The sequence below is a fragment of the Mustelus asterias genome, unplaced genomic scaffold (assembly GCF_964213995.1).
Source record: "Mustelus asterias unplaced genomic scaffold, sMusAst1.hap1.1 HAP1_SCAFFOLD_2131, whole genome shotgun sequence".
In the NCBI taxonomy this organism is placed as follows: Eukaryota; Metazoa; Chordata; class Chondrichthyes; order Carcharhiniformes; family Triakidae; genus Mustelus; species Mustelus asterias.
Window position 1 is genome coordinate 1 of NW_027592076.1, and position 64,009 is coordinate 64,009.

General features: G+C 48.0%; 2 protein-coding genes across 3 annotated transcripts; one reads left to right on the forward strand and one right to left on the reverse strand.

Moving 5' to 3' along the window:
* Positions 1 to 10,106: 10,106 nt before the first annotated feature.
* s100b (S100 calcium binding protein, beta (neural)) lies at positions 10,107 to 34,343 on the forward strand. Of its 2 annotated transcripts, none has more exons than XM_078207201.1 (4): positions 10,107 to 10,423; positions 18,438 to 18,594; positions 25,244 to 25,412; positions 34,003 to 34,343. In XM_078207201.1, the coding sequence occupies exons 2-3, from the start codon at positions 18,457 to 18,459 to the stop codon at positions 25,388 to 25,390; spliced, it is 285 nt and encodes a 94-aa protein (XP_078063327.1). In that variant the 5' UTR covers positions 10,107 to 10,423; positions 18,438 to 18,456; the 3' UTR covers positions 25,391 to 25,412; positions 34,003 to 34,343. The 2 variants fall into 2 exon arrangements, with proteins under 2 accessions (XP_078063327.1, XP_078063329.1); XM_078207203.1 differs by having other exon boundaries at positions 10,354 to 10,423; positions 25,244 to 25,397; positions 34,003 to 34,320.
* Positions 34,344 to 50,971: 16,628 nt separating this feature from the next.
* Positions 50,972 to 52,048, reverse strand: LOC144489317 (uncharacterized). The gene has a single exon (XM_078207200.1). The coding sequence runs from the start codon at positions 52,046 to 52,048 to the stop codon at positions 50,972 to 50,974; it is 1,077 nt and encodes a 358-aa protein (XP_078063326.1).
* Between the last annotated feature and the right edge of the window lie 11,961 nt (positions 52,049 to 64,009).

The following is a 64,009-nucleotide window of genomic DNA, read 5'->3' on the forward strand; positions in this document are numbered from 1 at the left end:
AACGCGTATGGGAGCGCTGCAAAGAGGATTCCAGGCACGGATCTATTTGACGCCCAGATTCGGCACTTAGATTCAAAATGGTAAAATCAGGCCCTTCGTGTCCAAAGTCATGCAGGTTATGTGGATTAGCGGGGTAAATACTTTGGGTAATGGGGATAGGTTCTGGGTAAGATGCTGTGTCAGTGCAGCCTCGATGGGCCGAATGGCCACTTTTGCACTGTAGGGATTCTATGATATCAACTAAACAGTTGCAGTGTTAGAGGGAGTCCAGGAACAGAGAGATCTGAGGGTATATGTTAAGGTTATTGGGGGTAGACAGAATGTTGAGTTGAGGTTATAATCAGATCAGCCATGGTCATATTAAACGATAGAGCAGATTAGAGGGGCTGAATGGCCTACTCCTGCTCCTATTTTGGATGTTCATATGTTCTGGCACCTTGAGAATCTCTTTAAGTTCAAATCGTTGCCAAAATCTGGGGAACAGAGGCGAATTGAAATATTATAATTAGGCTTAAAGAGCAGGTTGAACTGGAAGGTGTCACATGTTTACCAATTGAAACGCTTGATTCTTCCTCATTCATTTTGACATGTGTTCAGATTACTCACAGAACATGGATGCAAGGAAGTTATGTTAAGCCTTAATAAAAGAAAGTTTAAGTTTAACTATTAGTCACAAGTAGGCTTACATTAACACTGCAATGAAGTTACTGCAAAAATCCCCTAGTCGCCACACTCCGGCGCCTGTTCGGGTACACAGAGGGAGAATTTAGCACGGCCAATGCACCTAACCAGCAAGTCTTTGGACTGTGGGAGGAAACCAGAACACCCAGAGGAAACCCACGCAGACACGGGGAGAACGTGCAGACTCTGCACAGACAGTGACCCAAGCCAGGAATCAACCTGGGTCCCTGGCGCTGTGAGACAGCAGTGCTAACCACTGTGCTACCGTGCCACCCAAGTATCACATCTGTATGCTCACTACTGCCATACACAGGTAACACCAGTTAGGTCTGTGCTGTAGTCCCATGGGAAAGGATGCCAAGGTTTGGAGATAGTGCAGAATCCCGACAGTGCAGAAAGAGGCCATTCAGCCCATCGAGTCTGCACTGACTCTCTGAAAGAGCATCCCATCCAGGGCACCCCCTCCACATTATCCACTAACCTCCGAGTATTTACCATGGCTAATCCACCTAACTGACACTAGAATGGCCGCAGGGATGGGGTACTCCAGTCACCATGAAAACCTGGGATGTCCTCCTCAGAGCCCAGTGGGTTGAGGGGAAATTTAACAGTAGATTTCAAACCTATGAGGGTTATTGTAAAATAGACGGAGAAATTCTTTATGGTCAGGAACCGGGGCACAGACTTAAAATAATTAAACCAGGGGGCAGGTGAGAATTGTTTTCTTACGCAGCGAGTTGTTGTGATCTGGAAGGCGCTGCCTGAAAGGGCGGTGGAAGCAGATTCAATCGGAACTTCCCAAAAAGGAATTGGGAAAATCCTTACAGAGGGAAAACTTACAGGGCTATGGGGAATGAACGGGGTGGTGGGGGGAAGGGGGGGGGGGGGGGGCGGGTGCGGTGGGATTAATGGGATAGCTCTTTCAAAGGGTCAGTACAGAGATGATGGGCTGAATGTCCTCCTTCTGTGTTGGATGATTGTCGCCCTGTTTGCGTTCTGGGCGAGATTCCATCTCGGTGCCGTCGATTTGTTAGCTCGCTTCCGGGAATGAAACACTCAATAATTTATTGTCATTAGCCGCAGCGACTGGAGCTTCTCAAACAAGATCAATCGATTTTTGTTCAGTAAGGGATACGGAATTGAGGTCAAAGTACTGAGTGGAACAGGTCCAAAACGCTAAAGGGCCTCCTCCTATCGCTAATGTTCCTCTGTTAACATTCTTTACACAATTTCAGAATGTTTCCATTGAGTTATTGTTGATTCATTAACACACACTGGGAGTCTAGGGCCTGTGGGTGATGCATTGTTAATGGAGACGCCATTAGAGTGGTATTAGAAATCCACAGGGGAAGTTTAACCAGATTCTTTGTTCATTTTTTTTATCTCGAGTTCTCTCATGTTGGAAACTTTAGCTCAGTCTGGAAATGTAGCCACTGCATTGACAAATCATTATGTTTCATAGAGTCATAGAGGTTTACAGCATGGAAACAGGCCCTTCGGCCCAACAAGTCCGAATTGCCCGCATTTGGCCCATATCCCTCTATACCCATCGTACCCATGTAACTATCTAAATGCTTTTTAAAAGATAAAATTGTACCCGCCTCTACTACTACCTCTGGCAGCTCGTTCCAGACACTCACCACCCTCTGTGTGAAAAAATCGCCCCTCTGGACACTTTTGTATCTCTCCCCTTAAACCTATGCCCTCTAGTTTTAGACTCCCCTACCTTTGGGAAAAGATATTGACTATCTAGCTGACCTGTGCCCCTCATTATTTTATAGATCTCTATAAGATCACCCCTCAGCCTTCTGCGCTCCAGGGAGAAAAGTCCCATCTATCCAGCCTGTCCTCATAACTCAAACCATCAAGTCCCGGCAGCATCCTAGTAAATCTTTTCTGCACTCTTTCTAGTTTAATAATATCCTTTCTATAATAGGGTGACCAGAACTGTACACAGTATTCCAAGTGTGGCCTTACCAACATCTTGTACAACTTCAACAAGACATTCCAACTCCTGTATTCAATGTTCTGACCAATGAAACCAAGCATGCCGAATGCCTTCTTCACCACTCTGTCCACCTGTGACTCCGCTTTCAAGGAGCTATGAACATGTACCCCTAGATCTCTTTGTTCTGTAACTCTGCCCAACACCCTACCATTAACTGAGTAAGTCCTGCCCTGGTTCAATCTACCAAAATGCATCACCTCACATTTGTCTAAATTAAACTCCATCTGCCATTCGTCAGCCCACTGGCAGGAAGCTCTCACTAGATATCCATATAAGATGGCCACTGATGCCCATCTGCATGTGTGCACTGTCCCAAGCATGCACAGGAAACCAATGACATCAGTCCCCCGTGCCCAGCCTCCAGCAAGCTGTTTTGTCCAGTCAGTTTTGGTGGCTGTGCATTGGCCAAATCAGAGCTGCAGGAGTGGCACTGAATGGATCAGAGGTGTTGGTTGCAGCTTGATGCCTCCTGAATAAGGACAATGTTGTTACCAATCTGAATCCCAGAGGCGAGAGTCGCCAGTGGATGCCTGGGACAATAGACCACTGTGTCCTTTGGAGGACTCCTCCAGCACTGGGGAACTGGGAGGTGGAGGTTGTCGGGCGCTGTGTGAGATTTTTACTGGTTTGGGGATAGAACATAGAATCATAGGATCCCTACATTACAGAAGAAGGCTATTCAGCCCATCGAATCTGTACCGGCCACAATCCCACCCTATCCCTGTAACCCCACACTTTTACCCTAGCTAGTCCCCTGACACTAGGGTCAATTTAGCATGGCCAATCCAGCTAATCCGCACGTCTTTGGAATGTGGGAGGAAACTGGGGCACCCGGAGGAAACCCACGCCGACACGGGGAGAATGTGCAAACTCCACACAGGCAGTGACCCAAGGCAGGAATTGAACCCGGGTCCCTGGCGCTGTGAGGCAGCAGTGCTAACCACTGTGCCACCATGCCATCCCACTGTGCCACTGTCCCACCATGCCACCGAAGGGTGTTTTATTTGCTGTTTTCTTACAGCAAATATATTTTGAAATCATGGAGAAACATTGTTACTGATTCCTGATCTCTGCTTCCGACCATAAGCTGCTCCACCCTCTGAGAGCCGACTAGTGTCTGATTTAACCTGAGAATCACCGCCCCTCAGGCGAGGGTGAGAAGGCGGGGGCTTTGTGGATAACCTCAGCCGGGCGTATGGGAATCGAACCCGTGCTGTTGCCATTGGTTTACAGTGTCTCCTACTCATTCCCGTCTAATGTCAGATGCCAGTTGTGATTGTTAAGGTGGCACTTTCTCCTGCGGTGTACCAGTGTGAGTAATCTATTGCCAGACATGTTGCTACATTGCTGCTGTTCCTCTCCCTGTCTCTGTTTACTGATGGACAGGGTGACAAGAGCTGTGTTATTAAAGCATTCTGTGACATTCATACCCTGGCTTGTCTGACTGCAGTGAAGAAATCTGGGTGGCACACTCAGCGCAGACAGAATGAATAAAAGTCTGAAAATAAAAGATTGCGTTATTGAGAAAAGCGGCCGCATGGACAATATAAACATTGAGAGTGCTGATAGTGAGGAAGCAGGAAGGAACGATCAGGCGGGTCTATTGTAATCAAAAGGCATCTGCATGGTGCGGCCTTGAATGCTTCTAGTTCTTTCCATCCCTCATTAGTCATTGAGCCGTCTACAGAGGGGCAGGCTGCCATCTGAGAGACTTGGCAGGACTAGCGACTGGCAAGACAAGTCCTTCCATCGTAAATCTGACACCCTTTGGAGCCCGTGCCTTCGATTAGTATTGTCTCGACAGACAGGAGACACTGTTACTGCCCAAATCCTAATCTGTCAAAGTAACGGCTACACAGACACTCGCTCCGTAGCCTTCTATGCTGTGGCGTTACAAGTGTCCGTCTAAATGCTTCTTAAATGTTGTGAAGGTTCCCACCTCTACCACCCTTTCAGGCAGCGAGTTCCAGATTCCCACCACCAAGGCTTTACCTCAAATTCTCTCTAAATCTCTGCCCCCTGGTTATTGACCCCTCCACAAAAGGGAAATTTTCCTTCCTAACTTGACAATCTATATCCCTCATAATTTTCTACACCTCAATCAGGTCCCCCCTCAGCCTTCTCTGCTCCAAGGAAAACAACCCCAGCTTATCCAACCTCTCTTCACAGCTGAAGGCTCCGTCCCAGGCAGCACCTTGGAGAATCCCCTCTGCACCCTCTCCAATGCAATCAAATTCTTCCTTTAGTGTGGGGGCCAGAACTGCACACAGTGCTCCAGCTGCGGCCAAACTAGCATTTATACAGCTCTGTCGTAACCTCCCTGCTCTTATATTCAATGTAAGAGGTCTCACAACACCAGGTTAAAGTCCAACAGGTTTATTTGGTGGCACGAGCCATCAGCTTTCGGAGCACTGCTGAAGGAAAGCTGGTGGCTTGTGCTGCCAAATAAACTTGTTAGACTTTAACCTGGTGTTGTGAGACTTCTTACTGTGTTTACCCCAGTCCAACGCCAGCATCTCCACATCATGGCTTATATTCAATGCCAGAGACTTGGCTCATATTTATCTTTTGGTGACCATCACAAACCAGATTGTAATGGTCATTATCACAGTGCCTGTTGTGGGATCTTGCTGTGTGCAAAATGGCTGCTTTAGTGATCTTCATTCCAGCAGTGACTAGACTTCAAAACTATTGTTTTGGGAGGTTGCAAAAGGTGCTATATAAATGCAAGTTTTTCTTTCTTCATTTCTACTTTTGGGAAACATAAAGAGATCCAATATCTTCCGAAGGTTAATCCTCATTGGCTGGAACCTCTCAGTATTCCATCCCTTCAGAAGGCAAGATGTCAGGAGGTGAACGAGAGATCCGGGGGAATTTTCCTGTCCCGCCGGCCACAGGAATCGCAGTGGGCGGGACACGGACCATGTAGAGGTCCATTGACCTGGGGCTGAATTTTCTGGTTTTGGGGCGATGGCAGCTGGAAAATCCCGCCCCCTGAGTGAGGAAAACCACAAATGCTGTTTTGATTCAGACTCATTCCCAACCTCTTGTGTTATCTTCTCAGGAAAGACACAGGACGGTATTTTTCCAGCCCCATCAGATCGTCCAGTCCCGCTGAAATTCCACAGAATTTTGGCCAGGCTGCCAAATATCCACGGTGGATCCACTACGGCCAGACTGGAAAATCCCAGCCACAATTACTACAAATCTCAAATGAACCATGACCCCATTCTCTGTGGAATAGCATGGTGTCCATTTATAAAAGTATATTACACCGGAAACCACAGTCCCAGATGACCATAGGCTGCTGTCCCCTTTGAGGGGGAGAGCTGACTGGTGGTGATTTAACCCGAGGGTCACCACGCCTCAGGTGAGGGGCAAGGTTAAGAAGGCAGGGCCTTCATTAATAACCTCAGCCAGTACGGGAATTGAACCCACGTAGATCGTCACTATGCATGATGAACCAGCCATCCAGCAAACTTCGCTAACTGATTCCCCAAGCCCATGGCACTCTCCTGTCTATTCTTAAAGGCAACACTTGCCTGGATGGGTGCAGCTCCAACAACACTCAAGAAGCTCGACACCATCCAGGACAAAGCAGCCCCGCTTGATTGGCACCCCATCCACAAACGTTCACTCTCTCCACCACCGACGGACAGTGTGTACCATCTATAAGGTAATAGAATCATACAGCGCAGAAGAGGCCCTTCAGCCCATCAAATCTGCACTGACTCATTAGAAACACCTGACCTCCCACCTGATCCCACTTGCCAGCACTTGGCCCATAGCCCTGAATGTTCTGATGTGCCAAGCGCTCATCCAGATACTTTTTAAAGGATGTGAGGCATCCCGCCTCCACCACCCTCCCAGGCAGTGCATTCCAGACCCTCACCACCCTCTGGGTAAAAATAATTTTTCCTCACATCCTCCTAAATCTCCTGCCCCTCACCTTGTCCCCTTGTGACTGACTCTTCAACTTAGGGGAACAGCTGCTGCTTATCCATTCTGTCCATGCCCCTCATAATCTTGAACACCTCAATCAGGTCACCCCTCAGTCTTCTCTGCTCCAGAGAAAACTACCAAAGCCTATCCAACCTCTATAACTTAAATGTTCCATTCCAGGCGCATGCAATGCAGATACTCACCAATGTTCCTTAGGGAAATTTCACAGTAACTTCATTGCAGTGTTAATGTAAGTCTTACTTGTGACTAATAGATAAATAAACTTTAGGCAGCAACTTCCAAACCCATGACCAATTCTATATAGAAGGACAAGAGCAACAGACACATGGGAACACCATCACTTGGAAGGTTCCCCTCCGAGTCACTCACCATCCTGACTTGGAAATATATCGGCCATTCCTTCACTGTCACTGGGTCAAAATCCAGGAACTCCCTCCCTAACAGCACTGTGGGTGTGCCTACACCACAGGGACTGCAGCGGGTTCTAGAAGGCAGCTCACCACCACCATCAAGGGGCAATTAGGGATGGACAATAAGTGCTAGCCTAGCCAGCAAACCCCACATCCCATTCAAAAATATCACAATCAGACTTGTGTGTGAGGTTGCAGCCTTTAAAAACACAGAGGGAGCGGCCAGTTAGATTATCTCCTTATCAACGTGTCTGTGGGATAAGCACTGTGAAGATAAAAAGGGAGAATCTCTGCAGGGATTCCCAGAGACCCTGGAAGATAAAGTTACATTACAAGGAGAGATTACACAAACTAGGATTGTTTCCCTGGAATTTAGGAAGTTCAAGGGCAATTTGATCTAAGTATGTGGGACATTAAGGGAGTCATGATGTGGAGATGCCGGCGTTGGACTGGGGTAAACACAGTAAGAAGTTTAACAACACCAGGTTAAAGTCCAACACAAGCTTTCAGAGCCTTAAGCTCCTTCTTCAGGTGAGTGGGAATTCTGTTCACAAACAGGGCATATAAAGACACAAACTCAATTTACATGAATAATGGTTGGAATGCGAATACTTACAGCTAATCAAGTCTTTAAGATACAAACAATGTGAGTGGAGAGAGCATTAAGACAGGTTAAAGAAATGTGTATTGTCTCCAGACATTAAGGGAGAGGAGATCAGGTAGACAGAGAGGAAGTTTCTGCTCTTTGGGCAGTCTAGATCCAACAACATAACCTAAAAATGAGAGCCAGAGCTTTCAGGGGTAAAATTCGGAAACATTTCTTCACATAAAGGGTGGGAGAAGTTTGGAAATCTCTTCCCCAAATGGATATAGAGGCTGGATCAATTACTGATTTTAAATCTGAGACAGTTGGAAAAAGTGTGAAAGGATTTGGGATAAAGGATCAACACAAAATACTGCGGAATCTTTTAATTTGATTTGATTTAATTTGATTTATTGTTGTCACATGTATTAACATACAGTGAAAAGTATTGTTTCTTGCGCGCTATACAGAGAGCATACTGATCATAGAGAAGGAAAGGGGAGAGTGCAGAATGTTGTGTTCCAGTCATAGCTAGGGTGTGGAGAAAGATCAACTTAATGCAAGGTAAGTCCATTCAAAAGTCTGACAGCAGCAGGGAAGAAGCTGTCCTTGAGTCGGTTGGTACGTGACCTCGGACTTTTGTATCTTTCTCCCAACGGAAGAAGGTGGAAGAGAGAATGTCCAGAGTTCGTGGGGTCCTTGATTATTCTGGCTGCTTTGCCGAGTGGGAAGTGTAGACAGAGTCAATGAATGGGAGGCTGGTTTGCGTGATGGACTGGGCTACATTCACGACCTTTTGTAGTTTCTCGCGGTCTTGGGCAGAGCAGGAGCCATACCAAGCTGTGATAGAACCAGAAAGAATGCTTTCTATGGTGCATCTGTAAAAGTTGGTGAGAGTCATAGCTGACATGCCAAATTTCCTTAGTTTTCTGAGAAAGTAGAGGCGTTGATGGGCTTTCTTAACCAGTGTCGACATGGGGTGACCAGGACAGGCTGTTGGTGATCTGGACACCTAAAAACTTGAAGCTCTCGGCCCTTTCTCCTTCATTCCCATTGGTGTAGACAGGGGCATGTTCTCCTTTACGCTTCCTGAAGTCGATGACAATCTCCTTCGTTTTGTTGACATTGAGGGAGAGATTATTGTCATCGCACCAGTTCACCAGATTCTCTGTCTCTGAATCTGAAACAAAAACAGAAAATGCTGGAAATCTAACCTCATAGTGTAAATATTTTCTGACTCTCTTTTCTCTCAGCTCTGACCGCGGATCACCCAGACTCGAAATGTTGGCTCTATTCTCTCTCTCCACAGATGCTGTCAGACCGTTGAAATTTTACAACATTTTTCTGTTTTTGTATGGGGAAAAGGTTATGGACTTCATACACAGAGCGGCATGGTCTCACAGCACGGTGGCACAGTGGTTAGCACTGCTGCCTCACAGCGCCAGGGACCCGGGTTCGATTACTCGGCTTGGGTCACAGTCTGTGTGGAGTCTGTAGTTCTCCCCGTGTCTGTGTGGGTTTCCTCCGGGTGCTCCGGTTTCCCCCCACAGTCCAAATATGTGTAGATTAGGTGGATTGGCCATGCTAAATTGCCCCTTGGTGTCCAAAGATGTGTTGGTGAGGCGAGACTACTGGGGTAATTATGTGGGCTTACGGGGATGGGGCTTAAGTAAGACTCTCTGTTGGAGAGTTGGCCCAATGGGCCGAATGGCCTCCTTCTGCACTGTAGGGATTCTCTAAACTGGCTCGAGGGACTGAATGACTTCCTTCTGTTCCTATATTCCTGTGTTTCTAAAGGGCACAAACTTCAACTTGCATGTCCAAAACCTTATTGAGGGCACTACCCCAGCCAATCTGTCACCTCACTTCCCTCATCATCCTGAGTGCCTCCAATGGGGCGACGAAGAAAATCCAGCCACAGTTTCTCAAAACCTCTCCTCGTAACTAAAGATGTCCGTCCTCTTAAGGAATCCCCTCTGCATCCCCTCTTTAGCCCTGACCCCTTTCTAAGGAGTGGGGAACCCAAAACTGGACGCAATATTCTAAGGGGCGATGTGCGGTGTTAGTGAACCAATTATTTGAGTCGGTTTAGCCTCATCGGTTCCCTTATTTGAATTAACTTTGTCAGGAGGGGAAGGGGGATATGTAAGAGTTTGGCAGGTTTCAGACTGAGGTCACCATTCTGCTCCGGTTTCCTCCCACACTCCAAAGATGTGCGGGTTAGGTTGATTGGCCATGCTAAATTGCTCCTTAGTGTCAGGGGGATTAACGGAGGGATTATGGGGATAGGGCCTGGGTGGGATTGTTGTTGGTGCAGGCTTGATGGGCCGAATAGCCTCCTTCTGCATTGTAAGGATTCTATGATTCTATGAGTCATTAGGAGAGCCACAGCAGGACAGATCTTAACAAATGATGGATAATAGTATCAATCCCAGATATAAAACAGAGACTGTTGTGTTCCATTCATCCGGGACAATCCAGATCATCAGAAGTGTTCAGGGACACCCTGCGCCACGCTACTCGAGTCCCAACAAGACACTGGGTCCTTTAAAAAATAGTTGCTGCATCATTTAAGCTTCATTAAGTTGCAACTGATGTAGCTGGTCTGAGGGATGTGTGGAATCTCAGCCACCGGATTGGTGGAATCTATCCGCACTGGGACTGCAGTAATTTCAATAACAGCTTCGAACTCACCACTCAGAGCGGATAAAAACATCAGTGCCTGACTGCAAAACTTCCAGAAGCTCCGCACTGAAACTTCGCTGGAATCACACCAAGGTAAGGAGAATTAAACTGTTCTGCGTGGAGTAAAAGTGCGATGCATTGATCTGCTCTCTGCCGGTTTAAGACAATCATACTTAATGTCTTTAAAATAAGTACTGATGGAAAAATCTTCTTTTGGGACAATAAATATCCTATTACGCAGGAATTGGAATCAAGCCACTCCCAAGTTTCCCCTGGATTGAATTCAATAGCTTTTCAGATTGAGCTGAGAAAAATCAAGCTCGCTGCCGGAATGGGTGAAGGATTCAGGTCCTTTCGAAGGGGACTTGGATCAATATTTGAAAGGGACGAATTTGCAGGTCTCCAGGGAATGGGACTCAATGCTGCTGCTCTTTTTGCTCCGGTTTCTGTCCATGTTCTGGTGAGAGTTATGACGAGGGGTGTGGCAGCACTCTGATAGTGTGTTGGTAACTTTCTCACTGGGAACGTTTGAAAGTTACTGTTCCTACTTACTGGACAAAACGATAAATTAGAAAGCTGAAAATGCTGAAGATCTAAATTAACAATAAAGAGAAAGGCTGGGACTGCAAGGTAGATCATTCTGGAAGACAGGGATAGTTTAATCATCAAATCCATTTACCTCCTTGTCTAAGGGTTTTTAAAATTCTTACTGAAAGTGTATTTCGCTGCCTCGTGCTTTGGGGACTTAGTCCACACTTGTTGCAAAGTTTACATTTAATTCAGTGTGAGAATGAGCAGAGGATTTGATTTGATTTATTATTGTCACATGTATTTGTATACAGTGAAAAGTATTGTTTCTTGCACGCTATACAGACAAAGCATACCGTTCATAGAGAAGGAAAGGAGAGAGTGCAGAATGTAATGTTACAGTCATAGCTAGTGTGTAGAGAAAGATCAACTTAATGCGAGGTAGGTCCATTCAAAAGTCTGACAGCAGCAGGGAAGAAGCTGTTCTTGAGTCGGTTGGTACGTGACCTCAGACTTTTGTATCTTTTTCCCAAAGGAAGAAGGTGGAAGAGAGAATGTCCGGGGTGCGTGGGGTCCTTAATTATGCTGCTGCTTTGCCGAGGCAGCGAGAAGTGTAGACAGAGTCAATGGATAGACGTTGTTAAAAGAGATGAAATAGAGGAGCATAGAATGAGAGTAAAGGTGGAATCGGGGGTATGCTGGGCACAGCTGCAAGTAGTCACCACGCTCCGGTGCCATCTTGGAGGAGAGGTTGATGGAGAACCCAATCCTTCTCCAATTGCTTCACTGTGATGGTGTGTGGGGTAAAAGCACCAAGCACTAACTCTACCCACTCTTGCAATCCGGAAGGCACTGGAAGCAGATCCAATCATAACTTTGAAAAGGGAAATGGAAATATAGTTGAAAAGGGAAGAAAATAAGGTCTAGGGGCAATGGGGAAAGAGTGAAGGAGTGGAAGTAATTGGATAACGATTAAAGGGTCAGCTGATGGACACAATGACCCAATGTTTTTTTGTGATTTTGTTTGAGTGTAATGTACAAATAGCAACATTACAAAAATGTGTTGAGATACTGAATGGTAATCATAGAATCCCTACAGTGCAGAAGGAGGCCATTCAGCCCATCGAGCCTGCACTCACAACAATCCCACTCAGACCCAACCCCATAACCCCAAGCATTTACTCTAGCTGGCTCCCCTGACACTAAGGGTCAATTTAGCATGGCCAATCCAACTAACCCGCACATCTTTGGAGTGTGGGAGGAAACTGGAGTACCCGGACGAAACCCGTGCAGACACGGGGAGAATGTGCAGACTGAGCCCAGACAGTGGCCCAATCTGGGAATCGAACCCGGGTCCCTGGCGCTGTGAGGCAGCAGTGCTAACCACTGTGCCACCTTGCTGTAAATGTGGAGGATATAACATTTCATTCGATTCATTTCTGCTGAACTTCCATGAACAATGAAGTGATTGTAACTGAATTTGAGATAAGCATTGTATTTATTGCTGCCGGCTGGGCTTCCTGCGTGTGAATGGCCACCCACAGACTTCAATTCACAGGCACAATGTACCCTTCCTTCCCAGACACAGAGTTGTGGGTAACGTATAGTTCAGGGGCACTTTCCCCTCAATAAAGTTACTACTCCCCAGGGTGTAGTTTGTTAATGTTTGCACGTGTGCCAGCCTCTCAAACACCCAATGCACCCCCTCTCCACCCCCACCACACGCCGCCCACCCCCACACACGCCCCCCCACCTCCCCCCGCCACTTTGCTCCATACCACCTTTCGGCCCAGTACTACATCAGTGTGAGTGAAAACACCCAACATTACTGCAGGTGCTGCTTCTTCCAATCAGCATAAAAACTACTATCCGTATGAGAGACTTCATCTCGGCTGAACCTCCTGTCCCATTGAGGCAGGGTTACGCTGTTGGATGTTGATCTGATAATGCATTAACTAAGGCCCCATCTGCCCTTTCGGCTGATATAAAGGAAGTCACGGCACTATTTCATAGAAAAGCAGAAGATTTGGAAGGCGACGGCCTAGTGGTATTATCGCTAGACTATTAATCCAGAAACTCAGCTAATGTTCTGTGGACCCGGATTCGAATCCTGCCATGGTAGACGGTGGAATTTGAATTCAATAAAAAATATCTGGAATTAAGAATCTACTGATAACCATGAAGCCATTGCCGATTGTAGGAAAAACCCATCTGGGTTCACTAATGTCCCTTTAGGGAAGGAAATCTGCTGTCCTTACCCGGTCTGGCCTACATGTGACTCCAGAGCCACAGCAATGTGGTTGACTCTCAACTGCCCATGGGCAACAAGGGATCTTGCTGTGTGTAAATTGGCTGCCTTGGCAAACTTCCTACCTTACAACAATGCCATCACTTCAAAAGAGTCTTCATTTACTGTACTTGGAGACTTCCTGAGGCTATAAAACATGCTCGGGAACCGCGAGTCTCCCTTTCTGTGAAAGCGAGGGATGTTATGACCTGCTCTGATTTATTCCCCCCTCCCCCCCATTATATCGGCAAATCAGTCACTGAACCAGACTGCCAGACTGTGGTCCTTTAGAAAAGTTTCATGAACATTCCCGGACAAAGGAGCACAGAGATTTCTAGACTTGCTCTTAATTCAGCGAAGTGTCAGCGTTTTATATCCATCCAGCTGCCAACATCTGGAGGCAGCCATTTTGCTGCCAATCTCTCACCAGTGAATTAGTTGCCACAGTTGCGGGGGACAGGGGAACGGAAGGGGGACGGGGGGGGGGGGGGGGGGGGGGGGGGGGAACGGGGGGATGGAGGGAGACAGGGGGGGGGGTGTGGGGCGGTTTCTGGGTGATATCTGTGAAGTGACTGGTTTGGGTTTCCACACTGCCTTTAAGCTTTGACTTAAAAATGAATAAACTTGCTTCAATTCTCTTCTCATTTGATGTTGATTTGCGATGAACACTAAAGCAAGAGCAAACATAACAGCAACAGCAACAGAACAATGCTCACTGTCAAAACTATTAGCTCACTCTATCAAACATTCCCTGCTACCTAAATTAGACAATCAAGCAATCCCTGGTGTCACAACCATGGTAACGGTGAAAGAACCAACCTTTCCTGCTGGGAACCATTTTGACTACATTGTGCCCCAAAGGTTAGTCCACATTTAAATTCCTACTTTTCAGGGCGATGGAACATTTAGAATCCCTACAGTGCAGAAGGAGGCCATTCGGTCCATCGAGTCGGCACCGACCACAATCCCACCCATGTATTTACCTTGCCGGGAATTGAACCCGGGTCCCTGGTGCTGTGAAGCAGCGGTGCTAATCACTGTGCCACCGTTAGGTTTTGTATTTACTCCTGAGACCTATTATTGTCTACACTGTCAACCTTCCTCAAGATAATAATGGAAATGGAATCCCAGTGAACCCATCCAGAAAAAGGTTCGTCTCACGTCATTGTTGTATTCAGTTGTTTAATTTTAAATGTTTTTTTGTCACTAATACTTACGGTTATTCTACACGTTGACCTCTCTTTGTGTGAAGAAAAATTTCCTGCTAACTTTTTTTTCCTCATAAAACAATTTCAGGTCAGCCTTGTGACTGGCCATTGCGCTGATTCTATTCCATGAATGTCTCCCTTGTGTCTCGATGAACAGAAACTGGGAGACAGGATTGAAGTGTGGTCCGGCTAGCTCTGAGTAGCTTCACTCCACATTCGTTCACAGGGTGTGGCCGTCGCTAGTTAGACCAGTATTCGTTGCCCATCCCTAATTGCCCCTTGAGAAGGTGCTGGGTGAGCTGCCGCCTTGAACCCACTGCAGTCCTTGTGAGGGAGGGAGTTCCAATTTTTGATCCAGTGACAATGAAGTAATGGCTGATATATTTCCAAGTCAGGATGGTGAGTGGCTTGGAGAGGAACCTCCAGATGGTGGTGTTCCCAGGCATCTGCTGCCCTTGTCCTTCTTGGCAGAAGTGGTTGTTGGAAGGTGGTGTCTAAGAAATCCTGCGGTGCATCTTGTAGTTGGTACACACAGCTGCCGCTGTGCATTGGTGGTGGAGGGAGCGAATGTTTAAGGTGGTGAATGGGGTGCCATTAAAGCGGGGCTACTTTGTCCTGGATGGTGTTGAGCTTCTTGTGTGTTGTTGGAACTGCACCCATCCAGACAAGTGGGGAGTATTCCATCACACTCCTCACTTGTGCCTTGTAGATGGACCAGCTTTGGGGAGTCAGGAAGTGAGTTATTCACCGCAGGATTCCTAACCTCTGACCTATGGTTAGCACTGCTGCTTTGGAGCACCAGGGACCCGAGTTCAATTCCCGGCTCGGGTTATTGTCTGTGCAGAGTCTGCACGTTCTCCCCGTGTCTGCGTGGGTTTCCTCCGGGTGCTCCAGTTTTCTCCCACAGTCTGAAAGACGTGCTGGTTAGGTGTATTGGCCATGCTCCATTCTCTCTCAGTGTACCCGAACAGGCGCCGGAGTGTGGCGACTAGGGGATTTTCACTGTAACTTCATTGCGGTGTTAATGTAAATCTACTTGTGGCTGATAAATAAAACTAAAACTTTAGCTGTTTGATCGCAGATTCCTCTAACTTGTATTCTCTTGTTGACCTTGTGCTTACCCTATGAAATACAGGGTGACCTCCTGAGATTATTATCTCTTTACTAAAAGTCTGATGAGGTTTTAACTGGGGAAATGTTGTGGAAATAGTCTGCATACGCAGTGCTACAGACAGACAGAATCTCACTGCATTCAGCCCTTTGTTGCTGAGTGCACTCATTCGATCATTATCATGAGCACCAGGTCTCCAGTGTATCTGCCAGGTGATTTATCTTTATTCTCCCATTCTTTCTGACATGGGGAGGAAAATGGCTCAAATCTACCCGTAGCGGCATACCACAGCAGATATAGTGGGTAAAATATCAACAGCAGCAAGAATTGTTCATGCACTCGCTAGGCAGCACTCCCTGCCTCGCCACCCCTCCCCCTCCACAGCTCTCCCCTTCCTGCCACCCTCGCCCCCTTCTCTACCCCCACCCCAACACAAAGGAAGGGAATAGAATGACAGGGGATACAAGTGAATCCAGGAAAACAGAGCGGGGTGGGAGAATAGAGGAATCTGGAGCAACAGATTATGCTGCATGAGAAGAGGATGCTCAATGGCTGACAAGTGAGTCTGATTGGTCGAGGTTTTGTCATGGAGATTGCACCAGGGAACAGTTAACTGCCAAGCATCTGTTTACATTCGAACCAGACGGTGCGACTCTAATCGTCCAAGGCCGTGGGGAATGAAACAAGGAATGGCTGTTCCCAAAGTGTTTGCTTAGTTAGAAAAAGCGCAATTATTGAACATGCTCCTTCTGTCTGTACGGGACAGGCCATGTGTGCGAATGCATGTAGCTTGCAGCACGCGTGTGTGAGCTGAAAGCCTGACTGATAATCTTATATTGGGTTTCAGTGTTATTCTTAGCACAATCAGGATTGTTTAGCAAGTGCTGCCCCATTGCAGATGGGACACAGTGCACGGGATTTTACAGCCGCGCTCGGGCGAGACCGGAAATTCCCACCCGAGGTCAATGGAGATTTCCATTGTTGGATCCTTGCCCACGTTGATTCCGTGGTGGGCGTGGTGGTAGAGTTCTGGCCTGTGTTTTAAGTTGTGCAAGTGCTGGCTGGTTGGTTGCTGTCTGTACTTTGCCTGTAGCAAAGGGACACACTGTTTGAGATGATCCGCCTGTACTGGAGTGTCTGTATCAATGTCTGTGCTCAAATCCCAGAGCAAGGTTTGAACTCACAACCTTCAGACCCAGAGGTGAGAAGTCTACCGAATGAACTACAGCTGACCAGGTCACCTCTGTTAACCTGATTGAGGGAACATTGAGTCAGGCCACCATGAAAATTCCTTTCCTTCATTGAATAATCCAAAGATGTGTGTGTTAGGTTGATTGGCCGTGCTAAATTTCCCCTTAGTGTCAGGGGGATTAGCAGGGTAAATATGTGGGGTTACGGGACTGGGACCTGGGTGGGATTGTGGTCGGTGCAAACTCGATGGGCCGAATGGTCTCCTTCTCCACTGTAGGGATTCTATGGTTCTGTGCACACTGGGATCACTTGAGAAGGAAGCTGGGGTCCCGGTTTAACATCTCATTCCAAAGACACCATTCCTGACAGTTCAGCACTCCCTCAGTATCATGCTGGGGTTTTGGCCTTATAGACTTTCATTTCAATCCTAAGCCAATGGGTAAGGTATGAAATGAGACATTATGGACGGGATTTTCCAGCCACACTCACCCCAAGACTGGAAAATCCCACCCGAGGTCAACGGACCTTTGCATGGTCCTGTGGCAGGCAGGACAGTAAAATTCAACACTAATACTTTTCTTGATAATAGATTTATTCAGAGTGTAGCTTTATAAATGTTTGCTTACTACCCAGTGTCCCAGCGGTCTCTCCTTATAAATGCTACAGAGACAGGAAGGGGTGTAGGGGACTGGAGGAGGTTATAGAGATAGGGAGGGGGTGTCGGGGCTGGAGGAGGTTACAGAGATAGAGAGGGGTGTAGGGACTGGAGGAGGTTACAGAGATAGGGAGGGGATGTAGGGAGCTGTATGAAGTTACAGAGATAGGGATGGGGTGTGGGGACTGAAGGAGGTTACAAAAATAGGGAGGGGTGTAGGTGCTGGAGGAGGTTACAGAGATTACTGAGGGTTGTAGGGGCTGTATGAGGTTACAGAGATAGGGTGATGGTGTAGAGGGCTGGGGGAGGTTACAGAGATAGGGAGGGTGTAGGGGCTGGAGGAGGTTACAGAGATAGGGAGGGGATGTAGGGGCTGTATGAGGTTACAGAGATAGGGAACGGTGTAGGGGCTGGAGGTTACAGAGATAGGGTGATGGTGTAGAGGGCTGGAGGAGGTTACAGAGATAGGGAGGGGGTGTAGAGGGCTGGAGGAGGTTACAGGGAGAGGGAGTGTTGTAGGGACTGGAGGAGGTTACAAAGATAGGGAGGGGATGTATGAGGTTACAGAGATAGGGTGATGGTGTAGAAATCATTGAAACCCTGCAGTGCAGAAAGAGGCCATTCGGCCCATTGAGTCTGCACCGACCACAATTCCACCCAGGCCCTATCCCCATATCCCTACATATTTTACCCACTAATCCCTCTAACCTACCCATCTCAGGACACTAAGGGCAATTTTTTAGCATGGCCAATCAACCTAACCCGCACATCTTTGGACTGTGGGAGGAAACCGGAGCACCCGGAGGAAACCCACGCAGACACGAGGAGAATGTGCAAACTCCACACAGACAGTGACCCAAGCCGGGAATCGAACCCAGGTCCCTGGAGCGGTGAAGCAGCAGTGCTAACCACTGTGCTACCGTGCTGCCCCGTGTAGAGGGCTGGAGGAGGTTACAGGGAGAGGGTGATGGTGTAGAGGGCTGGAGGAGGTTACAGAGACAGGGTGATGGTGTAGAGGGCTGGAGGAGGTTACAGAGATAGGGAGGGAGTGAGGTCTTGGAGGGATTTGAAAACAGGGCTGTGAGTTAGAAATGGAATTTCACGCTTTCCTCTCTTTTCACCCTCAGGCAGGGTTTTCCCGACAGAATGTCTGACCTGGAGAATGCGATGGTGACAATTATTGAAACCTTTCACAAGTACAGCGGGCGAGAGGGAGACAAGCTGAAGTTAAAGAAGGCGGAACTGAAGGAACTCATCAATAATGAGCTGTCCAACTTCATTGGTGTGAGTACAGCCGCGTTCGTTAATCAGCACAAAGGGAATTGGGTTCCACTGGCTGTGTTTCTGATCTGGATACCGGGGTCAGGGCACAGGTTGTGAAGAATTCTCACAACTAACAGTCTTCATGTGGAGACATTGTGAGCTATGTTGCTCATCCTGCTACACCATCCCCACACACACACACGCACTCACACACACTCACGCACGCACGCACGCACGCACGCACGCACACACACTCACGCACGCACACACACACACACACACTCACGCACGCACGCACGCACGCACGCACGCACACACACTCACGCACGCACACACACACACACACACGCACTCACACACACTCACGCACGCACGCACGCACGCACGCACACACACTCACGCACGCACACACACACACACACACACACACACACACACACACACACACACACACACACACACACACACACAGCAATGCGCTGATTTGGTGTTTAGGTCAACCAGGTGCCATGAAATGCATTGAAAAGTTTAAAATTTATTTATTAGTCACAAGTAGGCTTACTGCAATGAAGTTACTACGAAAATGCCCTAGTCGCCACACTCCGGTCCCTGTTCGGGTACACTGAGGGAGAATTTAATACGGCCAATGCACCGAACCAGCACGTCTTTCGGACTGTGAGAGGAAACTGGAGCATAGAATTATAGAATCATAGAATCCCTACATTGCAGAAGGAGGCCATTCGGCCCATTGAGTCTGTACCGACTGCAATCCCACTCAGGCCCTATTCCCATAACCCCCGATATTTACCCTGCTAATCCTCCTGACACTAGGGTCAATTTTAGCATGGCCAATCAACCTAACCCGCACATCTTTGGCGTGTGGGAGGAAACCGGAGCACCCAGAGGAAACCCACACAGGCACGGGGAGAATGTGCAGACTCCACACAGACAGTGACCCGTGCCGGGAATCGAACCCAGGTCCCTGGCGCTGTGAGACAGCAGTGCTAACCACTGTGCCACCATGCTGCCCATTGAATGAGGAGCTTCTTCGTTATTGGCTGCTGTCCACAGCCTTGTGGTTCCCAGACCCAAGAGAGGCACAGTTGCAATGCTGTTGTGAAGTGACACCCAAGAAGGTTACAGGAGCGGCCCAGGGAATATCTTTCCCTCTGATATAGTTTCTCTCTCTTCCCTCCTGTGTGGGAATGCCTGATCTGCGTTCCTCGCTTTTCGAGAAGCAACAGAGAACAAAATGTGTTCATTCACTTGTAGAAAATGGGCAAGATCATCATTTATTACCTGTCCCTAATTGCACTTGAGAATCTGGTGGTGAGCCGCTTTCTGGAATAAAACTGAGTATCTCGCCAGGCCATTTCCGAGGGCAGTTGAGAGTCAACCACACATTGCTGTGGCTCTGGAGTCACGTGTAGGCCAGACCAGGTATGGACAGCAGATTTCCTTCCCTAAAGGGCGTTAGTGAACCAGATGGGGTTTTTGCATGGTCGCCATTTCTTTTTAATCCCAGATTTAATCAATTAAATCCTAGTTGTTAGGGCTGTACAGTGGCACGGTGGTTAGCGCTGCTGCCTCACAGCGCCAAGGACCTGTTTTCAATTCCCAGCTTGGGTCACTGTCTGTGTGGAGTCTGCACGTTCTCCCCGTGTCTGCGTGGGTTTCCTCCGGGTGCTCCATACAGTCCTCCTGCAGTCCAAAGATGTGCAGGTTAGGTGGATTGGCCAGGTTAAATTGCCACTTAGTGTCAGGGGACTAGCTGGGGTAAACACATAGGATTATGGGCATAGGGCCTGGGTGAGTTGTTGTTGGTGTAGGCACAATGGGCCGAATGGCCTCCTCTGCACTGTAGGGAATCTAAGTCTCCCGCGTCACATCACAGATGTCAGTTCCTGCCTTAGAAATATATCAACCATTCCTTCACTGTCACTGGTTCAAAATCCTTGAACTCCATCCCTAACAGCATCGTTGGTGTACCTACACCATAGAGACCACAGTGATTCAAGAGGCAGCTCACCACCACCTTCTCAAGGGGCAATGAGGGATAGACAATCAGTGCTGGCCTAGCCAGCGACACCCACGTCCCACAAATAAATGAAAACAAAGACACCAGCCTGGCTGGAATGGACTCTGTCTGCAGCCTCAGTGGCGGTCGGCTGAATCAGCACAGGCTGGGATCCTTCCGTATCTTTATAATCTTAGCGACCCATTAATGAAATCCAGAGGGCCATTAGCACAACAGGGGATTTCTGTAAATCCGTTTATAAATAGGTAAGCAACAACAACTTATATTTGTTTCGCAACTTTAACACGATAAAGAGTCCCAAGGTGCTTCACAGCAGAACCATCGGCGTCTGGCACAGAGACACGTGAGGGAATATTAATTCAGGTGATCAAAAGCTTGGTCAAAGAGTATGGTTTTAAGGAGTGTCAAAGGAAGAACGGGAGGTAGAGAGGGGTAAGGATGAAATACCAGAGGTGCAGTCACCAATGGTGGTCCTATCCCCGTAACCCCAAGTATTTACCCTGCTAGCCCCCCCGACACTCAGGGGCAACTTAGCGTGGCCAATCCACCTAATCCGCACATCTCTGTAGGAGGAAACCGGAGCTTCCGGAAGAAACCCACGCAGACACTGGGAGAATGTGCAGACTGCACACAGACAGTGGCCGAGGCCGGAATCGAATCCGGGTCCCTGGTACTGTGAGGCAGCAGTGCTAACCACGGTGCCACCGTGCCGCATGCCTTCGCATAATTATCCCTCAGTTCACAAGATGGCCGAATAATCACGTCACTGAACCATGACTGTAGTGGGGGCGTTCTCTGTTGGTGCCCTGATTCTCTTCAAAACTTAAGAAAACTTAGAAATGAATTCACAAAGACAAGAAATCTCAGTTCAAGACGTAACTAAAAATGTATTTAAACATAAGAGACACACAAGACAAACAAAACATTAACCTTGGGAGGCCTTTGGATGGTCAATTAGCTCTGAGTTAGTGCTAAAGACCCCTCCGAAGATCTGAGGCACTGAGCCAAAGTCCAAAACACTTATACCGTCCTGATGTCTAAGGTATTCCTCCTAATGAGCTCAGACTTCATTTCATTTCATGTTAGCATGTCAGTCCAAAACATGACGGATACATCAGCCAATTGCGATGCACTACTTGACTTAATGATCTTTCATTTGCTAACCCAGAATCCGGATATCCACCCCCTGGCATGGTCTACTTCCTCGTTGCTATGTCTCTCTAAGGCTATCACCTGAATACCTTTTGTTAGAATGTAACCAGTGACAACTTTGTATTGGATATAATGTGACCAATGGAAACAAGACGTAAGGGTCAGCTGACCCAGTAAACCATGGAACCAATTACAGAGTGATGTAATAATCAGCTGACCAGCTGATTCACTATAAAAAGGAATTATGTAGAATTGCGGGGAGCTTGGAGTGGCCCAAGGCGAGGCCCCAAGTTTGGAGTAATGATGTTTCTTTATTAAACCCTGTCTTTGATTTATAAGTTGGAGTAAGTTTTGTTGTATTTTCGTTAGCTGCATTTTGAAGAGTTTCTTCTGAAGAAACACCTTTCTGCCGAATAAATGACTTTCTCTAATGAACTTTTGAACTTTTATAGACTGCAGTGTTTGTGTCTATTCACTGTGGTGAATATTTCATAGTTTAAGCTGAATTCATATTAATATACTATTATCATTCAATATGAATATAGATTCTTAACATCAAAATCATCTTTCATTCCTTTTAATAGGGTTTAGCATTCACATATGAGGAAATTGTTAACATTATCTTGTTAGGTGTAAGTCATTTTAACTCTTTCTTTCCCAACTGTTATTAAACCTAGGAATCTAGAACAATGCAGCACAGGAACAGGCCCTTCAGCCCTCCAAGCCCGTGCCGCTCTCTGGTCTAAACTAGACCATTCTTTTGTATCCCTCCATTCCCACTCCGTTCATATGGCTGTCTAGATAAGTCTTAAACGTTCCCAGTGTGTCCGCCTCCACCACCTTGCCTGGCAGCGCATTCCAGGCCCCCACCACCCTCTGTGTAAAATATGTCCTTCTGATATCTGTGTTAAACCTCCCCCCCTTCACCTTGAACCTATGACCCCTCGTGAACGTCACCACCGACCTCGGGAAAAGCTTCCCACCGTTCACCCTATCTATGCCTTTCATAATTTTATACACCTCTATTAAGTCTCCCCTCATCCTCCGTCTTTCCAGGGAGAACAACCCCAGTTTACCCAATCTCTCCTCATAACTAAGCCCCTCCATACCAGGCAACATCCTGGTAAACCTCCTCTGCACTCTCTCTAAAGCCTCCACGTCCTTCTGGTAGTGTGGCGACCAGAACTGGACGCAGTATTCCAAATGCGGCTGAACCAACATTCTATACATCTGCAACATCAGACCCCAACTTTTATACTCTATGCCCCGTCCTATAAAGGCAAGCATGCCATATGCCTTCTTCACCACCTTCTCCACCCGTGACATCACCTTCAAGGATCTGTGGACTTGCACACCCAGGTCCCTCTGCATATCTACACCCTTTATGGTTCTGCCATTTATCGTACAACTCCTCCCTACATTATTTCTACCAAAATGCATCACTTCGCATTTATCAGGATTGAACTCCATCTGCCATTTCTTTGCCCAAATTTCCAGCCTATCTATATCCTTCTGTAGCCTCTGACAATGCTCTGTAACCAATGCTTACACTGAATTGTACTGTACAAAATATCTTGATGTTCTTTCTCGTTGTCCATGGAAGTTTTTTTCGATCCGGACAACTCTCTGGGTAGGAGCTCCTAGCCCTTCCTGTTGAAGATAATCACCCCCACAACCGCAGTGGGACAGGACAGCAAATGAGCCACACAAAATGTCATAGACCTCGGCGGGACTGGAAGATCTCACCGACTCATCGTGAGCCACCTCCGCTGCTGGGAATCCCGCCACCGGGGTGGGGCTGGAAGTATCTTCAGATAGAGTGAGCCAGACAGGCGAAGCCATCACTTTCAAACAGTGACTGGGGCCAAGCAGTTTGGAGTAAATATCTATTCAGGAAGTTGCCAGTTACATATATTCAAACCAAATCCACAGGATGTTTGTATTCAAAATGTTGAGTTTACTTTGAGGATGTAACCAGTAGAGTTGACCAGCGAGAACCAGTGGATGAGGTTTATTTAGAGTTTCAGAAGACTTTCAACAAGATCTCATGGGACAGATTATTACATAAAGTTAAAGCTTATGGGATTGCAGGTAATGCCTTGAGATGGACAGAAAGCTGGTTAGCAGATAGGAAGCAAAGAGTTGGCATAAATGAGTCTTTTTATGATTGGCAGTCAGTGACTAGTGGGGTTCCGCAGGGATCTGTGCCAGGACCCCAACTGTTCACATTATATGTTAATTATTTGGAAGAGGGAACTGAATGTATTATCTCCAAATTTGTAGATGATACAAAGTTGGGTGGGAGGGTGAGCTGTGAGGAGGATGCAGAGATGCTTCAGTGTGATTTGGACAGGCTGAGTGTGTGGGCATCTGCATGGCGGATGCAGTATAATGTGGATAAATGTGAGGTTATCCACTTTGGTAGCAATAATAGGAAGACAGATTGTTACTTGAATGGATGTAAAATTGTGGAAGATGGATACTCAGCAAGACCTTGGTGTCCTCATGCATCAGTTGCTGAAAGTAAGCACGCAGGTACAGCAGGCAGTAAAGAAGGCAAATGGTATGTTGGCCTTCATAGCGAGAGGATTTGAGTATAGGGATAGGGATGTTTTGCTGCAGTGCTATAGGGTGTTGGTGAGGCCACACCTGGAGTATTGTGTGCAGTTTTGGTGTCCTTATCTGAGGAAGGATGTCCTTGCTATAGAGGGAGGGCAGCGAAGGTTTACCAGGCTGATTCCTGGGATGGCAGGTCTGTCATACGAGGAGAGACTAAGTCGGTTAGGATTATATTCACTGGAGTTTGGAAGAGTGAGAGGGGATCTCATAGAAACTTATAAAATTCTAGCAGGGTTAGACAGGGTAGATTCAGAAAGAATGTTCCCGATGGTGGGGGAGTCCAGAACTAGGGGTTATAGTTTGAGGATAAGGGGTAAACCTTTTAGAACTGAGGTGAGGAGAAATGTCTTCACCCAGAGTGTGGGGAATGTGTGGAATTCACTCCCACAGAAAGTAGTGAGGCCAAAATGTGTGATTGCAAGAAGAAATTAGATATAGCTCTTGGGGTGTAAAAGGATCAAGGGATATAGGAACGGAAGGGCGGGATCAGGATATTGAATTTGACTCGAAGGGCCGAATGGCCTACTCCTGCTTCTAGTTTCGATGTTTCTAATTTTCGATCAGGTAACTAACTCACGCAAAATGACAAACATTGAAACATTTAAAGTAAAGGAATATATTTTGTGTGAATTTTGTTACAAACTTCGTGAAAAGAATTGGAGAAGAAAATGTCATGTCGGAGTGAAATCTGTATCAGCTGTTCAAGGACAGTGATTACATATTGAGCTGTTTGACTTTAGGATGTAGTTTTTATAAAGAAAGAGGTTATTGAAGGTAAACGTATGCAGAATGATCGGTGTTCGACACGTGTGCCTTGCATTTTGAACTTTGTCCTTTCTTTTTTTTAAAAACAACCTTTAGGACATCAAGGACCAAGAGACGCTCGATAAGTTAATGGAAAGCCTGGATACTGACGGCGACGCAGAGTGCGATTTCCAGGAGTTTGTTGCCTTCATTGCCATGGCAACTGCGGCCTGTCATGAATTCTTTGTCCAGGAAGATGAATAAGAGGATGGTATAGCAGCGCAACGTAAGCCTTTGCACCTTCTAGCTGTTCCACTGTTAGTGGTTGTGAGAAGCCAGTCTGAATGCTGATTCATCTATAGAGTTACAATTAAGAATCATTAATGGGTGTTGTCCACCGAAAATAACAAGCCCCAGCCTCAGGAAAACTCAGGTTTGCTTTCATAGAATATGGAATCCTACAGTTCAGTAGGAGGCCATGCGGCCCATCGAACCTGCACCGATCACAATCCCATCCAAACCCTATCCCCATAACCCCATGCATTTACCCCAACTAGTCCCCCTGACACTAAGGGGCATTTAGCATGGCCAATCCACCTAACCTGCACATCTTTGGACTGTGGGAGGAAACGGGAGCACCCGGAGAAAACCCACGCAGACACAGGGAGAACGTGCAAACTCCGCACAGACAGTGACCCAAGCCGGGACTCGAACCCGGGTCCCTGGCGCTGTGAGGCAGCAGTGCCAACCACTGTGTCACCGTGCCCCCGGGAATGGAACCCGGGTCCCTGGCGCTGTGAGGCAGCAGTGCTAACCCACTGTGCCACCGTGCCCCCGGGAATGGAACCCGGGTCCCTGGCGCTGTGAGGCAGCAGTGCTAACCACTGTGCCACCGTGCTGCCCATTCAGCACATGGTGAAAAGCGATACATTTATTAAGGGAGACACTGCTGGAGTTAGAGATGGTTTTTGAAGATGGATTTAAGGATCGCAGCTAGGGTAACACTCAGGCCTCTGTCTGTCACTCCCAACACATGCTGCGTGTGACATGCGAATATCAGATACAGGAGTAGGAGTAGACCACACTGCCCAAACTCAATACGGCTGATCCTGGGTTACAACCCCACTTTCCCACCCACACCATATCTCTTAATTCCCAGAAATCTGTCACTCCCAGCTTTAAATATATTCAGCCACGGAGATCCCACAGCCCTCTGGGGTGGAGAATTCCAAAGGTTCACTACCCTCTGAGTGAAGAGATTTCTCCTCTTTTCCATTCTAAATGATCGGCCCCAAATCCGAGACTGTGGGTGGAATTGTCCTGTCTCACCCGCCACGGGAATGGTAGCGGGCAGGGGCGGACCACACAAACGTTGATTCAATTTATTATTGTCACATGTATAAACATACAGTGAACAGTATTGTTTCTTGCACGCTATACAGACAAAACATACCATTCATAGAGAAAGAAAGGAGAGAGTGCAGAATGTAGTGTTACAGTCATAGCTCGGGTGTAGAGAAAGATCAACTTAATGCAAGGTCGGTCCATTCAAAAGTCTGACAGCAGCAGGGAGGAAGCTGTTCTTGAGTCGGTTGGTATGTGACCTCAGACTTCTGTATCTTTTTCCGATGGAAGAAGGTGGAGGAGAGAATGTCCGGGGTGCGTGGGGTCCTTGATTATGCTGGCTGCTTTTCCGAGGCAGCGGGAAGTGTAGACAGAGTCAATGGATGGGAGGCTGGTTTGCGTGATGGACTGGGCTACATTCACGACCGTTTGTAGTTCCTTGCGGTTTTGACCTCATTGACCTGTCCATTGACTTCAGGCGGGAATATCCACCTTGGGGCGAGCGCATCCGGAAAGTCCCGCCCACTGTGTTCAAGATTCCCCCGGCCACTGGAAGCAATCTCTCAGTGTCTACCCTGTCAAACCCCTTCAGAATTGTGTAAGTTTCAATGGGATCGCCTGTCAAACTTCTCAACTCCAAGAGAATAGAAACCCAGTTTCCTCAGCCTCTTATCATAGGACAAACCCCCTCATCCCAGGGACCAATCCAGTGAAGCTTCGCTGTACCGCCTCCACCAAAACTGCACACAGTATTCCAAATGTGGTCTCACCCAAACCCTGTACAATTCCAGCAAAACCTCCTTATTCCCCAATTCCCTTTGCAATAAAGGCCAACAGGCCATTTACTTTCCTAATTGCTTGGCTGAACACGTTCGCTAACTTTCTGTGTTGCTTGTATGAGTGCACCCAAGTCCCTCTGAACATTAACATTTAGAAGTTTCAAGCCTTTTAAAAACTATTATTCTGCTTTTCTATTATGGCCAAAGTTGATAACCTCACATTTTCCCGTACTGTGCTCCATCTGCCATCTGTTGTCCACTCACTTAACCTGTATAATCTCTTTACTGCCTCTCTGTGCCCATCCAGCAGTTTGGATGCATTACTATTGGTCGCTTGGAGCTGAGGCCCCTGCACTGACCTCAGCAGCACTCCACTGGCCACAGCCTAGCAACTCGAAAGTGCCCCATTTAACCCCACTCGCTACCTCCAGGAATTCACAGGAGTGGCATAGAGGAAACTCCATTCTGCATCTAACCCTTGCTGGAAATGAGGTTAGAATCATAGAATCATGGAATCGACGGCATGGAGATAGGCCCTTCAACCCAAACTGGTCCATACCGACCAAAAAACCCATCTAAGCTAACCCCATTTGCCTGCATTTGGCTCATATCCCCCTAAACCTTTCCTATCCATGTGTCTGTCTAAATGCCTTTTAAATGTTGTCAATGTCCCCGCCTCAACCACTTCCTCCGGCAGCTCATTCCACACACGTACCATCCTCTGTGTAAAAAAGTTGCTCCTCAGGTTCCCATTAATTCTTTCCCTCTTAACTTAAACCTACGCCCCCTAGTTCTTGATTCCCCAACCCTGGGAAAAAGACTGAGTGCATTCACCCTATCCATGCCTCTCATGATCTTATACACCTCTATAAGACCACCCCTCAGTTTTCTACGCTCCAAAGAAAAAGGTCCTAGTATGTCCAATCTCCCCCTATAACTCAGTCCCTTGAGTCCTGGCAACATCCTTGTAAATCTCTTCTGCACTCTCTCCAGTTTAATAACATCTTTCCTATAGCAAGGCGACCAAAACTGAACACAATACTCCAGGTGCGGCCTCACCAACATCCTGTACAACTGCAACATAACTCCCCAACTTCGCCTCTGCTGGACGCTTGCCTTTGCTCAAACACGGAGGGTGTCTTGCCGAGGTCCACTTTCTAGAAGCACTGACTGCTGAATGCAAATCTTCCCCGCAACAGCCAATCAACATTACTGCTCTGCTGCTCGTGAGCATAGAGAGTTTTATTTTGTACCCAACAGTGTGCCAGATGTGTGATATGATTTGATTTATTATTGTCACATGTATTGGGATACAGTGAAAAGTATTGTTTCTTGCGCACTATATAGACAAAGCATACCGTTCATAGAGAAGGAAAGGAGAGAGTGCAGAATGTAGTGTTACAGTCATAGTTAGGGTGTAGAGAAAGATCAACTTAATGCAAGGTAGGTCTATTCAAAAGTCTGACAGCAGCAGGGAAGAAGCTGTTCTTGAGTCGGTTGGTATGTGACCTCAGACTTTTGTATCTTTTTCCTGATGGAAGAAGGTGGAAGAGAGAATGTCCGGGGTTCTTGGGGTCCTTGATTACGCTGGTTGCTTTGCCGAGGCAGCGGGAAGTGTAGACAGAGTCAATGGATGGGAGGCTGGTTTGCGTGATGGATTGGGCTACATTCACAACGCTTTGTAGTTCCTTGCAGTCTTGGGCAGAGCAGGAGCCATACCAAGCTGTGATACAACCAGAAAGAATGCTTTCTATGGTGCATCTGTAAAATTTGGTGAGAGTCGTAGCTGACATGCCAAATTTCCTGAGTCTCCTGAGAAAGTAGATCACGACATTGGGTCCGGAAAGCTGTAACGTGATGAATGCTCTGACTGTAAACTCTGCCTTCAGTCCATTGCCAATTACCTGATTTCATTTCCTCTTTTCATCCATTTTTATTACTTCATTGTCTTGTTTTTATTTTTCCACTTCTGAAATCTCGCTTTCCATTTTACCTTCCAAATTTCTACCACCCCCCACCTCGCCTCCTCCCACCCACCACATCCACCCCCTTGCCAACTGCCTCATTCCTCAGGTTGTCCTCTGACAATCTCTATCTTTGTGCTGCCATTCACACATTCTGATCACTTAATGGATGCTTTTCGCACCTTTCTCAGCCTTTATCATCACCATTTATGTTCCCTTTGTCCCCCATCCCATCCTCATAAGAACATAAGAACTAGGAGCAGGAGTAGGCCATCTGGCCCCTCGAGTCTGCTCCGCCATTCAATAAGATCATGGCTGATCTTTTTGTGGACTCAGCTCCACTTACCCGCCCGCTCACCATAACCCTTAATTCCTTTACTGTTCAAAAATGTATCTATCCTTGCCTTAAAAACATTCGATGAGGTAGCCTCAACTGCTTCACTGGGCAGGGAATTCCACAGATTCACAACCCTTTGTGTGAAGAAGTTCCTCCTCAACTCAGTCCTAAATCTGCTTCCCCTTATTTTGAGGCTATGCCCCCTAGTTCTAGTTTCACCTGCCAGTGGAAACAACTCCCCTGCTTCTATCTTATCTATTCCCTTCATAATCTTATATGTTTCTATAAAATCTCCCCTCATTCTTCTGAATTCCCATGAGTATAGCCCCAGTCTACTCAGTCTCTCCTCATAAGCCAACCCTCTCAACTCCGGAATCAACCTAGTGAATCTCCTCTGCACCCCCTCCAGTGCCAGTATATCCTTTCTCAAGTAAGGAGACCAAAACTGTACACAGTATTCCAGGTGTGGCCTCATCAGCACCTTATACAGCTGCAACATAATCTTGCTGGTTTTAAACTCTTTCCCTCTAGCAATGAAGGACAAAATTCCATTTGCCTTCTTAATTACCTGCTGCACCTGCAAACCAACTCCTTGAGATTCCTGCACAAGGACACCCAGGTCCCTCTGCAGCATGCTACAATTTTTTACCATTTAAATAATAGTCCATTTTGATGTTATTCCTAACAAAATGGATGACCTCACATTTACCAACATTGTACTCCATCTGCCAGACCCTCACCCACTCACTTAGACTATCTATATCCCTTTACAGACTTTTAGCGTCCTCTGCACACTTTGCTCTTCCACCCATCTTAGTGTCATCTGCAAATTTTGACACACTACACTTGGTCCCCAACTCCAAATCATCTATGTAAATCGCAAACAATTGTGGCCCCAACACTGATCCCTGAGGCACACCACTAGTCACTGATCACCAACCAGAAAAACACCCATTTACCCCCACTCTTTGCTTTCTGTTAGTTAACCAATCCTCTATCCATGCTAATACATTACCTGTAACACCGTGCACCTTTATCTTATGTAGCAGTCTTTGGTGCGGCACCTTGTTAAATGCCTTCTGGAAATTCAGATGCACCACATCCACAGGTCCCCCATTGTCCACTGTGCATGTAATGTTCTCAAAGAATTCCACCAAATTAGTCAAACATGACCTGCCCTTCATGAACCCATGCTGCGTCTTACCAATGGGATAGTATAAATCATAGTATAAATCTTGTCCAATTTTCTTTCTCTGACGAAGGGTCATCCAGATTCAAAATGTTGGCTGTATTCTCTCTCCACGGGGATAAGGCAGTGATGTGTGGGACTGGGTGGAATGCTCTTTCAGAGCCAGTGCAGACTTGATGGGCTGAATGGCCTCCTTCTGCATTGTAAAAATTCTGTGATTCTTTGAGAAGGTGGTGATGAGCTGTATTCTTGAACCGCTGAAGTTCATGTGGTGCAAGTACACCCACAGTACTGTTAGGGAGGGAGTTCCAGGATTTGGACCCAGCAACAGTGGCAGTGTATTTCCTCGTCAGGATGGGTGAGTGGCTTGGAGGGGAACTTCCAGGTGCTGGTGTTCCCACAAATCCACTGCCCTGTCCTTCTAGGTGGAAGTGGTCGTGGGTTTGGAAGGTGCTGTCGAAGGAACTTTGGTGAGTTCCTGCAGTGATCTTGTAGATGGTACACATGGCTGCCAATGTTTGTTAGTGGTGGAGGGAGTGAATGTTTGTGGAAGGGGTAGTAATCAAGCGAGGCTGCTTTGTCCTGGATGGTGTCGCGCTTCTCAAGTGTTGTTGGAGCTGCACCCATCCAGGCAAGTGGGGAGTATTCCATCACACTCCTGACTTGTGCCTTGTAGATGGTGGACAGGCTTTGGGGAGTCAGAGATGAGTTGTTTGCTGCAGGATTCCTAGCCTCTGACCTGCTCTTGTAGACGTAGTATAAATCTGACGAAGGAGCATTGCTCCGAAAGCTTATGGTATTTGCTACCAAATAAACCTGTTGGACTTTAACCTGGTGTTGTGAGACTTCTTACTGTGCTTACCCCAGTCCAACGCCGGCATCTCCACATCATGCTCTTGTAGCGACAGTATTTGTTTGGCTGGGTCCAGTTGAGTTTCTGGTCAATGGTAACTCCAAGGACATTGATAGTGGGGGATTCAGTGATGATTGAATGGGCAACGGTTAGATCCTTTCTTGTTGAAGATGGTCATTGCCAGGCACTTGTGCGGCACAAGCGTCACTTGCCACTTGTCAGTCCAAGCCTAACTGAAGAGACTGCTTTAAGACACATTGATCTGTAAGCGACGCGCCCCCAACAAAATCAATCAGGTGCCAGAAGGCAGGAAAGTTCATTAACACAAGCAGGGGGTATAGCCATGCCATGTCCTTCTCTGCACTGTGTCACTTAGCCCTGCACACAATTTATTCAAGAGCTGGGTGTGCCAGACAGCCGGCAGAGGAAGTGAGCTCGTCCAGCGTGCAATCTGCAGCAATTAAACTCAATTAGCTGTCGATTTGTTGGATCAAATTCTTCAGTCCAAAATCATCAGAGCATTTACAGGCAACACAAACTCCCTTCTGAACTGTACACATCCATCAGGTCATCCCCACTGTCAAAGAGTTCAGACTCGATGTGTGCTCATGCTGAGAACACTATTCTCCAGCCCGTCTAGATAGTTCCACTGACTTTGGTTTTGCTGCGGCGTTCTTGCAGTGCGCTCTTAAAACCCATCTACTATCCTTAATGGGCAGGAACCAGAGCTGAACAGTAATGGCAAATAAAATATTTTACTGATAGTGGGTAAAAGGAAAATAATTTACAATTTGTTGATTATTGTCACAATCGAATTGAACCCGGGTGCCTGGCACTGTGAGGCAGCAGTGCTAACCACTGTATCTTCTGTTCCTTCACTATCATAAATAAACGACCCCTTATTTTTAAACAGTGACCCCTAGTTCTAGATTCTCCCACAAAGGGAAACACCCTCTCCATATCCATCCTGTCAATACCCCTCAGGATCTCATATGTTCCAATCAAGAACTCTGAATAGCAGGCAAGTTGGTTTATAGATGAGGATTATGCATTGATTGACTGATTATTTCAATGCATTGGAATAGTTTCTAATACATATTTAATTAGAGTTAGATCTTTGTGACTGGGTAATTTCCATTCTTTTGTAATTATTGTTATTTTAACAAATGAACAATGTACCCAAATCTCATCTCGATATGGATAATAATGAGGTGAATTGTGGAGTGAATTGATCTGGCTTCATGGGAAGGAGGAGACGGGGGGTGGGGGGGGGGGGGGGGGGAGAGACAAGCCTTGTTTTTGAAAGGTTAAACTAAATCGATACTGTTAGTCCCAGCGGTTTATCGAGTGGGACTGGGTAAAGTGACAAACCACAAGACCGGAGTGTTAAATGAACAAGAATCTTGCAAGACTCCTCCTAACAGGACAATGACTGTGTGAAATGAAATCAATTAGCACTGAATCCTTTCAAACTTTGCATAACAGGATTGTTAAAGCTGCAACAAGAGTTAAAAGGATAGAGGTGGTGGAATATAATGGCTGAACACCTGAGGTTACGTAAATGTCACGCTAAGGTCACAGGTCAAAGGTATATCATGTATGATGGACATTCGGAGACAGGTTTCACCCTGAGGGTAAGGCTGAGGGATCTTTCACAGAATATAGAAACCGAGGAGGATGGTTTGCCTCAGCTGTTTGCCTCGGTTGATGGCACCCTTACCTCTGGCTGGGGGTTTAAACCTCCTGGGGTGGCAGGGTGGCACAGTGATTAGCACTGCTGCCTCACAATGCTAGGGACCCAGGTTCGATTCCAGCCTTGGGTCACTGTCTGTGTGGAGTTTGCACGTTCTCCCCGTGTCTGCGTGGATTTCCTCCGGGTGCTCCGGTTTCCTCCCACAGTCCAAAGATGTGCGGGTTAGGTGGATTGGCCATGCTAAATTGCCCCTTAGTGTCCAAAGATGTGCGGGTTAGGTGGATTGGCCATGCTAAATTGCCCCTTAGTGTCCAAAGATGTGCAGGTTAGGTGGATTGGCCATGCTAAATTGCCCCTTAGTGTCCAAAGATGTGCAGGTTAGGTGGATTGGCCATGCTAAATTGCCCCTTAGTGTCCAAAGATGTGCAGGTTAGGTGGATTGGCCATGCTAAATTGCCCCTTAGTGTCCAAAGATGTGCAGGTTAGGTGGATTGGCCATGCTAAATTGCCCCTGAGATTCCTGCTATCGTTGAATGAAGATTGGGGGCCTTGGGCCTTCTGAAGCTTTGGTAGTTGTGTCCGTGTATCAGGAAAACTCCCTCGTTCCAATCAAAATTCAGCAAAATTCTTCTCTTCCCGGAAACCATTCTTTAAAAAGAACAGTCCCTGAGGAGTTCTTGTTGTGTTTGAATTTATTCACCTGCTGTTCCTTCACAGGACACTGGGAAACGCAAACCCCAAGGCAGAGAACTGTCTGCACTGCAGAAGTGATGGGCAGTTCCAGGCAAGCACGTCGCTAGCAAACTAACCCTGGCCTCGGTGTAGATGTGAGGAAGCCCTTTATCCAGCTTCACGTGTGGCTTTCAGCTGCAGATACTGACGGACAACACTAACTCTGAAAGTAATGTCTCTCAACCCATGCTGATGGAGAACGCATAATGCCTAGAGCTGTTTAATCAAATAAAGGATTAACAAAAATTAGCCGAGGCTGGATCAGTAAATGGTTAAAGGTGTCTGTAATGGATCCATAAATAAAAGCAGTCACTTTGGACATTTGCAGCTCTCTTGTCTGGTTATTTGGATTCCAGCTCTCTCTCAAGACGCTGCCTCCAGCTGGGTTTGGGTCCTCTGAGCAGTGTTCTTGTGTGAGCTCCAGTGCTGGGTGTCAGATACACAGCTAGCCCTCAGCACCCAGTCTGATATTGTTCATCCACAGATACACACTCACACACTCACACTGACACACACTGACACACACACTCTCACACTCACCTAATCACACTGACACACACGCACACACTCACTGACACACTCACATTCACACACACACACACACACGCACTGAGAAACACACACTCACACATACTCACACACACAGTCACACACACACACACTCACACTGACAAATACACTCACACACACGCTGACAAACACATACACACACTGACAAAACACACACGCACACACGCTGACAAACACATACACACACTGACAAAACACACACACGCTGACAAACACACACACACACACACACGCACTGAGAAACACACACTCACACATACTCACACACACAGTCACACACACACACACTCACACTGACAAATACACTCACACACACGCTGACAAACACATACACACACTGACAAAACACACACGCACACACGCTGACAAATACATACACACACTGACAAAACACACACACGCTGACAAACACACACACACACACACACGCTGACAAACACACACACACCGACATACACTCACATACACACAGACGCATACACTCACACTGACACTCACACACACACATACACACTCACACTCTGACACACACTCACACTCACACTCTGACACATACACTCACACTGATACTCACACACACTCACTTACGCACACACACTGGCACACACAGACACACAAGCTCAAACACTCATGCTGACACACACTTACACACTGACATATATACACACACTGACACACACACCAACACAGATACTCTTACATATACTCTCACTCACTCACAAGCTCACACACACACTCATGCACATGCTAACACTCTCTCTCACACACACACACTCTCACACACACACTCTCTCACACACTTTCACACACACACATGCACTCAGTCTCACTCACACACACAAACACACACAAACACTCACACACAAACACTCACACACAAACATTCACACATACACACACACACACATTCAAACTCACACACACAATCTCACACGCACGCATGCACACACACACACGCACACACTCTCGCGCACACACACACATACACAAACACACATATACTCTCTCATACACACACACAGCCACACTCACACACACACACACACACTCGCTCACTCACGGACACACACACACTCACAGACACGCTCACACACGCCCACACTCACACTGACACATGCACACACACACACTCACTCACGATCACACACTCACGTATACACTGACACTCACTCACACACACACACCCACCCACACTGACAAACACACACTCACACACATACTGACACACACACACACATATACTCACACTGACACACACGCACTGATTCACACTCACAATGACACTCACACACACACACTCACACACACTGACCTGCGCACACTCACACACTGACAAATACACACTCCCACTGATATACACACTCACACAAACACAGATACTCTTACAGAAACTCACACATACACGCACACTCAAACACACACACTCACATACGCACACTCACAACACTGGCACACACACATGCATGCAAACTCACTCACACTCACACACACACACAAAGAGTCACACACAATCACACATACGCCACACTCTCTCACACGCTCACTCTCGCGTACACACACACACTCACACACACACTCAGACACACACTCACTCTCACACACACATACACACTCTCACACACACACACTCTCACACACGCAAAACACACACACACTCAGACAGACACACACTCACAGACACACAAACACACACACACTCAGACACACACTCACTCTCACACGCACACTCTCACACACACAAAACACACACACACTCAGACAGACACACTCACAGACACACAAACACACACAAACACACACACTCACATACACTCACACACACTCACAGACACACACTCACACACATTCAGTTACTCACACTCACATACACTGTCACACACATACACTCACGCTCACACATGCACTCACACACACGCTCACGCGCACACACACTCTCACAACACTCAGACACTCTCACACACAAACTCACATACACTCTCACACACACTTGCACTCTCTCACACACATACACATACGTACTCTCACTCACCCACTCACGGACACACACACACTCACATATACACTCGCACACTCTCTCACACACAGTCACACACAAACACACATACACACACACTCACACATTGACACTCACACACACACATTGACACTCACACACACACACACTCACTCTCGCACACACATGCTCACACACTAACGCATACACACATACACGCACACTCTCATACACAAGCACTCACACACACACTCACACTCATGCTAACACACACACACTCTCACTGACAAATACACAAACACAGATCCTCTTACATAAACTCTCAGACACACACACGCTCACATACACACACACACACTCTCACCCACATGCTCACACACAAACCCACACACATACAAATGCACACACACATGCACACATACATGGACACACACAGACACACTCTCTCGCACACTGACAAGTATACACACACTCACACACATGGACTGACACACCCACCCACACTGACAAATGCACACACTGACACACACACACACACAAACACAGATACTCTTATACAAACTCTCATACACACTCACACACACTCAGTCTCACACACACACAAACATTCACACATACGCGCTCACACACATTCAAACTCAACACACACTCACACACACACAGTCACACTCTCTCACACACACTCACACACAAACACTCACACACACACACACAAGAACTCAGACATACACACACACATCTCTCTCACATACACACACAAACCCACACACACACTCAGACAGACACACACTCACATACTCACACACACATTCACTCACTCTCAGACACACACACTCACATACACTGTCACACACATATACTCATGCGCACACACGCACTCACACACACTGTCGCACATGCGCACACACACTCTCACGCACACACACACACACATACACACTCGCACACACACACTCGCACACACACTCACGCACACACACACGCACACACTCACGCACACACACACGCACACACTCACGCACACACACACGCACACACTCACGCACACACACACACACACTCACGCACACACACACGCACACACTCACGCACACACTCACACTCTCACATACACACTCTCTCACACACACACAAACAAACCCACACACACACACTCAGACACACACACGTACTCTCTTGCACACATACACTCAACACGCACACACACAAGCACTCACACACACATATACACTCACAAACACAAACATTCAGACACACACACACTCTCTCTCACACACACACAAACCCACACACACACTCAGACAGACACACACTCAGACACACACACTCACATACATTGTCACACACATGCACCCACTCACACACACACGCTCGCACACACACGCTCACACACACACAAGCTCAAACACACACGCTCACATATACTCAGACCCACATGCACATGCATGGAAACACACTCACACTCTCTCTCTCTCACACACACAAACAAACCCACACACATGCTCACACACACACTCACACATACTCACTCACACTCACTCACACTCACTCACAAACACTCACACTCACTCACAAACACTCACAAACACTCACACTCTCACACACACACTCTCACACACACACACACACAACACTCACATTCACACACGCTCACACTCACACACACACACACACACTCACACACACACACACTCGCACACACACTCACACACACACTCACACACACACACACTCACACACACACACACACTCTCACACACACACACACAACACTCACATTCACACACGCTCACACTCACACACACACTCACACACACACTCACACACACACACTCGCACACACACTCACACACACACTCACACACACACACTCACACACACACGCACACTCACACACTCACATGCACTCACACACACTCACACACACTCACTCACACACACGCACTCTCACACACTCACATTCACACACACACACTCATATACTCACATTCACACTCACACGCACACACTCACACGCACTCTCAAACACACACACTCACAAACACTCACAAACACACACACACACACACTCACGTACACACTCACACACGCACAGTCACACACACACGTACTCACTCACACACACTCACACACTCACTCACACACACACACATTCACGCACTCACACACACTCACACACTCACATTCACACACACTCACTCACACGCACTCACACACACCCTCACTCACACATACTCACACACACTCACACACACACTCACACACACCCTCACTCATACACACTCACACACACACTCGCGTACACACACTCACACACACACACACACTCACGTACACACTCACACACACACAGTCACACACACACGTACTCACTCACACACACTCACACACACTCACACACTCACACACACACTCACTCACACACTCACATTCAAACACACTCACTCACACACACCCTCACTCACACACACATACTCACACACACTCACACTCACACACACACCCTCCCTCACACACACATACTCACACACACACACACTCACACACACACCCTCACTCACACACACACATACTCACACTCACTCACACGCACTCACACACACCCTCACTCACACACACACACTCACACACTCACATTCACTCTCACACACACTCTCACACGCACTTTCACACGCACACTCTCACACGCACACTCTCACACGCGCACACTCACACGCGCACACTCACACACGCACACATTCACACACGCACACTCGCGGACTCACACACACACACTCACATGCACACACTCACACACACACACACACATTCACACTCAGACACACACTCACATGCACACACTCACACACACTCACAAACACTCACACACACACACATTCACACACACACAAATTCACACACACTCACACTCATACTCACACACACACTCTCACACACACACACTTACTCACTCACATTCACACACACTCACACGTACACACTCACACACACACGTACACACTCACACACACACGTACGCACTCACACACATACACAACACACTCATGTACACACACACATTCACACACACACTCACACACACTCACATACACACACACACACTTTCACACGCACACACACTCACATGCACACACTCACACACACTCACACACATTCACACACACACACACACACACACTCACACACACACAAATTCACACACACTCACACTCATACTCACACACACACACTCTCTCTCACACACAAACACTTACTCACTCACATTCACACACACACTCACACACACCCACACACACACACACACACACACACACATGTACACTCACACACACACACAATACACTCATGTACACAAACACATTCACACACACACTCACATACACACACACACTTTCACACACACACACACACTCATATACACACACACACATTCACACACACTCACAGTCATACTCACACTCACACACACTCACATACACACACACATACACTCACACTCACACACACACATTCACACTCATACTCACACACTCACACACACACACATACTCACACACACTCATACTCACACACACACTCTCTCACACACACACACACACATTCACACTCACACACTCACACACACACTCACATTCACACACACACTCACTCACACACACACACACACACACTCATGTACACACACACACATGTACACTCACACACACACACAACACACTCATGTACACACACACATTCACACACGCACTCACTCGCTCACACACACACACGCACACAGACTCTCACACGAGTTTGGATGATCCTTTGAATCATTGGCTCGATTCTCTCCTCACGGATGTTGTCAGACCTGCTGAGATTTTCCAGCGTTTTCTGTAAAGGAGAGGCTGTGGGTGGGAGCAGAGGTGGATAATGTTGTTGACATTGGAAATCTTGGATGAGGTTAGAAGCTGAACTGGATTAATTCCTGGAAGGCCCGGAACTGTTGAGTTCAGCCCGTGATGGTGGTCAGGGAGAGCTGGAGATTGGCTCTGAGTTTACAGAGCATCAGCAGGATTGTTATTGGGCGGACCCTGAAGGGAATGGGCCCCTCGGGAATCTTCAGTGAATGCTCAATTTCATAGGGTTTTATCTCTGCGTTAACTCAGTAACGATGTGGAGATGCCGGCGTTGGACTGGGGTAAACACAGTAAGAAGTTTAACAACACCAGGTTAAAGTCCAACAGGTTTATTTGGTAGCAAAAGCCACACAAGCTTTCGAAGCTCTGAGCCCCTTCTTCAGGTGAGTGGGAATTCTGTTCACAAACAGAATTTATAAAGACACAGACTCAATTTAGATGAATAATGGTTGGAATGCGAATACTTACAACTAATCCAGTCTTTAAGAAACAAAACAATGGGAGTGGAGAGAGCATCAAGACAGGCTAAAAAGATGTGTATTGTCTCCAGACAAGACAGCCAGTGAAACTCTGCAGGTCCACGCAACTGTGGGAGTTACAAATATTGTGACATGAACCCAATATCCCGGTTGAGGCCGTCCTTCAACATGGATTGGTGGCCTGGCCTCCAGTCAAGGTGGGAGAAACTGATTACTGACTGCTACAACAACTGGTACAACCCCAGCCAGACATTGGCTGCAGGGTAGGCGGGGGGGGGGGGGGGGCGGCATATTAGAGATGGGGGGGAATTGTGGGCCGTGGGGGGGGGGGCGGGGTGGTGACCACATAGGCTGCCAACCTCAGTAGAAAAGGCAGTGCCTGTTGTGTTGAGGGAGACACAGGCCTAGTATTAGGGTGAGAATCCCAGCCGCGGGGCGAGGTCGGAGAATCCCAGCTGTGGGGCGAGGTCGGAGAATCCCAGCTGTGGGAGAGGTTGGAGAATCCCAGCCGCGGGGCGGGATCGGAGAATCCCAGCCGTGGGGCGAGGTCGGAGAATCCCAGCCTGGGGAGAGGTTGGAGAATCCCAGCCATGGGGTGAGGTCGGAGAATCCCAGCCGCGGGGCGAGGTCGGAGAATCCCAGCCGCGGGGCGAGGTCGGAGAATCCCAGCCGCGGGGCGAGGTCGGAGAATCCCAGCCGCGGGGCGAGGTCGGAGAATCCCAGCCGCGGGGCGAGGTCGGAGAATCCCAGCCGCGGGGCGAGGTCGGAGAATCCCAGCCTGGGGTGAGGTTGGAGAATCCCAGCCGTGGGGCGAGGTCGGAGAATCCCAGCCGCGGGAGAGGTTGGAGAATCCCAGCTGCGGGCGGGATCGGAGAATCCCAGCCGCGGGAGAGGCTGGAGAATCCCAGCTGCGGGCGGGATCGGAGAATCCCAGCCATGGGGCGAGGTCGGAGAATCCCAGCCATGGGCGAGGTCGGAGAATCCCAGCCGCAAGCGAATCTGGAGAATCCCAGCCGCGGGGGAGGTCGGAGAATCCCAGCCACGGGGGAGGTTGGAGAATTCTAGCTACTGATAATAATTCTTGACTGTCAATTATTAAGATTTCTATGTTTGAGTCATGGGACTCATTGGTAAAAGAAGAAAAACACACAGTAAACATTTCCTTGGGTTAAATATTTAATTCCGCAAACATTCGGTTCAAAAATTTGGGGTTATCAGACAAGCGACTCTGTTTCTGACTATTTCAAATCCAGCCCTGGAAACAGCCCCAAGTTAAATTAGCATTCAGCTGCCTCTGCCAACAGACGGGTATTTCAACAATCTGTCCCTAGCTGGCTTGGCAAACACAAAACACACAGTTAATTATGGGAGCTAATGTTTAATCAAATCTTCTAACGCAATGACAAACTGAAAAGGTTATAAACGTTCTAAAGAGCTCCGTAATCCCTCACCTGTGAGGTGAGTGAACACAGCCCGTCGCCACTTATTGTGGGAAAGGCACTGTTTCAAAGTTCCTGCTGAAAGATGTATTGCTTTCACAGCAAAACCTTAGCAACAACGAATGGAAAACATCACAGGATCACAGAGGGCCCACGAGGAGAGGGCAAACGGACAGCCAACTCCCAGTGCGTCCTTCCCCGGAGTGGCTACTATAATAAAGATATGAGACCCCCTTGACCCAAGGGGTGGGAAGGACAGCTATGCTTTTAAAACTGATCAGTGAGCAACATTGATCACAAGTTGTTAACTGTGTCACTGCGTGTGAGGATCTTCAGACATTTGAGGGCGGCACAGTGGTTAGCGCTGCTGCTTCACAGCGCCAGGGACCCGGGTTCGATTCCTGGCTTGGTCACTGTCTGCGTGGAGTCTGCACATTCTCCCCGTGTCTGCATGGGTTTCCTCCAGGTGCTCCGGTTTCCTCCCACTCTCCAAAGATGGGCAGGTTAGGGGGATTGGCCATGCTAAATTGCCCCTTAGTGCACAAAGATGTGCAGGTTAGGTGGATTGGCCATGCTAAATTGTCCCTTAGTGTCCAAAGATGTGCAGGTTAGGGGGATTGGCCATGCTAAATTGCAGGAGTCCCTCAGGCCCAAACATCTTCAGCTGCTTCATCAATGATCTTCCCTCCATCATAATGTCAGAAGTGGGGATGTCCGCCAATGATTGCACAATGTTCAGCACCATTCGCCACTCCTCAGATACTGAAGCAGTCCATGGTGAAATGCAACAAGATCTGGACAATATCCAGGCTTGGGCTGACAAGTGGCAAGTTACATTCACGCCACACAAATGCCAGGCAATGACCATCACCAATAAGAGACAGTCTAAAAACCACCCTTTGACAATCAATGGTGTAACCATCACTGAACCCCCCACTGTCAACATCCTTGGGGTTCCCATTGACCAGAAACTCAACTGGACTTGCCACATAAAGACAGTGGCTACAAGAGCAGGTCAGAGGCTGGGAATACTGCGGTGAGTAACTCACCTCCTGACTCCCCAGAGCCTATCCGCCATCCACAAGACGCACTGCAGCAATTCACCAAAGATCCTGAGACAGCACCTTCCAAACCCATGACCACTTCCATCTCAAAGGACAAGGGCAGCAGATACATGGGAACACCACCACCTGCAAGTTCCCCTCCAAGCCACTCACCATCCTGACTTGGAAATATATTGGGCCTGATTTTACCAAACCTTTGCGCCCATTTTCGGGTGTGAAATCACGGTAAAGTTGGGCGCGGGATTTTAACGCGATCTGCACCCGAATCTGAGCAGATCGCGGCTTTACCGACACCTGATTTAGGCGCGGGTCCGGCCTGTTCCCGAATCGGGTGGCCCGACAATTTAAGTGCATTTGCATACATTTAAATCGACTTAATGAACCGCGCGCCCAACTCTACCTAACGGCTCTCTGACCCAGGTCATCCTCTGGTTGGGGCGGGAGGGGGGTGGGAGGAGGAGAGGGGGTGTGATACCTCATCCCCTGGGGGGGGTGGGGGTGGGAGGAGAGGGGGTGTGACGTCTCATCCTCTGGTCGGGGTGGGAGGGGGGTGGGGGGACAGGGGGTGTGACGCATCATCCTCTGGTCGGGGGGGTTCCGCTGCGTGTCTGCGGCCGATCCCTCCTGGCACCATCACTGGTTCACTACCAGTCACAGCATCTCTCCCGCTCTCTCGCACCTGCAGTGAAGAGTAATCTGTGGCTGGTAGTGAACCAGTGATGGTGCCAGGAGGGATCGGCCGCAGACACGCAGCAGAACCCCCCCGACCAGAGGATGAGACGTCACACCCCCTCTCCTCCCCCCCCCAGGGGATGATCAGTCACAGCCCCACCCCCCACTCCCCGACCAGAGGATGACCGTCAGAGAGCCGCTCTCTCCACTTTCTGCTTTTTCTTTCCCGCCCGGGCGCGCTGTCAGATTTTTTTCGAGCTGCACATGCGCAGTTCAGAGCTCCGTTCGATCCGCCAGCGCTAAGCCCCGCCCACAACACGGATCGGGCCGGAGCCGGCAAAACGCGTATGGGCGCGCTGGGAAGAGGATTCCAGGCGCGGATCTATTTGACGCCCAGATCCGGCACTTCGACTCAAAATGGTAAAATTCCCCCCATTGCCGTTCGTTCGCAGTCGCTGAGTCAAAATCCCAGAATTCCCTCCCTAACCCATTGTGGGCCACAGAACATGGACTGCAGCGATTCGAGAAGGCAGCTCACCGCCACCTTCTCAAGGGCAACTAGGGATGGGCAATAAATGCTGGCCAGCCGGCGACACCCGTGTCCCACGAAAGAATAAAAAAAAGACATGTAGAAGGAATGTAGGAACTGGGGCAGCTGGTGGGGATTCTGTCATCCTCTGTACAGTTTTTGCTTGTTAATAAATACCCTTAGTGTTCCTGGTGAAAAATATCTTTTACTAAAAATATCAGGTTGTGTAATAATCAAGAGTACAAGGAGATTGGTATTGGAAAGATGCAGTGATTAAAAATAAAGCAAGTCTTACATGAGGTGGGATGTGACTGGATGGAGTTGGATGCTGCCGAGAGGAATTTATGGAAACACACTGCAACATCAGCAACATTCCAATCATATTATTTCATAATATTTATTGACAATTGAGTTTTATTTTGCACATGAATCATGGAATCCTACAGTGCTGAATGAGGCCATTCAGCCTATCGGGTCTGCACCAGCTCTCCAAAAGAGCATCTTACGCAGGCCCACCCTCTGTCCTAACCCCACGTATTTAGCATGGCTAATCCACCTAACCTGCACATCTTTGGATTGTGGGCATGTTACTCTGCTAATTCCCTGGAATCTCTTGCATTTTAAAGTTGGTGGGTTGATGTTGATAAGAGTTTAATCTGTCTAATATTGTGGGATTAGTTTCCCATGTACAGTTCACCATGCTGATGTTTATCCCTCCTGTGGTGCCGGGTTTTTCACAAAGCGATGGGAAAAGAAATCTTTGGAGAAAATAGCATTCATTGAACAGTTTAATAGGAAGTTGAGAGGTGTGTGTCAAGGATGAATTGAAATCGTTGACTGCACCCAGAGAAATGGCTGTGTGATTTTCCACCGATGGATCTGGTTTGAATCCAGCTCAGTCTGACTTTCACTGATTGCAAGGGTTCGGTTTAAGGTGGGGAGTGATTTTTTAGCAGCCAGTTCCGAGCTGTTACAACCACGGCACAGAACTGTCTTGAAAAGAAGGGTAAAATAGTATTGTGTTTACGGTGATCAAACTTTCCAAACCTCTTGAATTCAAAACCCAACATTGCAAGAAACTGAATTCAGCAATTCCACTAATGTTGGCGTCATGGTACAGGACTGGACAATTGCTGAAAAAAGAGACATGTGTAGGTACTTTATGACCTTGCTCGGGCAAGGCTCGTAAAATCCTACCCAAGGACAATGAAGAATTCCGTTCTGCGAGCCGCGTGCTCACCCCTCCCCCCCCCTCACCCGCCCCGATTCTGGGGCAAACGTGGCGGTAAAATACCGGCCATGCTGTTGAAGCTTTTCATAGAATTATAGAATCTCTACAGTACAGAAGGAGGCCATTCGGCCCATCGAGTCTGTACTGACCACAATCCCACCCAGGCCCTATTCCCGTAAACCCGCATATTTAACCTGCTAATCCCCCCCAACATTGGGGTCAATTTAGCGCGGCCAATCAACCTAACCTGCACACTTTTGGACATTTCATCTTGGAGTCATCAGGACAGATACCACCCAAGCAGCACCTTCTTCTGATGCAGTGTAAAATGCTGTTCCCTTTGAAATTTGCATCAGTCCTGATGATTCCAAGATAAAAAGCTTTGAGAGCATGTCTCTTTTTTTCAAAAACTCAACTGGTAATGGACAGGCTGGCACTGGAAGTAAATAATAGTGGAAGGATCTGAATTTTAATTAACCATGAATTTTAATCACATTAACAACTGGATCATTATACTGTCCTGCCACCCTGTCCTGATAGGGCCTTGGAGTGAGAAATACCCACGCTACATAATTCACTCTCACCTTTACCTTCACTTCTGATTGACAACATGTTTCGAGTAAGCGTGAGACACTCGATGAGGGAGTGTACAGAACGGACTTTATTGATGAACACGACCGTGATCGGCTGACCTATGTACAGAGAGAAACTCCACCGTTCCTGTATCTTGTTGAAAATGAAGTAGAAACCACACTCCTTTAGGCAAAATATCTTCAGATCAAAGGAACAATGTTTTAGATAAAACCTCGTGACGTACCTGTTCCCAAATCTTTGAAACAGCTGCAGTTGTTTACTCTGGAGCTGGTTCCCTCCAACTATTCTCCAACAGTTCTTACTTCTCTTTGTGTAAGTGAATGGGATCCCTCCACATACGCTTATTAACACAGCCCCTTAATTACCCATGGCTTCAATCATTACTGCCACTTATCTCCCCACATGAGCATTTTCTCCTCCGCTGTTTATCTTTTGCTTCAAGGATTATTAACCCTTAACTACACAAAATTGTCCAACATACATACAACTCCTCAGAACGTCCAGGCATTGTGTGGGTAAGTGTGTGGCCTGCAAAACTTTCAGCAAACAATAACAAGTTGGAGACAGAGAGAGAGATTAGCTCTTGGCCTGATGAACACCTGGGCCAAGATTTTGACAGCAGTCAGGGTGGTGAAGCAGAAATGGGAGCAAGCAAGGTGATGCACTCGGTGAGGGAGTAGATGTAGAAGATGGTCCGTTTGCTAAGGAAAAAATTCCAAACTTGAGGAGAGCGCTATCTTCCCAAAAAGTATCAAAGATAATGGAAGGAGAAGGCATTATACAGGAAGGATGGAACAAAAGAGAGATGTGAGATGTTGAAGAGGACATTTGTAAGATGTGAATAGTTTACCTGAGTGATATATCAAATTCCAGTGACATTTGTTGACAAGCGGATGAACACAGAAACATAGAAACTAGAAGCAGGAGAAGGTCATTCGGCCCCTCAAGCCTGCTCCGCCATTCATTGCATCAAATTCAATATCCTGATCCCCCCTTCCCCCCATATCCCTCGATCCCTTTAGTCCCAAGAGCTATATCTAATTTCTTCTTGAAATCAGACAATGTTTTGGCCTCAACTACTTTCTGTGGGAGCGAACTCCACACATTCACCACCCTCTGGGTGAAGAAATTTCTCCTCACCTCAGTTCTAAAAGGTTTACCCCTTATCCCCAAACCGTGACACCTAGTTCTGGACTCCCCCCACCATCGGGAACATTCTTTCTGAATCTGTCTAACCCTGATAGAATTTTATAAGTTTCAATGAAATCCCCTCTCACTCTTCTAAATGCCAATGAATATAATCCTAACTTAGATAAGAGATGCACCACATGCACGGTGGCACAGTGGTTAGCACTGCTGCCTCACAGCACCAGGGACCCGGGTCCGATTCCCGGCTTAGTTCACTGTCAGTGTGGAGTTTGCACATTCTTCCCGTGTCTGCATGGATTTCCTCCGGGTGCTCCGGTTTCCTCCCACAATCCAAAGATGTGCGGGTTAGATGGATTGGCCATACTAAATTGCCCCTTAGTGTCAGGGGGACTATCTAGGGTAAATGCATGGGGTTATGAGGATAGGGCCTGGGTGGGATTGTGGTCGGTGCAGACTCGATGGGCCGAATGGCCTCCTTCTGCACTGTAGGGATTCCATGATTTGGAGGTACAAATAAATTAATTCAAGGTTCCAATTGTGCCAACTACACATGGCTCTCTTGAATTCATTTTATACAAAAAAATGGATGTAGTGTCACTTCCATTGATTCACTTGCTGAAAAATTGATTCCCACGCCAGGACTGATAACTGCATCCTTATTGATGGGTTATTCAATAAACCATAGCTTGAAATATCATGGAGGCCAATTAGCCTGCCTTGCATTTACCAGAACACTTAGATACCAGCTTCGAAAGTATCACTTGAATAGCCCAGAGACATCTCTGTCATGTTGCAAATCAACATAAAACCCAAAGTGTTTTTCACTAAATGAGACCGATTTCCCGCTGCGGGCTGCCCACTTCATTCCTGAGAAATAGAGAGTGATTGGAAATAGTTCTCAGCTCCTTGTTTACGTCCAAGAGTCAACTATGGTGTGGTTTTTCAGTTGGGCGTGTGAGTGTGTTTGCAACACATCTGCCTGTTTCTGATATTGGGGGCCGAATTCTCCGACCACGCCAGTCTAAAAGCCGGAGGTTCCCTCCCGACTGTCAACGGGTCTGCAACCCGCCCGCTAAAATTCCAGTGGCGGGCAGGATGGGAGGATTCCGGCCTAGGCTGCTTCGAAGAGCAATGTGGGGTGAGGGGGAAGGGGGAAGGGGGAGGCGGAAGGGGAGGGGGAGGGGGGAGAGGGGAAGGGGGAGGAGGGAGGGGGGAGGGGAAGGGGGAGGCGGGAAGGAGGAGGTGGGGAGTGGTAGGGGGGAAGAAGGCATTCCATCATCCCCACATGTTCCACCCACATTCACTTGTCTAATCATTAGATGAGGTACCCGGGGAAAGGGCCAGCAGTTTCTCTTGGGGAGTTTCCTGATTGCTGTCCATCCGCTGAGATTGCCTCTTCCATCACCACCCGTGCCCCCTTCCCCCTTTCAAAAATAACACGCCCCATCACACGCACATCCCCCGCACCCCCCCTCCCCTCCCTTCCATCACCCCAACCAAGGCTAAACCTGGAATCTTCACGGAGACCCAGAGCACGATCCGGAATGGCAGATTTTCTCTCCTGGAATATTCTGAAGGCCACTTGGAAACAAAAAGCTACAGGAACACAGGAATTTGGAGCAGAAGTAGGAAAATTCAGCCCTTCGAGCCTGCTCCGCCGTCCAATCAGATCGTGGCTGATCTCAAATCCATCTCCCCACCTGTTCCTCGTATCCCCTTATCCCTTTTTTATTAGAAATATATCCATCTCCTTCTTGAAACCATTCAACGATTCAGACTATCATGTGGTCTCCTTCTCCCTCTCGAGTTGGAGCCTAGGAATCCCTGGGTCTCCCAGCTCAGAAACACGTACATGTTGTATGGGTTCTCTCAGTCCATTGCTATCATTTTGCATCCTTGGTAGCAATAGAAATTGACACAACAAAATGGCAGCAACAATAGTGAACATGTCATGGCTGTGGTTGTATTACAAAGACCGGAACAAGCTCAAAGGTTTGGGATATCACTGGGCGGAACCTTCCTAGCTAAGGAAATAATCAAGCTCTGGGTTCTTTGCTGGGTCCCAACCCCGCTGGCATCTGCCATCCACACGACATTGCAATTTTAAGGAAGATGGTGAATTAACAGTCCTTGATGAAAGATGACGCGCATGTCCCTGGGAGCCCCAGTGAGAGGGGCTCGGCACTGGATGGTTGGTACCCCACCGGGAGTGGTAGGCGCTGCTGAGGGAGGTAGGTTGAGTGTGAGGGTGTCTCACAATGGAGGCCCAGAGGCATCAGTGCAGAGAGGGAAACTCTCGATAGGAATGATTGCGGCTATGGCTGTGGCCATTTCAGCCTCATTCTGCCATCACCGGGGGGGGTGGGGGGGTTTGAGAGCAGGCTCTGACCGGCTGTCTAGATGCCACCTCTGAGTAGGCTCTGGGCTCCAGTGGAGGTCCCATCCACCACCAGCAAGGTGGGACAGAGGGCCTTGATTGGTGTCGTAATTGGATCATTTTCCTGCTCCTTTCTGTGGGCTGAGCTGCCCATTGCCATGGCAACCTGTGCCTGGGACATTGCCCCAGAGGCGGGTCAGTATCAGGTTTCCAATTGGGTCTTTTACAGTACCCTCCCCTCCCCCGCCTCCCCCTTTCCCCCACCCGCCTCCACCACCTCCAGGGGTGAAAAACATCCCACACATTATAACCCACTGGAACCAATGGAGAATGCTCGGTAACCTCACAGTCCCATTCTCCGAAACACTCCCAAATGATTCTTTGGCAAGATAAATCAATCTCCTAAACCCTTTGAAGTGTTTCCCACCTGAACACCCTGGGCTTTACCATCTTTTTCCATCAATATAACGAGCAACTCTGTCTGCATTAGTTTGCAACAAGTTTGAAAACGTACTTCACATTCTTGTCACACCGGGCCTGCGTCACGCTGGGGCTGAGTGACACTTCTGTCTACATTGTGGCCTCGCCCAAACTCTTCGTCCTCCCAATTTTCCCCCCCTAAGCTGTTCCTTACGAAGAAAGCGGTGATAAAGTAACACCTCACCCTTGTGTGAACATAGACAGTGAGTGCCGGGAGTCACTGAATCCTAATCCTGCCCCCAAAACGGAATGCACAAAAATACACTCCTAGGGTAAATCCCTCCATCGCACAGCCAGTAATAAGCTGATGCACCCGTTTGCCTCAACTGGGGACAACAAAGTCAGCAGCCGCACGCGTTTTGTTAACTTAACCCAGGAAAGATCGAGCCTTCTTAACTAAGGTGCCGCACCATGCGAAGTCTACCCTGGGACCCACCGAGGAAGATATGTGACCTAACTCTAGTCCACTGAGTCACACACATTAATCTTGTGAATCAAAGTCTTCACTTTCCTCACTCCAGTGTTTGCCTGTTCGTTTTTTCCTGTTCCTCTCCGCCATGACGATGGCGGCCACCACGGTGATCAGGACGGTAACGGTGATAACCAGAACCGTGACGGTCTCCGCTATGCACAGCTGAGTGTCAACGGAAGCTAGCGGCAAGTCCCTCAGCGCGGGGGGCTCCAAGCAGATGACATTCTCATAGTCATCCACAATCAGGCGTTGCACACTGTGTAGCTTCCCAAAAACCCTCTGCAGCTCACAGTCACAGGTCCAGTTATTTTCAGACAGCAAGATGTGAGTGCCCCAAGTCTGAATACCCAAGAAAGTCTTGAACTTAATTCGTTCCAGTCCATTTCTGGACAGATTTAAGAGCGTCAAACTGGTCAATGATGTAAAGATGCCAGTGTCGATCTCTTTGATCTGATTGCCCTGAAGATTTAATACCTCCAAGTTCTGAAGCATGAAGAAGACACCGTTGGTTAGGTTGTCCAGCTGGTTATTCTGAAGGTGAAGCTGCCGTAACCTTGTCATACTCCGAAAAGCCCCGCTCGACACTTGGTAAATCTGGTTATTGTCCAGGTAGAGTTTCTGCAAGTTATCCAGCTCCTGGAACATGAATGAATTGAGCTTCTCCAGGTGATTGTCGGATAGAATCAACTCACTGAGGAAGGAGAGGCCAATGGAAAACCTGTTGCCCAGCTCCCCGATGTTGTTCCTCCGGAGATCGAGCCTCCACAGGTTCTCCAGCAAGACAAAGGCTCCATCCTCCACTCTCTTGACGTTGCTGGAGCTGATGAGGAGGATGTTGATTCTCCAAAGGGAGGGGAAGGCATTGGCTGGGAGGACAGTCAGGTTATTCCTCGAGAGGTCCAGTTGCTCTATGTCCGTGGGGAAGACAGCAGGGATCTGCTGGAGTGCTGCAGCGGAGCAGTTCACGTATTTGAGGCCTTCTCTGCATTCGCACCCTCGGGGACACAGGGACCAGGTCTCAGAGGTAGCACTGACAACACCGAACTGAAAAACAAGCAGCAGCAGCAGCCCTGCAGCAGGTACCATCTTCCTGGTCAAATCAGAATAGGTTCTGAACCTCCTAAATTCATTGACTGCAGTCACTGGCTCCCTAGAGGTTGCTGTTTCTAATTTTCCATCTCTTCCTTCAGGGTTTAATCAGAATAAAAAGAATTAGGTAATCAAGTGCATTTGATACTCCTCATCCTGATGTAGTATTTATGTTTACCGACTCGCGTATATATAACTCCACCTGCAGACACAGTTGCCAACTCTGACTCAACATTTTTCTGGAGTGGTCGTCCAGACCTTCCAACTCGATCAAGTGGTGTTTATTTTAATCCTCCATCTCCATTAGTTATCTAGCCAATAAAGGGATTTGACAACATTGCAAAGAGCAACTCATTTTCTTTGATTTTTCTATGATTTTTCTCCAAGGTTTTACCGATAGCACTGTCCAAGAGACATGCCTACAGTTCCAGGGGTTTCCAGGGCAACCCTGGAGAGAGTTGGCAACACTGGTCATTCCTAATATACACCCCGCTCATGTACAATAATAATCATAATGTACAATACGTAGTATATTGTTAGGAATTGCATTAAATTCCAGGAATTGGGATAGGGTACATGGTGGCACAGTGGTTAGCACTGCTGCCTCACAGCGCCAGGGGCCCGGGTTCGATTCCCGGCTTGGGTCACTGTCTGTGTGTTGTTCGCACGTTCTCCCCGTGTCTGCGCGGGTTTCCTCCGGGTGCTCCGGTTTCCTTCCACAGGCTGAAAGACGTGCTGGTTAGCTTCATTGGCCATGCTAAATTCTCCCTCAGTGTACCCGAACAGGGACCAGAGTGTGGCAACTAGGGGATTTTCACAGTAGCTTCATTGCAGTGTTATTGGAAGCCTACTTGTGACACTAATAAATAAACTTGAACTGATTGCCCAGAGAGATTGGAGTAGAAACACCAACTAGCATGGGACTTGTCACAGAATCCCGACAGAAGGAGGCGATTCAGCCCATCAAGACTGCACTGACTCCATGACAGAATATCTTACCCTATCCCTATAACCCCACACATATTTACCCCGCTAGCCTGCACATTTTGGGACAATAAGGAGCAATTTAGCATGGCCAATCCACCTAACCTGCACATCTTTAGACTGTGGGAGGAAACCAGAGCACCGGGAGGAAGCCCACGCAGACATGGGGAGAATGTGCAAACTCCACACAGACAGTGACCCAAGTTGGGAATCGAACCCAGATCCCTGGCACTGTGAGGCAGCAGTGCTAACCACTGTGCTACCGTACAGCCCCGCCTGTCCTGAGAAACAACATACTGTTTGTTTTTCCAAGGAAGCACCCTTAGTTCAATCAGGTTCCAGATTGAACTAAGGTAGCAGCAGTCATCATCATACGAAGAAGGGTGTTTTGTTAACAGATTTATTAACCTGGCCAGAGTTTACACAAAGCAAATCAGACATGCATATAAATTCAATCAATATATTAAACAGTTAATATTTAATCTCTATGTTCTGATGATATAACACAAACATAACATGTGATTGACCAGAAAGTCCCTCCTTGAGATATAACTGTTCAGTTTGCAATGCTGCTGTTACCTGTTCAGTTGCTCTCACCTGGACCTGTCTGCTTCCTGGGCAGGTTAGATGCTGCAGCGTGGGATGGGGAGGGGGACACCCTACAACTTTGGGTGGTGAGCTGTGACGGAGAGACTCCAAGCTGGCAGAGCAAGGGAGCGAGAGAAGCCAGCAGCAAAGGGTAAGCAAGGCGAGTGGGTGTGAGTCGAGAGGGAGCTGTGAAGCAGTGGGCTGGCTTTGAGTGTGGGGAGGAGCAGGAGGCAGGCAGGGTTACCTTGCTGCGTGTGTCATAAGATCCTTCCCTGTAAATAATGCAGCAACCACTGTGTCTGATGCACCATTCCCTTTCTCCCAGCATGGAGCTGGATCACACAGCAGGAGACTGTGTGAACTCAGTCATCCCACTCTGCAGAGGACACAACATTCTGTTAAAAAAAGCTCCACCAAGTGGCGTGTTTGGTCTCTGAAGTGAGGAGTCGATTATTCAACCAGCAGGCTGACAGCAAAAGCCAGTTCCTGATCTAATCTTTTCATAATGTAATCATTCAAGTTCTATTTACAACGATTCTCTGCTGAGATGTTGTCTTGATACTGTCAGATCCTGCTGCAATCTCAGTTGCATCTGCAACATTGCTGTCAATATAGTTTTGGGCGGCATGGTGGTACAGTGGTTAGCACTGCTGCCTCACAGCGCCAGGGATCCGGGTTCGATTCTGGCCTCGGGTCACTATATGTGTGGAGTTTGCACGTTTTCCCCGTGTCTGCGTGGGCTTCCTCTGGGGGCTCCCGTTTCCTCCCACAGTCATAAGAACATAAGAAATAGGAGCAGGAGTAGGCCATCTAGCCCCTCGAGCCTGCTCCACCATTCAACAAGATCATGGCTGATCTGAAGCGAATCAGTTCCACTTAACCGCCTGCTCCCCATATCCCTTAATTCCCTTATCGATCAGAAATCTATCTACCCGTGATTGAAACATATTCAACGAGGAAACCTCCACCATTTCAATGGGCAGAGAATTCCAGAGATTCACTACCCTCTGAGAGAAGAAGTTCCCCCTCAACTCTGTTCTGAACCGGCCCCCACTTATTTTGATGCTGTGCCCTTTAGTTCTGGTTTCCCTTCTAAGTGGAAAGAATCTCTCTACCTCTACCCTATCCAGCCCCTTCATTATCTTATATGTCTCTATAAGATCACCCCTCAGCCTTCTAAACTCCAATGAGTACAGACCCAATCTGTTCAATCTCTCCTCATAAGCTACACCCCTCATCTCCGGTATCAACCTGGTGAACCTTCTCTGCACTCCCTCCAAGGCCAATATATCCTTTTGTAAATAAGGGGACCAAAACTGCACACAGTACTCCAGTTGCGGCCTCACCAGTGCCTTGTACAGTTGCAGCAAGACCTCCCTGCTTTTATATTCTATCCCCCTCGCGATAAAGGCCAACATTCCATTTGCCTTCTTGATCACCTGCTGCACCTGCAGACTGAGTTTTTGCGATTCATGCACAAGGACCCCCAGGTCCCTCTGCACAGTAGCATGATGTAATTTTTCTCCATTTAAATAATATTCCAATTTACTATTATTTCTTCCAAAGTGGATAACCTCACATTTGCCAACGTTATATTCCATCTGCCAGATCCTCGCCCACTCGCTCAGCCTATCCAAATCTCGCTGCAGACTTTCCGCGTCCTCCACGCAATTCGCTTGCCCACTCATCTTCGTGTCATCAGCAAACTTGAATACCCTAGATTCAGTCCCCTCCTCCAGATCATCTATGTAAATGTAAACAGTTGAGGCCCCAGCACCGATCCCTGCGGCACGCCACTGGTCACCAACTGCCAACCAGAAAAGCACCCATTTATTCCAACTCTCTGCTTCCTGTTAGATAGCCAATCCCCAATCCACGCCAACACCTTACCCCCAACTCCGTGTACCCCAATCTTCTGCAGCAACCTTTTGTGAGGCACCTTATCGAATGCCTTCTGGAAATCTAAAAACACCACATCCACCGGTTCCCCTCTGTCAACCGCACTAGTCTCATCTTCATAAAAATCCAGTAAATTCGTCAAACACGACTTTCCCTTCATGAATCCATGCTGCGTCTGCTTGATCGAACCATTCTTATCCAGGTGCTCTGCTATTTCCTCTTTAATGATGGACTCTAGCATCTTCCCAACTACGGACGTTAAGCTAACCGGCCTGTAGTTACCCGCCTTTTGTCTACTTCCTTTTTTAAACAGCAGCATAACAGTAGCTGTTTTCCAATCAGCCGGCACTACCCCAGATTACAGCAAATTTAGATAAATAACTACTAACGCATCTGCTATTACCTCAGCCATTTCTTTCAGTACCCTGGGATGCATTCCATCCGGGCCCGGGGACTTGTCTACCTTCAGTCCTATTAGTCTACCAAGCACTACCTCTTTAGTAACAGTAATTGTATTAAGGACCTCACCTCCCACCAACTATCGATCTCTAATATTCGGTAAACTATTTGTGTCTTCCACCGTGAAGACCGACACAAAGAACTTATTTAAAGTCTCAGCCATTTCCTCGTTTTCCACTATTAAATCTCCCCTCTCGTCCTCCAAGGGTCCAACATTCACTCTTGCCACTCTATTCCTTTTTATATATTTGTAAAAACTTTTACTATTATTTTTTATATTTTGAGCTAGTTTAGTTTCATAATCTATCTTTCCTTTCTTAATCGCTTTCTTAGTCGTTCTTTGTTGTTTTTTAAAGCTTTCCCCATCCACTAATTCTCCACTATTTTTGGCCACTCTGTACGTATCTGTTTTTATTTTAATACTCTCCTTTATTTCCTTCATTATCCACGTCCGGTTATCCCTTTTCTTACAGTCCTTCTTTATCACCGGAATATATTTTTGCTGAGTACTTTAAAAAATCTCCTTAAAAATCCTCCACTGTTCCTCAGCTGTCCTACCTACTAGTCTGCTCACCCAGTCTACATTAGCCAATTCCGCCCTCATCCTATCGTACTCCCCTCTATTCAAGCAGAGGACACTGGTTTGGGACCCTACTTTCTCACCCTCCATCTGTATCAGAAATTCAACCATATTATGATCACTCATCCCAAGAGGATCCCTCACAAGAAGATCCTTAATTCTACCTGTCTCATTACACAGTATCAGATCTAAGATAACTCGCTCTCTCGTAGGTTCTGTAACATACTGTTCAATGAAACAATCCCGCCAGCATTCCAAGAACTCTTCCTCAAGCCCTCCACGTCCAATTTGAGTCGACCAATCAATATGCAGGTTAAAATCCCCCATGATTATTGCCATTCCGTTTTTGCACACATCCATTATTTGCTTGTTTATAGCCCTCCCCACCTCTAAGTTATTATTTGGGGGCCTATAGACCACGCCTACCAGTGTCTTTTTCCCCCTACTATTCCTTATCTCCACCCACAACGATTCCACATTTTGCTCCTTAGAGCCTATGTTGTCTCTCACTACCGTCCTGATATTGTCCTTTATTAACAGAGCTACCCCACCTCCTTTTTCTACCTGTCTATCCTTCCTAAATGTCTGATGCCCAAAGATGTGCAGGTTAGGTGGATTGGCCATGCTAAATTGCCCCATATAGTATATAAAGGCTGACAGCAAAAGCCAGTTCCTTATCTAATCTTTTCATAATGTAATCACTCAAGTTCCATTTTAAATGATTCTCTGCTGAGATGTTGTCTTGATGCCGTCAGATCCTGCTGCAATCCCAGTTGCATCTGCAACGTTGCTGTCAATATAGTTTTGGGCGGCATGGTGGCACAGTGGTTAGCACTGCTGCCTCACAGCGCCAGGGTTCGATTCCTGGCTTGGGTCACTGTCTGTGTGGAGTTTGCACATTCTCCCCGTGTCTGCGTGGGTTTCCTCCGGGTGCTCCGGTTTCCTCCCACAATCTAAAGATGTGCAGGTTAGGTGGATTGGCCATGCTAAATTGCCCCTTAGTGTCTAAAGAAGTGCAGGTTTGGTGGATTGGCCATGCTAAATTGCCCCTTAGTGTCTAAAGAAGTGCAGGTTAGGTGGATTGGCCATGCTAAATTGCCCCTTAGTGTCCCAAGATGTGTAGGTTAGGTGGATTGGCCATGCTAAGTTGCCCCTTAATGTCTAAAGATGTGCAAGTTAGGTGGATTGGCCATGCTAAATTGTCCTTTAGTGTCTAAGATGTACAGGCTAGATGGATTGGCCATGCTAAATTGCCCCTTAGTAGAACAAAGAACAAAAACAATTACAGCACAGGAACAGGCCCTTCGGCCCTCCAAGCCTGCAGCGACCATGCTGCCCAACTTAACTAAAGCCCCATATCCTTCTGGGGGCCATATCTCTCTATTCCCTTCCTATTCATGTACTTGTCCAGATGTCCGTTAAAAGTCACTATCACATCTACTTCCACTACCTCCCCCGGCAGCGAGTTCCAGACACCCACCACCCTCTGTATAAAAAACTTGCCTCATTCATCTCCTTTAAACCTTGCCCCTCGCACCTTAAACCTATGCCCCCCTAGTAATTGACTCTTCCACCCTGGGAAATAGCTTCTGACTATCCACTTTGTCCATGCCCCTCATAATCTTGTAGACTTCTATGAGGTCGCCCCTCAACCTCCGTCATTCCAGTGAGAACAAACCAAGTTTCTCCAACTTCTCCTCATAGCTAATGCCCTCCATACCAGGCAACATCCTGGTAAATCTTTTCTGTACCCTCTCCAAAGCCTTCACATCCTTCTGGTAGTGTGGCGATCAGAATTGAACATTCTGTCCCAAGTGCGGCTTAACTAAGGTTCTATAAAGCTGCAACACGATTTGCCAATTTTGAAACTCAATGCCCCGGCCGATGAAGGCAAGCATGCCGTATGCCTTCTTAACTTCCTTCTCCACCTGCGTTGCCACTTTCAGTGACCTGTGTATCTGTACACACAGATCCCTCTGCCTATCAATACTCTTAAGGGCTCTGCCATTTACTGTATATTTCCTATCTGTATTAGACCTTCCAAAATGCATTACCTCACATTTGTCCAGATTAAACTCCATCTGCCATCTCTCCGCCCAAGTCTCCAACTGATCTATATCCTGCTGTATCCTCTGACGGTCCTTGACACCAGATCTTCTGCTTTCCACTTCTTAGTGGATGTTGCTGGGCCGACTTCGACCAGAATGCACCAGTGAAGACCAGACCAGAGCAGAGTGTCCCAAGCTGTGTAGGTTAGGTGGATTGGCCATGCTAAATTGTCCCTTAGTGTCCAAAGATGTGCAGGTTAAGGGATTAGCCATGGGAAATATGTGTGGTTACAGGGATAGGGCGGGGGAGAGGGAGACAGGGACTAGGTAAGATGGCCTGTCGGAGAGTCGGTGCAGACTCGATGGGCCGAATGGCCTCCTTCTGCACTGTATGGATTCTATGAATTGAGTTTGTTACATTGTACAGCAAGGAAACAGCTTGGCTGCTTCACAGAAACATTACCCAACAAAACCTGAAGCCCAAGCCCCAGATGAGGAGATAATCAGGACAGATGGCCAAAGGCTTGGTCAAAGAGGTTGGATTTCTGGAGCGTCGGAGGGGAGGGTAGAGAGGCGGAGCAATTTAGGGTTGGAGTTTCCAGCCTCCTCCCTCCACCACCATCACGGTGTGTTTTCCAATGGCAGAGATAGCTTGCCATTGGCCGGAAGATCCCGCACAGCCGCCAATGGTGGAACGATCAATGGTGGAATGGTTGACGAAGGAGCAGCGCTCCGAAAGCGAGTGGCATTTGCTACCAAATAAACCTGTTGGACTTTAACCTAGTGTTGTTAAAACTCTTACTGTGTTTACCCCAGTCCAACGCCGACATCTCCACATCACAGAACGATCAAAGTCAGGGATGGTCAAGAGGCCATTGGAGGAGAACTTCAGATCATTTTGGAGGTCTCAGGGTCTGGAGAAGATTACAGAGATAGGGAGGGGCAAGGACATGGGGGTGGGGGGATTTGGAAAAAAGATGAGAATTTTAGAAGGCAAATGAAGTGAATTAGTTTATTTATTGGTGTCACAAGTCGGCTTACATTAACGCCGCAATGACGTTACTGTGAAAATCCCCTAGTCGCCACACTCCGGCGCCTGTTCGGGTTACACTGAGGGAGAATTTGGCACGGCCAATGTCCCTAACCAGCACGTCTTTCAGACTGTGGGAGGAAACCAGAGGAAACTCACACAGACACGGGGAGAATGTGCAGACTCTGCACAGACAGTGACCCAAGCTGGGAATCGAACCCAGGCCCCTGGCGCTGTGAGGCAGCAGTGCTAACCATTGCGTCACTGCACCTTCTGTTCCTTCAGTGAGAGGGCCGTGCGGGATGTGAGGGGACATTTCTCGGACACTGGAATGGTAGACGCCACTATCGTGCCTTCCCACTTCAGTTATAATCAGTCAAAAGCCATTAATAATTTATTACAAATCACGCACAAACAAAATACTTTTCCTGGAGCTCAGAAACAATCTATCAGTCAGTGAGATCAATGGGACCTGTGAGGAGATTGTACGATTCGAAATGAGTGGGGAAGAGGTACATTTTGCAGAGAAAACTGTTGAGAAAGAACAAAAGTGAGTGAGATTGATTTGATTTGATTTATTATTGTCACATTTATTGGGATGCAGTGAAAAGTATTGTTTCTTACGCGCTATACAGATACGCTGTGGCACGATAGCACAGTGGTTAGCGCTGCTGCCTCACAGTGCCAGGGACCTGGTTTCGATTCCCGGCTCGGGTCACTGTCTGTGTGGAGTCTGCACGTTCTCCCCGTGCCTGCGTGGGCTTTCTCCGGGTGCTCCAGTTTCCTCCCACAGTCCAAAGATGTGCGCGTTAGGTGGATTGGCCATGCTAAATTGGCCCTGAGTGTCAGGGGGATTAGCAGGGTAAATATGTGGGGTTATGGGAATAGGGACTGGGTGGGATTGTGGTCGGTGCAGACTCAATGGGCCAAATGGCCTCCTTCTGCACTGTAAGGATTCTATGCCAAAATAGAAAGCTAGCAAGAGTGGGCCAACAATTGGCTAGGGCTTTGTGGCATTGAATCCACACCCTGTTTGCCCTCCATCAATGTACAAGATCCCAGGGTATTATTTTGAACAACACCAAGAGGGTTAGCTCCAGTGTTCTGGCCAATGCCGATTAAGAGCATTCAAGTGGTTATTGGATAAACATATGGATGATATTGGAATAGTGTAGATTAGAGGGGCTTTAGATTGGTTCCACTGGTTGGCGCAACATCGAGGGCCGAAGGGCCTGTACTGCACTGTAATGTTCTATTCTATTAATGCTTATCCCTCTATCAACACCATAAATTATCCCTTAGGGTCCCAAGATGTGTAGTCAGGGAGATTCATGGGGCAAATACGTGGGGCTACGGGGATAGAGCCTGAGTGGGATGAGTTGGTGGAGAATTGATGGGCCAAATGGCCTCCTACTGCACCGAAGGGATTCAATGATAAAGTCAGATTGTCTAGTCATTGTCCCATTGCTGCTTGGGGGAGCTCACTGTGCATCAATTGGCTGCCTACATAACAACAGCAACTTTACTTCACATAGGTTGCTATATAAATGCAAGTCTTTCTTTCTTGGGGGGAGGAGGGGTTATAATCTGGCAAAACCAACCATACACCCTTGGCAGAGCCTGTTCACTTCTCATTGTGTTGGTAGCGACAGTGTGATGTTCAGGTTGGTTCCACAACACGTGCACAGGGTGGCCAGATTACTGCCACACTCCAGCAATAGAAAATATATAAAATATACCAACATCACCCAGATGGTTATGGTTCATTCGGGCAGTGGGGGGGGGGGGGGGGGGGGAGCGGGGGGTGGGGATGGGGGACAGGGGATAATACCACGTAACGAGGCTGCTGGAGGAGGATATTACACAAACACCTCCTCCAAAATACCAACCAGGTTTCCAAGTTTGAAGCCAGTTTTACGTTCGCGAACCGGGTGAACAAAGCAGAGATTCCCTGTCCCCAGAGGAGGGTTATTGTCATGACTTCAATCAGGCCGTTGAGGTTGGCCTATTGGAGTATAAACTACCTGATTAACGAGTCACCTGGTGCGAGGGGGGAGGCGTCAGGAGGACGACCTCCTCGTGAACCTGTTCCTGGGCCTGGCGAGGCGCGCCATCAACAGGTCCAGGCAACGGGCGATCGAGGGGGTCATCCATCCTGACTGTCTGCCCCTCTACCTGTGGTGAACCATCGTTGGTTCACCACTGGGGTTTGTTACTATGTTACTGTTGGGCTAGGGTGTTGTTACTGTGGGGGTTGTACTATGTTGTTGGGTTAGGGTGTTTACCTGTTATAAGAGTTATCATGGCACATTCCAGTGGGGTCCCGCCTCCGGTGGCGAGGTATAAGACCCCCTGCTCCGGCAGGACCCCTTCAGTCTGAACTGGTGTATTCGTGTTAGTAGTTCCATTGTTACTTTATTAAAGCCTTCAATACCGAAGCCTTGGTTCCATGTGCTTATTGACGCGCATCACTACCCCAACTATATTCATGGCCAGGTGTCCCTAGAGAGGGAGCATGAGGTGTTCACGGGCACAGTTAACGCCTTCCGTGCCCATTGGGCATCGCAGGGGCTGGGGTGTATTATCGACCCTGATAATCACCTTTTGGTTTGATATTTTAAGTTTCCTTTCGACTTTGTATTTGGTTCGGGCTGTTCCCCCTTCCTTTTGGGGAGCTGCAACTTTTAATTTGTCCCTAAGTTAATTTGAGTTCATTTATTTGGTTGGTACCTAAAAGAGATACATGACTAACGAGTCAATTGATGGGCCAATTAGGGAGTCTTTTCCTTGTATTTAACCGGGGGTGTCAGTTCCTCTGGCACTCTCGAGTGCAAACTGCTAACACTCTGTGTACTACTGTTGGAATTGTAAATAAAGGGATTCTGGTGAAGGGACTTCTGCCTCTGAAGATTTATTACAGTTATCATTAGGGCTTTCTAGTTGTACCAGCTATCCACATGTTGGCCACAACCACCCAAATTTATTCATTTGTGGGACATGGGTGTCGCTGGCTGGGTCCAGCATTTATTGCCCATCCCTAGTTGCCCTTAGAGGGCAGTTGAGAGTCAACCACACATTGCTGTGGCTCTGGAGTCACATGTAGGCCAGACCGGGTAAGGATGGCAGATTTCCTTCCCTAAAGGACATTAGGGAACCAGATGGGTTTTTCCGGCAATGGTTTCATGGTCATCAGTAGATTCTCAATTCCAGGTATTTTTTATTGAATTCAAATTCCACCGCCTGCCATGGCAGGATTCGAACCCGGGTCCCCAGAAGATTAGCTGAGGGGGCGATTCTTTCATCGCAACTTTTCTGGTGGGTCGGGCTGGGAGAATCGTGTCGTTGACCTTTTCCCGGGATTTGTGCATGCGCCGGGAACGCATGAGCATCTCCCAGAGCCGGAGAACAGTCGCCAGTCAGACCACACTGGAAACCAGCGGGAAGAGAGGGAAGTCATTTGAATCTCTTTTTAATGTATTTTAAATATGTTTAGCATTTCATTATCGGGAACTTGCTGGTCCCGATTGAATCTCCCACCCTGCCAGGAGTACTTCATTCCAGTGGGGTTTAGAGTAGCTCCCCACGTTCGGGGAACTGGTGAGAGACCCAGCCGGAATGAAGGGGGGGCAATTGGGGCCCCCCAGGGGGTCAGATGTTGGGGGGGGGTGCCCCCTGGGCATGGGCACTCTGGCAGTGCCAGCCTGTGCTCCCTGGCACTGTCCAAGGGGCAAAGTGCCCATGCCCAGCAGGCAACTTGGCACTGCCCAGCGGGCATTGGGCAGTGCCAAGGGGCGGGGCCTATTGTGGGTGGGGCCTAGGACCGATCGGTAGGGGTGGGGAGTCCCGCTGCCACTCTGCATTGGGATTGGTCTGGGCTGGAGGGCAGCGACTGGGGAGGGCTGGGGGTCGGGGGGGGGGGGGGGGGGGGGGTGGTCTGCCTTGGTGGGGGAGGGGTCTGCCTCCCGGGGGTGGTCTGACCCCAGCGGGGAGGGTGCCGGGGTGAGGTGTGTGTGGGGATCACCACTGCAGGGGGGGAGGGGGCGGGGGGGGGGGGGGGGGGGGAGGTGGGGTGGGCTGTGCACCTGGAACTCCAGGGCAGGGGGGGTGGTGAGGTCTGGCCCGGGAATTGCTGTGGGGGCTGTGATCGGGCTGTTAGGGGTGCTGGAGAGCCAGAACTGCGGGGGTCCCGTGCTGGCCAACAAGCAGGAGTCTGACAGATCGAGACCACGGCGCATGTGCAGAGATCCAGAACTGTCAAACTCTGGCATGAATCGGCCTCGCCACCGCCCCCCTCTGGGTTTTTAATGAGATTCACGACTGGGACCTCAGCAGTGCACAGACTGCGGAGATTCAGGTGAGAAGCTGAACTG

Excerpts from the sequence above, each read along its gene's own strand:
- s100b (XM_078207201.1), top strand. The coding sequence starts at position 18,457 with ATGTCTGACCTGGAGAATGCGATGGTGACAATTATTGAAACCTTTCAC. Across the intron at positions 18,595-25,243 it reads AGCTGTCCAACTTCATTGGT|GACATCAAGGACCAAGAGAC; the intron begins GTGAGTACAGCC and ends AACAACCTTTAG.
- LOC144489317 (XM_078207200.1), bottom strand. The coding sequence starts at position 52,048 with ATGGTACCTGCTGCAGGGCTGCTGCTGCTGCTTGTTTTTCAGTTCGGT.